The sequence below is a fragment of the Numenius arquata genome, chromosome 9 (assembly GCF_964106895.1).
Source record: "Numenius arquata chromosome 9, bNumArq3.hap1.1, whole genome shotgun sequence".
In the NCBI taxonomy this organism is placed as follows: Eukaryota; Metazoa; Chordata; class Aves; order Charadriiformes; family Scolopacidae; genus Numenius; species Numenius arquata.
The window spans coordinates 23,344,795-23,416,883 of record NC_133584.1 but is presented as its reverse complement, the minus strand read 5'-3'; the positions used below and the strand labels follow the sequence as shown (position 1 = coordinate 23,416,883).

Genomic DNA, 72,089 nt, shown 5'->3' with positions numbered 1-72,089 from the left:
AGTGAAAAACATGGCACACTGGGTAATGGAGGGCACATACTGTGAGACTCCTTAAAAACACACATCCAACTGTTATACAGTCATCAAAAAATAAAATCAGTGGGCTGATGAGCTGATGTGCTACTCTGTGCTCTTGTGACTTCTGAATCATCTCTCACAGGTCTCAGTGAGACACACCAAAACATGCTCGTGTCTGAATCCAAGAAAATCTCTTATCCAGCAGCATATAAGGTTGCATCCCTGAATGAATGTACTACACTGTTAATGAGTTAAAAGCACCTCATGTATTACAATCACTTCTTTTCTAGGTCAATAAAGAGAACTTACAGCATCCCACAATCTACCACAAGCCATACACAGAATATCCATGTTCCAGATATGACCCTGGAACAGCACAGGGCTGCAGCTGGCATGATGGCACAAGTATATGAAAAATCCATGTGGCTGCCTGAAGATGTATACTGAGTTGGCTCAAATTCCTCTGGATACAAGTCAAAATAACAGCTTCCCTAGTGAGGGACAGTCCTAAGAGGCAAGAGTTCAGAAGGCAATAAGCAATAGCATTACACTTCTTCAAAAATCTCTACCCTAAGTTCAATGCTTGGGCGTAAGTATCAGGTCTTTCCCAGGACACAGTTCCAAGAAAAAAATGGGGAATAAAACCTTTACTTAAGAGTCTCATTTCACAATTCCTGTAAATATTTTAAAAGGGCAGCAAACAGTCCCAGGGGACACAAAATACAAACACCTTAAAACATTCCTGTTTGTTAAAATTCATATTTGATGAGTAATACAGCCTCCAGGTTACTATAGCAGCAAGATCCATCACCTAGGTGACCAAGCACTAATATTGTCAACGTTAATCTAGCCACACACACACGCTCACACTGTGCACATGACCAGACTTTCATTTCTTGCAAGATGTTTATCTTCATACCAACAGACGGATAGTAACAGACCATATGGACAGCCTCGGTGAGGAGTGAGCTTTCCCTACAGCGTCAGCCTGCCTCATTAAGGAGGACTCTTTGGGAGGGCATCACCTGTGTAAGAGCTGGGCACCACAGGAATCCAACATGTGCAACCTGATTTACTACCAGAGTAATAAGTAGTAATAGAACTTGCATAAGAAGCTATTAGGAAAAGCTTCTGATGGACAAAGAGGTCACAACGTACTAGAGGGTCTGAAGGATAAACCTCCATAAAACAGCAGGAATCTCTTGGAAAATGCACTGACAAGGTCTTCCCCCAAATAAAGTATTGTTTTTGGGAAGTCAAACTTTCACTAAGCAACACCAAATCCAATAAAATTAATTCCCAAGTAAATACATTATCTATTATATGGGGATGATCTATTCCAAATGAATCTGTGCTTTCTATCTGTTTAAGGTCTTGCAAGCAAGTCTTCACAGCACAACACAGCAGAGCAGCTCGTGAGCTTGCCCTGAACCACCCACTGAGCGACAGAGCAGCAGAGCTGCACCGGGAGAGGTAACTCAGAGACCGCCTGGGTGTCCCCAGACAGCACTGCATACGGTTGAGGACATGCCCTCAGCTACGTGGTTTCCCTCATGCTGTTTAACTCTGAGTATACGAGAAACACTCAGGAGTACAGACGTGTTTGTTTACAGCCAAGCAACATCTCCCTTTGCTTACAAAGAAAGATTAAACCCAAGATTCCTGAAAAATACTGATTTTTTGGTACCATCATTACATAATTGGTAACTTCCATAGTCTAAAGGGATTTTCGTTGGTTGAGTTAAAGGGAATGAAATGGAATTGGTATTTTTTTTTTCCCCCCCTTTTGTTAAAGGCTGCCTTTATGTCCCATAGACAAATTAACTGAGGCAGAAATCTCTTTCTGTCCACTTTAACAAATGGGAATGACTCATTATTTCCCCATTTTGCTTTAAATATACTGTCATCATTGTGGTTTGCTTTGTTCAGCTATTCTCTCATCGTCGTACAGCACCTGCTGTAATGACACAGGAAGTCCTCTGTGGTTCTTTTGCCCTTTCAATACATCTCTCTTATCAACAGAGCGCTCTGACCTTTAAACATCACTTACTTCACTTGCCCAGCAGATACTTGCAACCCTCAAAGACAGTGTTTCTTTGATCACACTTTCCTAGATAGTAGATTACATTTTCTTGACAAAACCAACAGAATGTGCTATACCTTTTCAGGCCTTTACCCTTACTGAAGCACACTTGGATTTTGTCCTGCACTCTAAAGTAGAGTGAGTTGTTACAGCTTCACTGACACTGACAGGTAGGTAGGGAAACCTCTTGAATCAAATTTATTTGTTTGAAACGTAGGTGTTTGCTTCCTTATCTTTTCACCACCTTTCACTGCCTATCGCCCCATGTTCCTATGCCAAGTCAAGACTATGGTGTCTTTTACCTGTTTATCCATGCATAGGTTGAGCAAAGACTATTAGAAGCCAAGCCCTTCACAATTCTGGAGAACAAAAGAATAACTCTGCTCCTGATAAAGCCAGTTTTCTTGTCCATCTCTCTCACTGGCTGACGATGGGGTAAGACCAGCAGAGGAAAACAAGATCAAACTGGTCCTGGATCTGAGAAGATAAAAGACAAAATTCAGAGAGAAAGCCACCTTAGGGAGATGAGAGAAATAAGAAACATGTTTCTACAACAAAGGATATTTTACACTGAGGCTAGACAAGGGCAAAAGATGCTAGGAGAAAACAGGGCCTCTCTGTTTCAGGAAAGACGGCATCTGCTACTGGGCCCCTGAGAGATTCAACCTCAACACAGAGAACACTTGAGCAGTGGAAAACAAAAAATAAGAGCATGAAAATGAATAAATGTTTTATTGTTTGCTGAGAACTGTATACTCTTTGTTGTGAATAAATGCTGCTTGAATTTTGCAAAGCTTTTGTATGTGCTTGCTTCCATCACGAAAAAGACCCTTCACAGGTGAACCACTAACGAGGAACACTCAAGGGCTCCCACCCTGGTGAAAGGAGAGGCTGGAGCTGCCTGAGGGGCTGAGGTTCAGCCCCGGATGTGAGAGCCAACCAACAGCAGCAAAGTCCACATTCTATGAGAGAGAAACCAAAGGACACGCACGCCCGATTTGCTGATATCAGACAGTCAGCACTGTCACTTTGAAATTTTCAGATGAACTAGTCGAGGTGAATGGTATAAATCTATGTAGTTAACTGGCCAAGAAACTCTCAATGTTTTTTTTGCGCGTGAATTATATGAAATAATGTTTTTCTAATTCAAAACCCTAACAGTTCTCTTCAGAGGATTGTACATCCAAGGTCAGCATGTCTTTTTGGACAAGTATGTACCTTTAATGAATAACTGAACTTTAAACAGTGAATTTAATTAAAATGCATCACTTCACTAGAGAAAATATTCAGCACTTGTGACATTACGCAATACTGCACTGAGTGCAAATATACAAGATAAACAAGGAACGTCTGGGGTTTGCATATCACGCTGCATGACTTGACTTCCTATTACTTTCTAACTTTTTCTTTTAAAATACATATTTATATACTTAGAAGAGATAACAGGCTAACTGAACATTTCAAAACTGCCAACAGCTGCTCAGGTAGAAACATTGCCATTATGAGATGGCAACCGTGCTCGGCTCTTCAGAAACAAGACTTCCTTCATTAGGCGTTTGGTTGGTGTTTGCTGCAGGAGCAGTGAAATGCTGAGTGCTTCTAACTCCCTAACCATGAGAAACAAAACAGGTCCTAAAGGCTCTCATCCCATTTTGACTTTCATTTTTGTCACTCTCAAAAACACACTGCAACAACAGGAAAAGCCAGTAAGAATTCATCTGTTGTTTCAAAGTGCAAGAGCAGCTCATGATGGCACCTGAAAGGCCATAGTGTAGAGCTTCATATTTTATATAACGACAAACGAGAAACTTTATTCATGTTTCTTTGTGGGGAAGACTCACACTAGAGAAAACCCAAAAAATAGGATACAAGTGCTTGAACAAAATCATCAGAGGAGACCTACAAAGGAAGGGAGCACAGAACCTTTAGACTACTTTTTTTCCCCTTTTATAATGCATAGAGAACATGAAAGGGTTTTTTCAGTAGTTCTTTCTTATTCTAAAAAGAATTTTTTGCTCCTGATCTCTTTTACATTAAAAATTGAAGACTTGCCTAGAACTGAAGGCTCTGATCAAAGACATGGACAAGTCAGGATCAAGCACATTGGTAAGGACATTTGGTTAGTGCCCATCTTGCAATGTGTTCTCAAGGCTACAGATGGATGCGAACAAAGCTGAGAATTTGAAGACCAAACTAAACCAAATCTAGTTCAGCTGCAACAAATATTTTTAAAAGGGCAAAAAATTAACATTTTTAAATTGCTAATGGCTTAGGTTTAAATAAAAAAAAGCAAAAAGCCCTCCAAAAATTCACAGCTATCCTCGCACAGGGGAAACTTGTCCTTGATACCTGGAGTGAAATTAGTGATAAATAAAACGCCTTTTCATTTCCTTTGACAATAATTTATATTGAAATGTCTGTGACTGGATATTTATTGCAATTTGGTCTGTAGACGGTCTCTCAAGGTGCATCTGGAAGGAGTCCCTCTTAAGGAAAAGGAGTAATCAATTTGTTCACCCAGTCAGAGCTCCCGTGCTATCAGGACTACCACATCTTGAAGCACTTCACCTGCCGTTCTCCCTCCTTTGCCCTTCCCAACATGATATTCTCTTGCACTGCCAAGCCACATTTCCTACCCAGAAGCCTGCTTTTTTCCCCAGGATGTGTGCTAAATTGGACAATGCTTCCATGGATAGGCTTTAAGTTACCTTTTGAGACAGGCTTGAATCCCAAATGAAGGGAATGTCACTTTCTCAGTTGGCTGGTCTCTTTTCTGAATAGAAAAGCAGCAGCAGAGCTGTGGGAGGACTAAAGACTATTATTTCTTCTGCCACCAAAAGAACCAACTTCAACATTTAAGTCTGTTGTGCCTGCAAACATGCCAGATAATTTTCTCCCCTGCATACTTCTTACAGGAGGAGGAAACCTTACTCTCTCTCAGAGTGGTTGATGATGAAACAATCTGCTTAAAAAAAAAAAAACAACTTAAAAAAAAAAACCCCAACCATCTTCTTATTTGTAAAGTGAACACTTTGGTTTTGGAAGTCAGTAAGAGGAAGCAAATGTGGTGCATCTGATAACATTTTGCCATTTTCTTTCTCATGGTGGTACTGAGCTTTCAAAACTGAAAAATGATTATAACACTTTTTCCCTGTTCTGCATGTGTGGCTTTGGTGGATTGCCTACTGCATGTTGAGTTAGGGATGCTGAGCGCCTGCTTGTGTTCTCAAATTCATGTGGCTATGTTGCCCTAGTTAAGATCAAATGATACATTACAACCCGAGTCATCCTCTGCTAGTACCTGCTACATGTTTTCTGGCATCAAGTTTTAGAATCGGAGCTGGTTGGGAATTTTCCATAGGGGAGATATTCTGAAAGAGAATTCTGTTTCTGAGAAAACAGAAATTTTCCATGAGGGGAAAAAGGTTGTTTCTGCCAAAAAAAAATTTAAAAGGTTGGTTTGTAAAAAGGATCGAAACACAATATTTCATTTTGAATGGACTTGGACTAACCGAACTGCGCAATGCTCCAGAGGATCCACATCAATTTTGGGTACTTTCAGATGGAGACAGTCCAGCCAGAGCCCAGCCTCAGACAAAGCGAGGGCTGCGACTACAATTTCACCACCTGCAAGACACAAGCCCAGACACAAGCTTCCCAGTGAGGGAGATTGCCAGTAATTCCCAGATGCCTTCTGAACTAGCATTTCCACCTCCATGTTCTTTCCTCCCTGCTGGAACCACCTCCTCCTCCCCAGCTCCCTTCAGCCGCGAGCCATCCTGCAGGAGAACATCCTCATCTCTCCCATCCCCTTCCTCTCTCGGCTCCCATCCCTGTTCCCTCACGCCTTGTACCACGACTCCCACTCCAGAAGAACGTACCTGCTGGCTGCTGCCACTCAGCAGCTCCACATTGTCTCCTCCTCCCCATCCCACTTCCTTTGCTGGCAGCCTTCACCCCACAGAGGCACATGCTCTGTCCGGCACCAGCGAACTGGGCAATGCACGCACGTAGAGCCACGGTGGCCACCTCCATGCTGCCTCCCGCCTGCAGGCCTGTCACAGGGAACACGAACGGGAGACAGACCCATTGCAAAGCAGATTCCCTCCAGTTCACAGAGCAATAGTTTCTCCTACAGCTGGGAATGCTCCCAAGGCTTAGTTTTCATGCTTTTATTTTGCATTATAAACAAAAAACGCCTCACCTCTTGTACTTGGCTAAAAGGAGGCCCTCCTCTGCCCACTGATCAGGAATGCCTTGAGACCTGGACTGTCCTAGAGGCCAGCTCTAAAGCCCTCCAAGCCACCAGTAACAATCTTTCATGTTTCAGTGGGCTCAAGATCAGGCCACAATATGCAGAGAAACATTAAGGAAGCCAGATCCAAAACCTGAAACTAATGTTACCATGAACAACCAGTATCTGGCCAGGATCTGCTTCTGTGCCCTCCGCTGCTGTGGAGGCAGAAAGGAACCAAAAACTACCCACTTTGGCACAGGAGTTTTCTTTGAGGTGTGGAGAACCTCAGATAAGAACTACCAGTACTTGGTCTAGGCAGAGATACCTTCTCACTTACCTTCTGCCTCCTGAAATAAAATGCCACACTATAAGATAAGGACAATCAAATTAAAACCATCTCCTGGCTGCAACAGGACTTTTGACTCTTGATCTGTGGACTTCTTTTTTTCCCCCCTTCCAAATAACACAAAACCTCCCTGTACAGTAAATGTAAACCTGCAGACCTCTCAGAAGCAGTCCACATATGTCCAGAAGTTCAGCAGCTGCAGGCCGAAGAACCTCACTCCAGCAGATTGCTCCAGACAGCGTTATTTCCAGCAGCCTTAAAAAAGCTCTAAACTGTGCCAGAGGATAAGGCTGGAGAGGTGTGGAAAATTCAGCACAAAAAGCAGTTTCACTCAAGCACCAGCTAACAGCGACACGGGTATCATCACCCAGAGCTCGCCAGGAGAGGCTGCAGGACAGTCCTGAGAACAACCTTCATGTCAGGCCATGAAGCTGTTCTCTGGGCAATGTTTCAAGCTCATCTGTCCCTTTGGTGGACCAATTTAAATGCTGTTTGATTTGCAATTGCCTTTTCTTATCCCAAAAGTGCTAATGAGTAAGACAGACAGCAGTGGAGGGAAACAGGGTCTGGTTGAGGTATTGATGCTGCAGGCAAATTGCAAGGGTCAGTCGGAACCTGGGCACTGGGGGCAGAGATTAGTCCTTAAACCTGTCACTTCTGGTGGCAGCACAGCAAATCAAACTGCTGCAGCAGAAACAGTCTTTTTAGGACTAATGGACGAAGTGAATAGGAAATCTAAGATCCAATCCCCTCTGCTGAGTTCAGAAGATTCAGTGCAGGCTGCTGTCTAGTCGCAGGATGACACAGATACCATTTGACTGTTTGGTTCACCTGTAATAACACCCTGCTAGCTTGCTCGAGATCAGAAGGAAACTGTCCCAGCCACCTACCTACAGCACAGAAGTGACAGGAAAGACTGCACAAGCTCACTCACCGAGAGCCCATCATTGCATTGACACCAGAAACCCAAATATAAGGATTTATACAAATAGGGCAGCATTTTGAAAGCAGAGGTAAAACACAGGCTGCTTTATAAATCAGCGCCAGGTATTTAGTGCCTCACACAGCAGTGTGTGGGTGGCTTCCTAACATTATCTGGTCAGCCAACCCCCACACCAAACCTGTGGCACCTCAACTATCAGTAATGTTCACCCTGGCCAAACTCCGCTAGTGCTGCTCCCCTTCTCCACATCACCATCAAAATTCTCGTGTGCCTGGCACAGTGCTGTGACCCCACGTGTGCTGTACTCAATCTACTCTCGCTTTAGCTATTCGCTACCTTCTAAAGATATACAAATAGTGGCCTGTAGGAAGCCACATGTTGCCTGCAGCAATGATACTGGACAATAAACTCTTTACAACTGGAGGAAAAATGATTAGACATAAATAACTGCACTTCTTACAAGAGATTCAGCAATGACAGAACATTTCCCAAAATATCCAAGAGAACCCCGTGGAAAAAGGACTGAAAAGACAAACAGCAGAAATTGGAAGGGAAGGCCAAGAGTGGAAAGAAATTATTTGCCAAGATGATTGGGATTTTCTAAGTGAGGAATCAAACTTGGCAAGAGAGGGATTAACTAACAGAAAACAGAGCTTTAGAAAATATCCTTCCTGGACTTGGAAGTTCAGAGACAAGGAGGGGGAGCTCCAGAGAGATAAAGATTTACAAACCATCATATCCCTGGACCGGAAACAGTTCAGCTCGTGTGGCTGACTAAACACAGTTATCGGAATCGAAGCTGGGTAACACAAAACTGCTGTTCACACTGCAGTGCCGTGTTACCAGAATGCTGACAGCTTGGCTGCAAAACTGGGTCTTTTCTGACTCTTTGCTTCACCGCCTTATCTTAACTCCAGGTTCTTTTTCCTGGAGGTTTTTATGAAACATGGAAGAAATCTGTGGGACGAGGCACAGCCAGGTCAGCCAGGAGACTGCAGAAAGCTGACTCCACAGCAAGGGGCAGCTGTACCAGCAGCACTGCCAGCTCTCTCCTGTCCAGGAGCTGGCAGCAGAGCCTCCACAGCTGGTGGAAACAAGCTGAAACCACAAGCCACACAGTAATATTTCACCCTGGGTGTCACCTTCCCAGCAGATGTTTTTCAAAACTAGATTGCAGTTTAGCGCTCGTTCTGGAGAGCCATCAGCCAACATAAATATCAAGACAATTATTAACAATTCCTAGGTTTTGTACATCTTTATTAGCACAATAAGAAGGATTTTCTTCTTGGAAGTGGAATGTCTAGAACTGTCAATAACTCACTGTCCCCATGAATTTAACCTACTTCATTTTTTCGCATATGAACGTATAAGGTTCAGAGCACACTACGAACTATAAAACTACCTGTGCATAGCTGTCAGTGTCACCAATTACCAAAAGTGCAATGTGCAGCCAAGGGAAATTTAATTTACACCAGTCAAGGCTAAAAGAAAAAAAAAAAAGCTCACAGAAAGCATTCAGCTAACAGAATTTAACTCACAACCTAATATTCTTTTAAAAGGTTCTGTACAAAAGTTTAGATTACCCTATGGTAGCTTTCAGTTTATTTTTGTATCAAAGATATAAAGGGGAAACACTGTGAGACTGTAAAGTAGCAGTAAGGAGAGAGACGTGCTTTTTCCCTGATATTTTAGTAACTTCCATTTTGTCAGCAGCCCTCTCCCCTCTTCCACCTGCAAGTTTTACCCAAATTGGGTAAAATCCCAGAAGGGAAGACTGGCATTAGAAAATTGAGAGCTAGGCTCCAGCTTCCCAAATAACATCAAGAAGCAAGAATACTCTCAGCCACTGTCCATCGTAGCTCTTCTGCTCTTTGTTCTTTATAAAATATCTGTTTCTTACATTAGATAAACTGAAGCCAAAATTCCAATCCTGTCTGTATAGTGTGTACAATTTTACATATATTGCACCCTGATGGCCTACAACCTATTATGGCAAACCATTTCGTCTTTTAAATTAAGTAACAGATATTGACAAGCTATTCACAACCTCCAATGAACTCATCTTACGCTCACTGTAGGTTTGGGACTGCTCCTCCTACCTTAGCTTTATCTGTGCTTTTTTCATTCCCAGAACATTGCTCTGATATGACTTCCAACTGAGATTCAGCCCTAATGTCTGCGTTTTATAAGAGCCCCTCAAACATTAAGCATGCGCAGTAATGCGAAGTTCAGCCTCAAGGATTTCCCTGCTGTTTTAATACCCTGAGGAAACATTACAAAAATCTTGCCCTACCAATATACTGGGTTTGTTTGTGAGAGTGTTCTCCTACTTCTTCAGGAAACTATATGCTAAGGCAAAAATGTTTTATGCAAAAAATAAGTATGCAAAAATGTAGTATTATTGTAAATCTTTAAATATTGTTTTCTTGTATTTGGATATTAGCTGGCATGGCCCAGCACCCTGTAATTCCAGAGGAAACAAGATGAAGAAATTGAGCTGCTGCGAGCTAAGTTTTACAGCCAGGTGAACCTTTGCACCTTTTAGTCCCTCCAGACTGTATTTCTCAACCTGTCTAGATGCCTAGAAGCCTGCAATACAGTCTGATTTCTCTCAGTGACACATTTCTTTTAATTCCATACAATCTGTAGAGGCTGTTAAAAAGCTGAGGCCTGAGCAACCTAAAAACTTGGTTGCTCACACCTCAGTTGTTTTAACTCTGCAGTACATGTACTGCATGCCTTATTTAAATGCCCCAAATTATAGTTACAAAGGCTTATTTATTAATGTTAGAATATACAGAATTCTTAAACTTGCTGAAACAGCCCTAAAAATCTATACAGATTCTATTCTTGGTTTTTTTTCTCAAATTAAATGCATACCTAATCCTCTCCTGCAGGTCTCTAAATAACACTAAGCAATGTTAAATTCAGTTCAACATCTGTTTTACCAGCAGAACCCCCATTAAGCAACACTCACATTTTTACCACCCCGAGTTTCTTGATGGTAGGACGTGAGGCATTCCCAAAGGCTGCCACAAGAGGAAGAAACAAGAACTGTAAAGGCATCCTCCACAACAGCTCAGTACAAGGCACTTGCTGGGGAAGAAATGGAAAAACACTTAGTGTTGACTTCATTTTAGGAGAGGAGAGCAGACAACTCCAGTCATTATTATTTACCTTAAATAGTCCATACATAGCTGTTCCAATAGATGTAAAAAGTGGCATATGTATTTATCACTTGTTTTTTCCAAACAGATATCCCCAAAACCTGTATCTTTATATTACAGCATATTCTTTATCTTCCTTCCCTCTGTACACACCCTCTCAATCAATCCCTTATTAGGAACACGTATTACTTGTATTAGGAACACATAAGGCAATTTGGGTAGTGTTACCTCCAGATGTGTGATGCTGTCCCTTGGCAGATGTACTCCTGCATACCGCGGTTACGCTCAGCCCCCCCCACAACACAGCTGGAAAACTCTCCTGTGATAGATGCGGAGGAAACCTTTAGCATAAAGGGCCCATTTATGGCAACTGACAGAAACCCAGTTCTTGTCAGGACATTTCTGAGCAAGAAAATAAAATATCCATAGTTTTATTGTATGAGAATCACCAGTATGAGCCCTCTAAAAAAGACCTTGTCTTTATATTTTATTGTGAACTCAACACACAAAAATCTAATTCTCTCTTGGTTGTGTAACTCAGAGTTTTGTGGTGACTTTTTTTTAAATAGAGATGAGTCAGCAGATATCTTTAAGTGGGAAGCAGAACAGGTCTCTTCTCATGAAACAGCCCATTTCCTTCAAAGGATCCAATATACTGAAGTGTCTTTCTATATTTTTTTAATATTTTGACCTGCCTCCAGTCACATGGGATTTAAACTGAATCTACCCAGGTACACTGTTAAATACAGATTACGTACACTGGAAACAACTCTTCAGAAGTTCAGTGTGCTCAGATTAAGCTGAACGTTCATTTAAAGACATAACATGCAAAAGAACAGGGTTATTTTTTCCTCGTTATGATACTAACCATCAATTTGAACTACAATACGCTGAAAAGCTGTAAGAAACAGCACTAAAACCAGCCTTACAATGGCCAAAGCCTTTGGAGAAAGGAACACAGATAAATCATGAGAAATAACCAAAACGATGACAGAAAATAATGGTACCGCACCCAAGGAGATGGCACCAGCTCAAGTGAATGGCCATGTAAGGGAAAGCAATACAGACAGGAAAATTATTCAACAAAGCAGTCAGCAAAGGTCTCAAATAAAGCCAGGGGTTGGGGAGGGGAGGGGAAGGGCAGCAGCAAAAGGAAAACCCACGGAGTTGCCTGCTAGGAATGACTTAGCAAGGCCACAAACAGAAGCAAACTTACGGAAAGCAGCTTTTCTCCATGTCCTGCTCCCATGGGCTCCGAGAGCAACTTTCCCTCCGGTTCCTGGAGATGGCAGCTCAAAAGGCAGGTCCTGATGATCCACTCTGTGGGGAAAACAAATTTTAAGAAGTCAGTGCAACATCTCCTTGCTTTTCCCATGCCTCCTCCCGCCGCGGCCATTTAATCCAAATACCCAGTCAAGTACCTAACTTGACCATTCTTTTACTTAAAACGTGCAATTTGTTTGACTATAAATTACTCCTTCCCCTTGTAACCTGCGATCCTACTGTCAGTGAGGGAGAAAAATACTAACATTTTATATAAAGGCTCAAACAGGTGTAGCCTCTAGCAAGGGCTATAAAAGATCAAATATTTTTGTCTGCAAGGCAAGCATGTTGCTGGCCGGAAACCAGATTTTTCAGCAATTTTGCTAAACAAAACCATCTGAAGAATCTGCATCAAAAGCTCCTGAATGTTTTGTTGGGTTTTCGTTAAATGTAACGCACTTGACATTTGCCACCCTGCATAACTTGGGGTGTTACCTGTGAAAAACAGAGGCAGACACCTTCAAAGGCAAAGAAGCCATGAGGTTTCCTAAGGAAAGAGCTACCAATTGCACACGCTTTCAGCTCCTGAAATTTAAAGGGAATGGAAGGGACAGAAATTATCAAGAATCCACTTCCACTAATCCTAACAGGTCCTGTCTCCAGCCGTGACGCAGGAAACAGCATCTCCTCTCTTTGCCCTTGGTCATGCAAAAAAGGAACAGAATCAGAAAATAATGCTACAAATAGGCAAGAGAGGCTACCAACAATTAATTAAAATTGATTATACCTCTAATAGAGCACTTTGTTTTAATTCTTTAAAAATGTTTTTGCAAGCCAGAGTTTTTCATGATTTAAAATTATTTCACATTTAAAAGGGAGAAAGTTGAACCCCTCTAAAGCAGTAGAGATCAAATACACATCCACAAGAAACCCATCCTTTTCAGTAACACAGTAAAGAACACACGTTTTTCTTCAAAATTTTATTGCAATTTAAATTATGGGGCCAGCCAGATTTTTTGGATAAGAAACGCATTTTCCTCAGGAGAAATGAAATGCTACCACGGAAGTAGAATTACAATTGTATACATCTCTTATTTAAAAAAAAAAAAAAAAAAAAAAAAAAGCTCACATTTAAATAACTTTTAGTAATACCCTTAAGCCTTCAAGCAGATAAGAAACCACTTCCAGAACAATAGATTTTTAATACGAAGAACACGTCAAATGAGCTTTAATTTAAATACAACTTCTTTTCGAAAGCCAACATTCAAATGTTTCCACATATTAAAAAAGTCACCATAGTCATTGTTTCCAAGGCCTAATATATAGTAACCTCTATCCCAGTCCAAATGTTTTCACTTCTTTACATATATAAATCTTTAGCACGTCTACATTTTTCTAAAGAGGAAGCCTTATATGTTATGGTGAGTAACTTGGCGAATAATGTTTTCCTCCACTCAGCTATGATAAACCAAAATATAATAGACTGTTAGTACTGAACTATAATACCACCTCATGGCCACGTCCACCTGCCTGTGAGTGATATTCGGTAAGAGTAAGCTATTTTCTTTCCTGTACGCAAAATGAAACGCTTTGCAAAGGACACGTTAAGAACCTTTAAAAGACCAATTATAATATTAAGAGCAACTTTAAACAACTGAGTGAAAACACCCAATTTTCTGGAGCTATCTGACTTCCCTCGTGAAGGCTTTCAAATCAGCTTAAACACCACTTAGGAGTTTCATTTGCTGATTGCGCAGTATTTTAATTAGGAAGAGGACAGGAAGCAACAAACATTTTCTATAGAATTCTCAATCAGATTCAGCCATGCAGAATTTGAACTTTCAGACTCCAATCCGTTAAGTTTGCTTGGTTGATCTTAGCATTACTATATGATGGATAGATACAATTTTAATAACATCATTTAGCTATACTTAGTAGATTCCTTTTGTATGGTCACAGTAACAAAAACATGGTGCAAAATCAGTTGGGTTTTTTGTTTTTATAAATACTGATAGTTTGCAGCATTAAAGAACAAAATCAACAAAATTAAATCATTTTGTTACCCTAGGACATCTATGAAATTGTTTCTTGAAGTTGGAGGGAATTAAATCATTCACTTTCACAACTACTGTACTGAGTTATTTACTGTAAGAAGGAAATGATGCACTGCAGGCTCTCCAGGAGTAAGAGGAATCGATATTAATTTAGCATGATCTTTGCCATTTGCAGAGCTGGTGAGCACAATGCTAGTTTAATTGAATAAGGCCAATATTATCCAGTAAGAATGTAGTATAATAAAGGGTTCCAGTTCTCTACTTCAGCCTACCCTAATTGATGGCACCCCATTAGATAAGTGAATACAAAGAATTTGCATGGGTTTTTTTTTTCCTTTTAATGCTGCAGTACTTAAGATTGTTAAATCAGCATTTCCATGTGATCTGAAGTATTCCATTACATATGAGCATTCATTTTGCAAAACTCAATATTAGGTAATAGTTACAGACTAATACAATAACATTCCTCTGCTGTACAAATTAAATCATATTTTAAAGAAATGAGCAGCCTAGGAGTTATATACAAAAGAAACCAGCAAGCATTGTTGAAATGAAATGCAAAATGTCACTGCTAGGTCTACTGTCTGAAATACTTTTAAAGTAAAATTAACAAAACCCCTTAGAACATATTTCCAAGTTTACAAGTCAATTCTCAGAAAAATCAAATCATGTCAAAAAAAAAATTCTATAAAGCAGTGAAAGGCATATATACATTTTCCTTATGAACCTTGAGATTTCACTCTTTTAAAAGTTGCTAAGTTTCAATATCAGTTTATTTGCAAGACAACTGTTTATCCCAATAAGCTCACATCTTAGATACATTTCCCCTTTGATTACAAATAAAGCACTGCACTTTTTTTTTTTTAAATCAAGGCATATAATCTTATAGTATGGTGCCAGGTATGCACAGGTCACATTGTGCTCATATCTCAAACAAGGTAAGTGCAAACATACAGATTTATTCAGATTTGCAAGCATGCAACCTGTTACTTAACTACATTAATACCTTCTCTCCTAAACCAGACTAGTATCTATATGTTTGCTTTCACGAACCTAGAATCTTTCTTTTCAGGACTCCTAAAACAAGCAGTGTCTTTGAATTCTGAAATGACACAAATATCAAGAAAGTCCACATTGTGCAAGAAAGCAGCAGCTATGTTTTCAACTTGGACTAAAAAAGAAAAGAGAAAAACAAAAACCGTTCACTGAACAGCAGATTAGCAGTAATGTTCCTCATGAATCGATAAGAGTGCCTGATGCTGAATATCTAACAGCAAATGCTGAATTTGGGTTTAATATTTTAAGGGTTTATTGGAGATTAAGCTTCTTGCTGTGCTGGTCTCTTCAAATCCCTGATCTGTTTAACTAAATAGGTCTTCTCATCATTAAATTGTTCATCCTCGGTCCTGTCATTCTGAAACTTGCTGAGGAACTCAATAAGTTTGGTCTGGTTCTTTAGGAGGATGTCTAATATAGGCTGTGTCTTGTTAGGATTGGCTACAAACACCTGCAAAAAAACAAAAGGCATTTAGAATAATAGTAGGAAACGGAAGGCTAAGTTAAAAAACAAACCTAGCCAACAAGACAGTGGTGACAGTAACTTAAAATGATGTTTTAATTATTCTGTACTCCAGTATCTCTACAGAAAAAATAACAGAATAAATGCAAGTTTTAAAATAAAATCACTCCACTTTTTTTATTAGAATAGAAGCTGAACACCAGTACCAAAGTAAATTCAGTTTGCGGGAGGTGATCAGCCACACCACCTTCTGCCGAAACCTCTGAAGACACCTCATGGGTAAATTCTGCAGCAAATGCATGGTTTCATATTATATACTGCATCAGGTGGGTATCTTAAGGTTCACTGGAAACTTTTACACCTCAAATTATATCTCCAAGCCCTTAGCTATTTGCTTGTCTGCTGCAAAGTCAGAAGGTATCTGTTACAATGTGCAAACTACAATTTAGGCTTTGAAATTTACGTGATGACCTGCTAACCTTCATAGATCATGCAGTATGATGGAAACACTTTTGAACTCCAGGATGCTTCATGATCTCACATGATATCATACATTCCTCCTTATCTTACTGCACTTAATCTTTCTTAATTCTAGAATTTTCTAAGAGAGATTACACTGACAATCATATGAAAGTCCCTAAGTGGTTTCTAAGCGATTTTCAAAAGATACAAAGATAGCTATTTGGAAATACCGATCATAATAAAAGACAAACATTAGCTCTCTATTTAACCACTTAGCAGACATTAAGATAAGCTTCATTTAGGCTCAGTTAATTACTTTACTCAGCCAAACAACTTCTGTGGGGGTTCTTTTGTTGTTTAATTTATTGTGTGTTTTTTTAAACATACCTTAAACACATGAAAGGCCTCAAACTGAATGTTACGACTCTTGTCTCGTAGAAGGTTCATCATTAGTTTGAGATTTTCAGGTTTACTGATGTACTTCGTCATAATTGTGAAGTTGTGTCTGTCCAATAACAATTCACCAAGAAGCTAAAAGTGGAAAACAAGCCCAAATGAAAAAATGACTGATATTAGACATAAGAAACATCTCCTTCAGAAGTGCCTTCAAATACACTGAGTAGAGTAGTTGAAAGACACCGGTCTGTAAATATAGTAACAAAAGAAATTCAGGACATTTGAGTTCTAAGTGCAGGGTCCATTTTCCTCTTATTTCTATGATGTGATTTCTCCTTTTTCTCAATAAGTGACAAAATCATCTTTTCTTCCCCCCCTTGTTATGAACTGGAATTGAAAGAAAAATAATTTTTATTCTTTTTTTCCCCCGTGATTTTGTTTTTTGTCCTCATTTATACAGAAGATATACATCACCAGTAAGAATGTGGTTTTAAAAAACAAAACACACCCAAAAAACAACAACAGCAAAAAAAGAGTTAGAACCTCAAATAAGAAATATTTACGCTTCTTTTGCTACCATCTTTGTCCAGAAAGGAGTAAAAAGATATTCCCCACAAGTACCACCCTTGCTACAAGTTATGTATTACATTTATATTCAAGTAGGTTAGAAATAGTGAACTTAAGACTAGTATTGCTCTAGTCGCACCAAGTGAATCTTTCTTAAATTATTTAAATGTGTCCAGATTTGTTGAAGGAAAAACCTCAACAAGAATAAACATACCTGCATAAAACCATTTCTGCATAGGAAGAGAAATTACTTGGTATGTGCTGGACACTAAATAAAGGAATGACTGGACTAAAGAAAACTAGCTGATCCCAAGAACTAAAACATGAAAAATTAAAATAAACACTGTAGCTACTGAAACCATTTCAACTAAAGTCAACCCACCTTGAAATTGAAGGAATTCTTTAACTTTGCATTTAAGAAGAAAATAAAATTGCCTTACCTTAAGTGACTGTCTCTTTGTCACATAATTTTCCGAATGAAGTAACTTCTCATATTCACTGAAGAACTAAACACAGAATATAGAGAAGGTTAGGACCATTCCAAGTGTCATACGCACTCTTATTCCAAATGTTTACAATAAACTGGAGGAGATGCAAATGCGTAACAAAAAAGTAAACAAAATCTGAAATCTCAGCTGGTTCCTGTAAGTCACTACTGTCTAAACATTGTATCTGCTTTAAAAAAAATTAATTTACTCTTCCAGGAACCTTTAATATTTAGATGGCAACGTGTGTAAACTAGTTATCTCATTATTTCTTGAAGTATAACAGTTCCCAGTACTGAACGCTGTTAATTCATTCCAGGAGTCTCCAGCAGGCGGAGGAGGGCTATCTTGTATTCTTTGGCTGCCATGGGTTAATAGAGACAAAAGAAAAAGACAAGGAAAGGGTTCCCTCTAGTGGAAAAATCAGATGTGGTTTTCACAGAACTAGATTTCTGCCACCTCCTCTTGGTTTTACACCTTTCTGCATTCAACCATAAGGTTTTGATCTTAATTTTACTCCTTGGCAGAAATTACTGTAAGTTCAATTGGTTTAATATTGTATGAAATTTTTCAAAACCAGATCTAAACAAGGAATGAAAATACTGATTTCTTCAAATAAGATACATAGCACTAGAAAATTCTGAATATTAAAACGTATCTGCTCACCCTATCATAATGTTGTTCCAAAAATTCTGCACTTAGCAACTTGTGTCTTGTAAGCAAATCCTGTAAAAGAGCACAAACCCAGTATTTTCACTAAAATATTTCAACAGTACATATATGTTCTCATTTAACAGTCAGTATACATAAGACATCCAAGAGAAAAATTTGCTATTTAATTAAAGGGATTTAGGACATGAATGCATTTATGTGGATATTGGTAAGGATCTTGGCATCACTTAGGAAAGGTCTGCTATGATTGTTATGTTAATTCACATAGGTAAATAGCCTGTGGAATTATCACTGAAGAATGCCATTTATGGATCAAGGCTACACTCCACAGAGAGCTATACACAACCAAGTTAAGACCCACTATTTAATGCTGACCAAATATTTTCTTATAGTCCATAACTGATTGTTTTAGGACAAAAAAAAATTCCCCAGACAAAGCACCAGCATAAAACATACTAAGGTTCATAACGGAATGAAAAGGAGTTTGTTCACTTGAGGAGTTGGAGACACAGATTTAAAAGCCCCTGCCATGGAAGTGCACATATATTCAGCTAACACATAATAGTTTAAATCTTGCTTTCTGGAATAAAAGTTATTGAGAACATAGTACATATATTTAAAGGAATGTCTTGCATTCTGAGAAATAAAGAAAAACAGTCTCCAGCTTATCCATTTGCATCACACCTTTTTTTTTTTCTCTCCTTCTCCCTAGGCTTGTTTTGCCCAAGAACGTAACATACAACATCTGGGTTCACATAGAAGAGAACTACAGAAATAATAATTATTTGCTGTTATGCAAATTACCTTGAATGTGGCAAATGCATCTGAAGCGATGTCAAACGTTGACATTTCCACGTATCTGAAGAAATCATAGAATTGTTCTGACCACAAGATTATTTTAGCAAGTGGTTCATGCCTGATGCATTCTCTAAGCATTATTCCACAATTTAGAGCAATTTCTGGAGATTCGTACCTATTTAAAAAACAAAACCAAAGATTCTTCATAAATACTTTCACAAGTTAGCATTGCAGCACCACACCGCCAATTACAGTTTTCAGTGCTATCAAGTAACCAAAAATTCAGAAGTTAGAGGTACTTATTTCTGCATTAAACTCCACTTCTAAATACTTCTATGAAACATTACTGAAATCATTGCCAGTTAAATGCCAAATTATAGCCAATACAAATGACTTTCATAAACCCAGAAACAAGACTAAATAAAAATATTTTCTTCATCCTCAAAATCAGTTTTCTTTTTTCATATCAGTGGGAATGCAGACATCTGGAAAAGCAGTAAATAATTTCTGTCTTGAAAGTTGTTTCCTTAAACATGACCTCAATTTACATAAAACTATCCATAATATGAGCATGAAGGATTAATAATACTGAACATAAATTCACGTCTTCTCTTTCATCAAACCCTTTTTCAGCATCACTGGCTACTTTACACATCACAGGCTTCAAGCTTGAACTGCTGGCAACAGCGTCCTCTGATTGTAAGGACAATATCAAATGCCTTCTCTGTGCCCGAGTCGTTATTGCCTCTAGCAAAGCATCCACACCTCCTCACAAGAAACCTCTGGAAGACGTCCATCACCAATTCGATGGAAGTGATGAAGCCATTCCTGGTGCCTTCACTTACAAATTGTCCCTACGCTTCCTTGGCAGACTTTCTTGCTCAAATACTACAGGGTTCTCTGAGATGATTTTAGGATATGCCAACAGCAGCTGTCAAAAATCTCACAACAGTGTGTTTAAGACACATTTGATAGAAATACACCTTCGTACTTCTTTCCCAGGCAAGCTAGTTGTAGAACGCCGAAGATGATGGGACTGCCATTCCAAACCAAGAACTCATCTCAGCATGTTGCAATATAAGCTATCCCAGTCCACAGAAAAGTTATGTCGTTGCTCCTACCTGGTTCTAGAGCAGTCAAAGCTTCTTATACACCTTCCTGCCTCCCACCTAAAGAATCTTTTGTCCAATGCCATTGGAAGCTCATTCAAATTCACCAGAATAATTCAGGAGCAAAGTATCATTGTGCATACTAAGCACTAACTATATTGCCATACAAAAACCATTTGCTTACGAATTAATTTTCATGTTAAATCCTGCAGTACTTTCCCATTTAACCTGTCATTGAGATTTGAAATCTACCGAACTTTTTGCAGTTCACCCCACAGATTAAATTTACATAAGTCTGCCTCAGCTGGATACCAGATATAACATTTAAGTCATTAAAGCTAACTAAATGCCCATTTCAAACATCCTCACTTATGAATATGTGTTTCAACAATCCCTGTCAGAATAATGCTCTCTGAAGAGTGACAACACGGACTAAAAATTGGGACAGATGTGTTACAGCCCCCATTCAGTCACACATCAATGAGAGCATGTTGAGAACGTAGTTTCATCTCTCTGCACCTCAAACGCCTCTGCCCTCTTTTGTAAATTATTTTGAAGTACTGAAACAGTATTTTCTTTTGTGTTACAGCACAATTAATAATCCTTTTGTCCCTCTAATATTCAAATATTGATTCCCCCCAAAATCAGGGCTGTAATGCAGGGAAAAAAAAAAACCAACACACAAAAAAGCTCTTCTGGCAGACGAGTGTACATCTTACATTCGTATGAACTGAAGCAAATATTCCATACCGCTTCTGGTGAGAAACCTTTGGAGCCAGCATGAAACTAAAAGATGTAAAACTCCACTTTCTCCCCAGAGAAAGTTTCTTGTACAATCCATTTTCCAGTAGCTTACATAAATGGCCAAGACTAGGTAAATGTAGAGATGTTAAAACAAAATAGCCTAATACGTCATGTATGTGGCAGGTTAGTCAGCATCGCTGATTACTACTATGAACTAGGAGGAGGGAAAAGGAAAAACACAATAAAGCTTCCTGTTAAAACATTAAAATTATACTTGATTATTCCCACATCTCAGTGCTACCAGCATAACACAGGCAAGTATGTCACTGAGAAGCATGGCCTTCTCATACATCCTCTAGCTATCCCAGTTGGTGGAATAAGTACTCATCAACTACAGTAAGCCTACCCAGCAGCTTTAACACAAATTATAAAACTAGTACTTGAAATGGCTGCATTTTTTTTAAATGGTTTATTAGTATTTAATGAACCTTTCTATCTCAAATGAACACATTGGAATTGCAACTTTCAGAACTTTAATTAATGTTATTAGAAAGGTAAGCAATTCTCTTTAACTGGAGAGAGCACATTCTTGGTTTTTTGTTTGTTTTTTTTTTTTAAATCTCATTTTAACATGAAAATGTTAGTAAAACCTTTCTGCTTTCATGTTTGAGATCCACAGCTCTACATATGCAACCACATATTCAGTACGGCATGATTCTCCAACATCCAGCACAATAATACAAGAATAGAGGAAGAGACAGCCATCTGGCATGCACCATATGCCCCAAATCATTCTTTGTTTGGTCAAGTTTGAGTTGGTGCCTTTGTGTCACTACAGGAACATAAAATCACTATGAATAAAAAGTCTAAGAGCAAACTAAGACCAGGAGATAGGACTGAAAAATGGAAATCACAATGGTTAAAGGAAAAAAAACCGAGGCTTTAACTCCTGATGAAGGAGTAAGTTCACAAGGAAATAGTTTAAATAAGATCAAATAGTATTCTGAAAGGAAAATGTCTGCCTTACCCCAGTAATGACATTTTAGGTTACTAACTGTTCTCAATTTTCAGTCATATTTCATGCAAAAGTGTTATTTTTGGTGTTCTATTACTCAAGTTTTCCTTTACTTAGGGGAATTACAGGCCCTAAGACAAAATAAAAGCATACTGCAAAGGAAGAAAGAACACTTCAGAATTCACTGTTTCTCTATGAATTTAAAAAATTCTTACTTCATGTAAAAGCATATTTACACTTCACAGTGTACATACCCTTTTAATAGCATGAACAATATATTCTGTTGAGTGCAGATGTATTCAACTGTGGGAGTTCTTGTACCAATTTGCCTTCTGAGAATGTTGTTGAAAATTTGCGCAACATCTTTTTTGCCCTGTCAAAAACATGAGCAGTTAAACACATAATATTCAAGTCCACTAAGGCAAGTAACAATTAAACGTTATCATCATCTCATGCATTCATACTGTGAGAGTTCTGCAGTGCAGTCAGCCTCTATACTCTAATCTTAAACAGATCAAATATTCTGTTTCTTTATACCCATTTCAAATATGCCAAAGCATTCAAAACATTACATCACTTTGCAGCCAGATCATGAATAATTTACATTAAGAAGTAAAGCCAGCTATGTTTCATTAGATACTTCTATGTAGCATCAATCTGCTGGGCTTGTTTTATACTTCTTTTTGCTAAAAATATACCAGTTTTTAACTCCCCTCTAGCCTAAAAGTGTTTCTTCAATATTCCACTGTCCCCTCCCCAGCCTAGGAACACATAATGCCACCATTAAGAGTGGGCAGAGCATTTCTGATTGCACTGTTAACATCCAACTTAAAACTATAACTTATGGAAGCTAAACAAATAAATAAAAACTTCAAAGAGAAATCATCCACCAAACTAAAATGCAAGTCTCACATTTTTCAACGGACAAAAGAAGTACAAGACGGACCAGGATGCTGGAATTCAGCACAGATTATACATAAGAAAATGCATAAGGATAGCACCAGGCAGTATAAAAGCAGCTGGGAATGTTCTCTTTGTTGAATATATATACATTTCCTATTTATTTCTTCTGTCAGACCATAGCTAAAGATGACAAAATGGTACAGACATCTAACAAAAAGCTGATTATAGATCTAAGCACTTTTCACTGTCATTCACATGCACCATTTAAAACCCAGATTTCTGCAATTAACTTTCTGCTTTGGATTGCCATAAAGACAACTTCAGGACCATGTGTTATCAGATCTAATCCAGAAAAAGCCTAGGAAAACTTATACTAAGCCTAGACTGGCAATTAAAGGCCTGTTAAGCAACTCCACCTCAAGGTTCCCTGAATGTTATACACAAAAACCGTATGTAGATAATGTTTTTTGACAATCTCTAGCTGTAGTATACATGCCCTCAGTAACATCAACAAGATTTTGAGTAAAATGCGAGGCATATTTAAGTAGGAAGAATTTTAAAATAATTTTAAAAACAAAATTATTTCCGTTTTCTAATCAACATCAAGAAGATTGCATAAGAAAAAAAACCCAAATGTTTATAAAAATGTAGGAGGACTGTAGTTTTACAAATGGCATGTTTGTGAATTACCATGGACAGTTTTGTTAGTGCTGTTTTCAGCATATAAGAGTTTGTTTGTAAACGCTTGTTTTCTCAATTACAATTCCATTGAAAGCCAGCCCAAAGCAACACCAGAACTCTTTGTTCTGAAATGAGTAGAGCAGTGTTTCCAGAAATTGCTTTACTCAAACTCCACATAATATAGTCATCAACTCTCATTCAGTAACATTGCCAATTTTGCGCTGGATCTCACAATTTGCTTTGGATTCACCAGCAAGAACAGCATTTCCTTATTATGCACATGATTGAACTGATAGTGGTACACAGTAATACCAAGGCTAGTTATTGTCAGAAGGATGTATTTACTAAGTGATCTCATGGCCTAACAAGGGCAAACAGACACCGAACCCTGTGCCAATAGGCACGACTGCGAGAGGTGAGAGGGAGACTGTACTGGTATTGTCTTCCCAGCAGAAGGATGCAGGCTCCCTTATGCAAAAGGCTTTTTTGTTTTTTGGTGTGGGTTTTTTTTAATTAATTTAAAAAAAACAAGAACAACAAAAAAAAACCCAACACAGTTCCACAAGGGATACCATCTCTCCTACAGACATGCCAGCAAAAATCAACTGAGAGAACTGGTAAGTTTATAAGACCGGCAGGTAGATGGTTGCATTGACTGCTTTACTTGAAAGGAAAGCTTCCAGATAAAGAAAGCTTCCATTTTCAACAGGACTTTACATACAGCAAGGTCTGGACAGTCAGGCAGTTTCTCAATGAAAACATTAAATTTCTTACTTTTCTGGGCTTTTTTTTTAACCATACTATTCACATTCAAGGACATTTGAGACAGTTCAAGAGTCGGAGTGAACAGTCCTATGTATTAATTAGTTGTCTATTCCTGTTCTACAAGGAAACCCTCTTCAGGAATGAGAGTGAAGTTCTTGACAAAAAAAAGATGATGGTTACTTCATCACTGAATGACCTCAAGCTGTGGTGGAGCACCAGAAGGAATAAATGCTATACCTACTCTTCAAGTTTAAGAACCAACAGGAAATCAGGCTCCTATCTCCACAAGTAATGGAGAAATCCTTTCCAATGCAGTAACCCCCAAGCACAGGGACCTGGGATATCAAAGCCAACATCTGATTGACTTTGTAACAGCTGGGAAGCCAGTATAGGTTTGGAGCACAGGTGTGTTGATATCAGTTCTAGGTAACAACAATAGCTGGACAGTCTGCCAGATCCCAACTTTAAAAAGCAGACATAGTCCAGCCTAGAAAGCAGTGTGAATGACTTGGTCTCTCTCAAGGGGGAACCGTCACATCCTCGTGTAACAAAGCAGCAGAAAGTCCACAAGCAGGAAACTATTTGCAATCTTTTCAAGTCCCCTTAGAATAAAATGAATAGTTCTCCTTAATGAGAGCAAGCCTGTACAAATTGTTATCATTCTTCATTACCAGGAGATAATGAAGGCTTCCTTTGCTAATAACCGGACTGAGTAAACACCAAGCTGATAAGAATCTAGAGGTCAGCAGAATCCAGATGACGGTTCATGATTTCCTTTCTTCAGCAATTAAAGGCCATCACATTTCAGCATTCCCTCTCAGCTTTCCCAGGTCTCCTTGCTTATTTAACAACCTGAATGTTTTATGTTTGGTATAAACAGTTGTGTGGGTAGGGAAAAAATACCACTGTATTATAATTAAACACAAATCAGAGGGAGTTCTGGGCGGAGGGGAGAGAAGAAAGAACAGGGAAGAAAGCCATTGTTTTTGGAATGTCATACTACAATAGGACTTTAAACTGTTGTGTTTGCATTGTGAACAACTTGTTTATGAACAATACCATTTTTAAGCAACCTTAAGTGGGATGGTCTTTATGGTCAAGGCTGTGGAGTGAGATACATGGGTTTTGGCTCCTTTCCTAGACAACCACATGCTTCTTGCGGGACCTCAGAAAAAATAGGAAAATCCCACTGTACTGCAACTTCTTATAACTAAATAGGGTGATTTTCCACTATGGTACTGCGAAGCTAAATTATTCGATGTGATGTGGTGACAAGTGCCAGGTGGAGGTTTGTATAGAGATACATTTAAAAACAAGTAAGTGTTGCTATTTTGAAGTTTGTTGTTTTTTTAATAAACAGAAAAAAACATGAGGAAAACATAAAAAAGCTTGCATCACTTGTTTCTAAAGAGAGAGAGAAATACTGGACTGTTATTAAAAATAACAGCTTTACCTTAAAGATATAAAGTTCTTCATAGATATTGCAATAATGCTCTTACTTTTCCAAGTAATTTAATTTAATAAGATGAGAACATAGACACATCTTGTGTATGATATTACTAAGAGATTTACCCTCCTGTGTACACAACAATTAAGAATTATTCCATAATTTCAACAGAAGTGTATCATCAGGATTAGAGGTTTATCTACTTCAATTTTGTGTGGTTTATGTGCCTAAATTCACAGATTTCATATTCTATATTTGCTTAACTTTCCAGGTAGTTTGGAACAATGAGTTCTCTTTCTAATGGTTTTGTTCTAGACAGAAAAAAAAAAAAAGCTGAAAATCAAAAGATGTCTTAACCAATTAAAGTGGCAGGAATTCAGATATGTTTATTTTAACATATGCAATGAAAAGAAGAAATGAATGAAGAAATGTCAAACTTCTTTTCTTACCTCAAAATCAATTAGCTGCAAGTCGGCTACTAGGGTACTAAGAAGACCACTGTTGTACAGCTCTTGAGCAAGCTGTGCCACAGCTTCTGTCTGTGGTTCTTTTTCATTTGTGCCATACAAGATTTCTTTCATGGCAACAAGGTTTTTTGAGACCTCCTCAGTGGCCTAAAGAAAATGGGGAAAAAAATACAGTTAGAGCACAATGTAATTTGTCTTTGTAACTGCACACCCTATTATTCTTAGAATCTGCAAGCTTCCATTAAGGGAAAAAAAAAATAATAATCAGGAAATGACAACCTGTTAAAAAAAACAATAGATAATCTTTCTGCAAGTAGGACTGTTACATGTTACTGAAAAAAAAAAAAAAAAAGAAGGGCAGAGGCAAGACATATGCAATTTATTTGACAAGTTACCAAAAGTAAAAATCTCTTCCTTTTTACTGCCTTTAAACTTCCCATTCAAAAATCCCCTGAAGAACAGTAGTGGGATGAAAAGAACCCAACAAAATTTCCATTCTGTAAAACAGAGGTAAGCAGGATCAGGTTGGAAAACATGACACGGGGGCACATGCCTGTCCTACTGAACTGCAGATGTGCCCCTCCTACAGATTTTGCATTCATCAGATTTCGTCAAGTAATAGGCTCCCATTCCAGGCAGTGGGGATGAAATTTTTGCTCTCCAACTAATAAAACCTCAGAGTACCTCCTGTATTTTTCAGGTTACCTCAATATACAAGAACAAATTGGCAAACAGACCCAGAAAGAGATGCGCTCAAAAGAACACAGCAATACAGGAGACAAAAGTCTAAGATGCTTCCCATTTGAAGTCCATTTTACAGAAGACAGAGAGGTCTGATGTCTCACTTAGGGAAGCCCAATGGGCTGGAGCAGCATTTAAATTTAGCAGTGGAAGCAGAGTTCTCCCATGAGTAAAACTAATAAAGTCAACAAAAACACTTCTGAAGACACACTTCTGAATCATAAAACACAAGTTATCTTGGAGAAAAAAAGAACAACTACTCCTTTCAATATATATGTTTACATAGCTTGGGGGCAAAATGCTGAGAATGATCATCATAAATAGCTGGTTTAATTATATTGTATTAGTTCTTAATGTGCCTAAAAAGTATGAATGGTTCATAAAGTGCACTAACTTTTAGTAATTAGATGAACCTGCCAACAAGGTATGCATACACTTTAATGTAAGGTATTTATGATTGGTAGCACATGGGAAACTAATGAAGAGAAAAAATTATCACTTCTGGATATTTTTTTCTTATAAGGGGTATGTGAAAAGACTTCTCATTTGTGCGTTATATCTAGAGAGGCTTAAGATCAGCGTGACCCATGCACTATTCAAGCCAAAGCCATTCCAGCTTTGCTAGGTATGCAAGTAAGGATTCCATGACCTTTAAGGAGGCTCCATATAATTTTTAGCTCCTCCTCAACTTTCCACTCCCCGCTGCCTCCCTCTTCTTACTAATTGCAGTTCCTAGTCCCAGTTGGCTCCTCCTTAATTGAAATTCCAAAGGATTTTCTGTACACTGTTAGTAAGACAGCAATAAGCAGGTGCTTGGTATGACTGCTTAGATTCATGACAGCTCCTGAAGACGTAAAATGAGAAAGCCAGCTCACCGTATTGTGGTAGTATTACGCCACACGACTGCTCTATTTCTTTAAAATTCAGAAGAAATATCTATTTACTAGGAAAAGAACAGGAACATCTGTCAAATGTGGAGATGTGAAGAGATGCCTCTGATGCACGGCTACCAAGAAAAGAGGAAGCAGCAATAAAAATTCTCTCGCTTTTTGTCCCTGCACACTAATTTAGAAAGCAAGATGAAAGAGGAAGAAAGGCAGAGGCTCAAGGAACTACCTATTTTAAGTAAGATGGTGGCAATATTGAGGGCATGCCTGAAATTAAGAATGCCAGTGGAGAATTTTTCATACCAAACCCCCAGAAAATAGAACAACCCTCCCAAAACTTTAATAATTACGTTTAAAGGTTCTCCCTTACCACCACTCAAAGAAAGATGCTAGTAATGGAAATGCTTCAAACCAAACAGAAAAAAATAGCATTTCCAAACACCAAGTGCAAAAAAAGCCTTCTGGCCTAACATGAACATACAACTCAGTAACTTCAAGAAGAGACACCAGGACTCAGATTTATTTCTTATGCTCTTCTACATCTGTCTCGATCATCTGAATGTGCTTCACTTGAACTTGGAATGACTTAATGGGAAGTAACGGTTAGAGACACAGAAACATAGAACAGCTTAGGTTTGGAGGTACCTCAGGAAGTCATCAGGGTCCAACCACCTGCTCAAGGCAGGGCCAGCCTCAAAGTCCTATCAGACTGATGAGGCTCACGGCCAGCCATGCTCTGCACAGCTCCACGAAGGGACACTCCACAGCCCCTCCAGGCAACCTGTACCCATGTCTGACCACCTTCATCATGGAAAGAGACTTGCTTCTATCACTTCAACTTAGTCCAAACTATCACTTCCAGATACATACTGCAAATATGAGGTTTTCTGAAAGTATTGTATCAATAACCAAGGTCTTTTTATACACTACACTTCCATAAAATATGACATTTCTATATTCTTTCCTCTTCTACTCTAAAACTCAACACCAAAAGGACTAGAAATAAACTTTTACAAACTTGTTCTAGAACCCTACTACTCTCCATGAGTTCCATGAGAGTTTGAGAGTTCCATGAACTCTCAAACATATCCTAAATACATGATGTGCAGAGCTAATTTTGCCATTTCAGATGCAGAATGGAAATTAGACAGCTACACTGAAAAATATAATGCTACAGTAAATATCAATGTTAAGACCTAAGTGAAAAACTAGTAAAAAAATTTGAGAAAGACAAGAGAAGGCCAGCTGGCACTACTTGCAAGATTTCCTAAGATGCTGAGATCTAAACAATTTTAGAGAAAAATTTCTGTGACAAGCGACATTTGAAATTGAGTGGTGTCAGACAATCAATACCATTTGAGGACAAGTCAAACTATAAAAGTTAGATGTAAAGTAAGGAAAACAAAGAAAGTATTTACTTCTCTATTTGTATCAAAGACAGGAAGATATTATTTAAAATATAAACAGACACCATGAAGTCACAGGTGTGATTGTCACACCAGAATCAGCTGCATTTCTTTATAGCAATGAACCATTATGGTTTATTCCAGTCTCTAGGGTATTTCACTGATATTTCCAAAATTTACTATTTCCTTAAATGCTAAGCAAATACTTCCTTTTAGATTTGTACAGCTGGAGCATTTGAGTTTTACAAAGCAATACTTGCCTTTACTTAGAGAAACACTAGAAAAAGATAAGAACACATAGTCAGCCCTGCAGTATTTAAGATGAGCTCAGCTGGCTCCGGGTCTATGGCTAAGTGTTCTATCCACACTGAAAATGCAGTTATATAAATCGCACTGTCAATGAAAACATCTATCAAATAGGTAAACGTGCTATAGTTTTTAGCCTGCCTTGGTGAATACTTTTACTAGTCTAGAGCAGTATCTATCGTAAGTAACACCACCATTTTAATAATTCTATTTAAATTTATTGGATTTCAAAACACCAAAACATACAATTCTGTAAATATACGATTATCTACATCAGTGCCACCAGTTTATTTTAAAGTAAGTCAAGAATTATTACATTATTTTTTAGCAGATATCTAGCATGAAGAAATCATTAAAGAGTTAAGTTCAATTAGAAGAGAAGCGTGTATTCTCACCCATTCCTTACAGAATCAGCCCCATCTTTTTACCCTTTGAGTAATAGCCCCTGCAGTGGGCAAGGCACATCACTTAACTTTTGCCTTCTTTCAACCAAGAATTAATTGTACACACGTAAATAACAAATTTAAAATTTTACTGCTTTGTAAATGACAGCGTTAACTCACTGAATTAAATTTTGACCTATGCCTATGGCAACATGACACAATACTACATTTGGACAGCTGAATCAAAACACCGCATTATCCCATACATACAGTATGATACATACATACATACATACAGATGGAGAGTATACTCCATCATATAGAACCGGTAACTTAAAATACAGACCAACCATGCCTGCAATAGTCAACCCGCAGGGGTTAACAACATGGCTGAAACAATTATCCCAAAACCAAAACCGGACCTGCTACGAGCAGGTTAACCCAAGGTCAGAGGGTAGGGAAGAACAAGTTTATTACATGAGTAAATATTTACCTTCACGACAGTAAATGTGTGCCACAAACCAAATGAACTGGTGGTATAAAAATAAATGTTGATGTCAACCAAAGAGGAGGAAGAGATGTGAATAAAAGACTAACTAATGAGCTAGATCTAGGGTAGATTCCATTTATATGAAAGGAGTTTTCTTTCCCCTTCCTCTTAGCCCCCCCTTTCTGAAAAAAACTAAGTAATGGAAAACTAACAGCATATGTGATGAACACATTTTCAGTTATAAAGCACTTGTTATTTCAAGTTTGCCTTCCAAAATACTAACAGACAGCAAGCTATTGCCTCTATCCCAAGTCCAAGACTGCAGCCACCAAGCACCCGGAGCCGCGGTACACGAGGCAGGCTGTCAGCAGTGAGACACAGCCCAGCTGCTTCAGACCTCTGCTCCCACCATGAAATTAAACAGCATTTCAAAATGACCTGGAGAATTAACTGGTTAATTTTTCTCCAGTATTCACAGAACTTAAAAAAAGGTAGATTAACATGCAACTAGAATTCACTTTTTAATCCATCTGGATTATAAAGAACATACAAGAACACACACTGTCCAAGCTTTAAAAATATTACTTACTTTGCTTTTTCTTCCTCTCACAAAACATTAAAGTCTAAGCACTGAAAAAGACTGAGGTATTCTGTTCAAACACAACTAATCATACTTTTAGTTTCTAGGGAAAATTATTTGTCTAATTTTCTTACAAATCTATATTTCCAAGTGTATTAGGAAACTGTCAAAGAGCATCCTCTACATCGCAAACTAAATACTGTCCTAACAGCACTGCGCTGCATGGTAGGAACTACAGTGAACTACATATTAAAAACACTGCAGTAAAAAAGTCCTAGTTTGTCTTTGGAACCTCAGCCAGCCATAAGGTATAAAACAAAAGGGCACTTACAATTAATTTCATTTTGTGGAAGAAATATTCAAAACTATGATTAAATTTTGAAACATTCAATTCACTTCAACATGTGCTGATATTTTTTTAGTCTAATCTACATACACATTTCAAATTCCATATGTTCAAGAGTAGAGAAAATATGCAACTGCGTGTCCTTAATTTTAAGAAACAGAGTAGTGCAGGAAAAGTAAGTATCCCCTGCACCCAGAAGGTTGCCTTTACCACAAAGGGTAATCAACGCTGAATATGCTGCTTAGCCATGAAAGTTCATTGTTGCTACTTGGCAGGCTACAAAAGCACATCCCTGGATGAAACAGCAACAATGAAGCAGAGAGGAGAGAGAGAATTTTATACAAGTCTAATCACCGATAAAACAGAGTTATAAAAAAAGAAAAACTCTGCCATTCTTCTACCCTTTTCCTAAAGGGCAATGATTTTTGTGCTTTATGTGCAGTGAGTTTTCTATTTTTGTTCCACTACTACCCACAGAACTCACCCTTTCATCAGTACAGAATTCTTCTCCAAAGGAGGCTGGAAAGTTGCATTGCAGAAAGGATCATAATGATAAAAGGGGTAGTGAAAGATAAAAAGATGCCTAAATATTTCGACATGGGCATGCAGAAATTTTTCTTCTGCATTAATAATGGCTACTGCTCAGACCCTTGCTGTCTTTTAACTCCAAAGTTACCCCAAGTCATTTTGATAGACTGGATAGGAAGAGGGCATGAATTCAGGGTGTTTTATCAGACCTGTACCCTCAAAGATGTGATGACTGGCCTGTAGGATATCAAAGAACTCTCTCTCTCAAACCAGCAAACAATCTGAGAATCTGAGAAAAACCACCAGAATCACAGTCACCTTCATGGAAGTCTTGGCTTGCCAGCAAACAACTATTTCCTGAAGAATCTCTGTATGGAGATGTGGCCCTGGATGGTGTGAATGTTCAGATTCACCAACCGGTTTCCTCTGAATAACAAGGATGACAGAGGCCAGCACTACCATACCGAGCTTCTAAACGAGGTCTTTAAAGAAGATGGAGGTATGGGATTAAAGGCCAGCTAGAAGCAAATGGTACATAATAATCTTCAGCTACAGCATCAAGAACACAGGCACGTGATACAGTGCTCAGCTATGCACAATGGAATGAAGCTGGTCTGTTCCCCATTAGAGGTCTAAGCAAAAAGAAAAAGATGACACAAAAGAGCACGGATTTTAAGATCAAGCCACATCTCCAGTTATTAATAATGAGGCTGAGATGAAGGAGGCAGTGCCATGTCTCATCACAGACTCTTCAGAATGCACCTACCCCTCCTCTCCTGACAGATGTCTTTTATTAGAGAAAGAAGAAAAGAAGCAGCAGCAGTGAAAATCCTCCCAGCCTCCACACAGGCCTGCATAACAGGCTATAACATTTTTCTCTCCAGCAAGAGAGAAAAAACATCAGGGTAAAATATTATGGTACGCTGCAAGAGACCTGGAACGTACCACATGCTGGCACTGGGGTAGAAGATGCTGACTCTAAAGAATATCAGGAAAAAGACTGCAATTCAGTTAAGATACAAATTCTCCTGCACTTAAAAGCAGTAGTGCCAAACCTAGGTGAAACTGGATGCAGAGAAGCTGGTCACACTCTGCTTAAAAATACTGGTGAACATGGAAAAGATCCTGACTATCTCCTGCACGTGACTCTGTCAGGATGCCAAGAATGGCACAGAACAGCTAAATAATGCTGGGAGAGGATCCAAGGAGGGTATCATAGCCTGCTTCAAAAGCTCATAGATTGGAGGGGGAGATGTTTTGTTTAGTTGTTTTTTTGATTTAGCTTTGGGGGTTTTTTTTGGAAGTATTGAAATCTATGCCCTTGTGCTGAGTTTATTATGAAAAGCTTCATCTAAAAAGTAAATAACCCTGCAATACAAGTCACTAGATGGGACGCAGCTGCACTCAGGCTGAACTTTTAGTAAAGCCATCAAGACTACCAGTTGAGAAGTAAATGATTGTGGACAGGTACAGACCCTGAAGCAGCAAAGCATCCTATCTAAAGGAAACCGCACCAGCATAGAAACTTTTCACCACATCTTCCTGTGTGCTGAAGAAAAGGCAAGGAAAGGTGAAAGTATATCCTCTGCTGACATCCATGGAGACACAAAGTTCCTCAGATTCAGTAACAGAGACACTCTGCTCTGTGAACATTTGCATGGACAAGCACAGACAGAAACTACTGTACAGCAGTAAAGCCATCACGGTGGACACAAGCACCAGAACACTGCGTGGCTGTGAGCTGCTCATTAAAGAATGCAATGGCCTACAGTTCCAAACCAAATTATTTTAAGTATCATATCATCTGTCAGTGGCATAAAAATGCAAATCCAACCAACATGAAACAAACTTGTTCAAAGGTACATAGTAACTTACCCTTTATCAGAGTATAAAACCCAAAAATCATTCCTAATCGATTCAGTTTCAATAGCTGTAAGTATCTTCTTTGTTTCCCCTTTCAATTACTGTTTAGCAATTGGAAAGTCCCAACCGTACCTTTTCTGCCTTCTTGTCAGAGATGTCTTGCTTTTCTAGAACTGCCATACTTTCCTTCAGGTTCTTCACTATGTCTGCAGGAGACTTGTGGGACTTGCCAAAAGGGAATGGCATGATTGCGAGCCACAAGGTCTTCCTTCTACAGCTCCTGCTTCACCTGGTAAAGGAGGAGAAAAAAAAAGCATGTCAAAAATAGAAACATAAGGTCAGTATAACAACACACATGAAGACAGAGAGAGTAGCAAAGGTATACCTATGTGGAATAACCATCCTTGACAGTTTAACAAGAGCCTGTCATGACCAAGTTAAATGTTTTTGTTTGTAATTCTTTTAAAACACAAGATACAGAATCTAAGAACTCACATTAAGATCGTTATCTTATGCTACAGGAACATACCCTGTATGGGAACATACCCATACAGGAACAAATTAAAGGAATACAACACATATATCCAAAGCCATATACTGCATGAATACCACATATGGTCAAGATTAACAAGGATATGTTATTTCAATTAATGTTGTCAGGCAAAATGCCTTCTTGTATTAGGACTTTTGACACACAAGTCATCATGTCTCAGTCACGGCGCTGCAATGACTACCCAGGTACATGCTTTTACCCGTATTCATTCCATAACAAATGCAAAGCAGACGGCAAAGCCCGCACCTCTGTGGGAGCTGAGCAGGACGCAGACAAGGCTACAGACAGCAGCTTATTTCTGTATCAAAACACCTGGTATGTCCTGGCTTTTTCACATCAGTATTACTCTAATGTCATACTGAAATACAGCCTCACCCCCACTCATTTTATGGGAAACAAAATTTGTCACCAATAACAAACGTGAATAAGGCACTTGAAAAGATTAAAACCAAACACCTGATACATATCTTTTCCAAAAATGTTAACACTTCTCCTGCAGGAGCAATTTTCCTTCCCTAAAAGTTTGTGGCTCTTGAATACAAATACGTTCACTCCTCTGTATATTTACATATATCTGCTTTTACACACAAATACATTCACTTCTGTGTACAAAACAGAAAAGTATTACTAGTATAAATGAGTATACAAAAGCTTTTATTACTAAACACATACACCCCCATTTAAATAATAAAAACTTCTTATAAGTGAATTCCATAAAGCATACTTCTAGAACTCTAATCTAGACAGAAAAGAACAGGAAATCCTGCATTAAAAATGCTGACAGTGCTACTTCTGCTAGACACAAAAGACAGCCGAAGCTGACAGAGCAGAGATTACACTGGCATTACAAAGAAGGGATACTACCCTGAAAGTCAGTAATTTCTATCTCCATACAATGTCCATGAAGTTAGTAACCAGTCAACTATAACCAGCATGTTATAGTTTCTAATCTAATAGCATGCACTTTGATCCTTGATTAAAATACCAGCTCATTCACCATGAACTCCAAAATGTTAATCCTGATCTTATTCAATCATCTTTTGATCAAAGATTAAAACTACCAATTTGAGGCTATTTTTGAGTTATTTTCATTTTAACACCAAGTTGGGCTGTCCCAAGGGCAACAATTTAACGGTGAAGAACAGAGGCACTCAGATCTTTAGCCAAGAAAATTTCCATAAATAGGTATTTCAAGTAACCAGCTACAGGGATCACGCCTTCACTGTTCCATGCCTACAACCAACAAAAAGTGTAAGGTAGAGAGTTTTTAATCGGATTACTTTCAGGTAAAAGTACTGGCATGAAGGTTCAAACAAGACCTAACAGCAGCCCTTTCCACTCTTTAACAGATCACTTTCTGTTGTTCCTGTCTTTAACAAGGACTTTCTGTTATTTTCTAGTATAATAATTATCTCATTATAGTAATCTCCTGTTCTTAATCTGCACAAAGAAAGGGTCTGTAACACTGAAATTGCAAACACAAGACTTATACCCTAAGAGATAAAAACGTACCCACAGGTCATTCCTTAGATAAGAGAATTTTATGCCTCAACTTTGTCATATGTAGTGGAACAGAAACCTACCTTTAAGAAAAACATGTCTACTCGTTATTTAATGAAAATGTGATGGCATTTATAACAACATTTAATGAAAATTACAGTATTTTCACCCAGGATTTTTTTTCTAGAAAGAGACAGGTGTGAAAATAAGTACAATTTCCTGACAACATAGATGACATACCTTGAGCATCACAGCAGTATTTGAAATGTTCCCTTTGTTTCTCCCTTTGATTACTACTCCTGCCAAATTAAAATGAGCCCTGAAAACAAAGCTGGATTCTTTCATGCTTGCATATCATCACTGATAATAACAGTATTTAAGAACCACGCAGCTTATTCATTCTGGAAGATGGCTATGTCCATGTAACAAAGCAGGGTTGGCTCCAAAAATTGCTAGTCTTAATTCCTTGGATTATGTGTTAAAACAGAGTAAAATTCAGTAGGAATCAAAAGATTTCTTTGAGAGAATAAAAATATTATATGGTATCACAAAATTTGGTATTACAGTGATATACAAAGAAAAGAAATCAAAACCAAGAGGATGTCTCATTTTCTGAACCACAACTATGTTACTTCTAAACTAGAAGACTATATGGATAACACATATAACCAAGAAATATAGACTAATGACAAACTGTCCTCATGCTGTGCCCAATGTCTAGGCTTGCAAAACTTGATTTCCCTCCAGATAGTGCTCAATTTCTTCTTTAAATTAAAAATAGTCTACCACTTCGACATACTCATAAAACCTTCCAGGTTCTACCTAAATCAGATATACCTACATGCATACGAAGTCACACACAAGTTTTATTGTATGTACTAGCATATCTAATAGAAAATAATAAATTAGTAACAGTTCACTAGCATATATTTATACTAAACATTTTTTCCCAATTCAGGTAAGTTCCTGTATTAATTTCTCATAAGCAATTTAGAAAAATCAGGAAAGACTGCCAGCACCAACAAGAAGGAAATCCACATCCTTGATTACTGAAGGTGACATTTTGCTTCAAGGTATTTCATTTATTATATAAAATGGAATAAAGGCATTGTTTCTGCTATTTCAATTTTACTACTGGAAGGAATGCAGTGGCACTGCCAGGAACATCATCTGGACCCTCAAGACTGAAGACCCCACCAACCCTGAAGCAAAACTAATACTGAGTAACCTGTGCCACATCCTGTCAAAAAAAAAAAAAAAAAAAAAAAAACCAAACAAACCAAAAACCAAAAAACACAGGAACATTCTTTTGTCTCTCCGCGCTGTACTTTGTGCAGCGAGGAGAACACAGGCAGGCTGTTCCCTTCTCAGCCCAGCAAAACTACCCCAAGCAGCGCTCTCTGCACAATAGACAATGACAACATCTGTGTGAGATCGGAAAGAACTGCAACCACCCACATCTGCAACCCGAGAAAAAAAGGAAACAACATCAAATGACATTCTCTGTAAATAAGAACGGACTTTACATCACGTCAAATGATAACTGTTTCACATTACTAGCACCAGGCTGCCTTGCAAGTTCACGATAAGGTTTTGATTGTGGTTTAAGGAAGGGATCACAGGACTCTTTTCAAGAGTTAAACTGCAACAAGTACACGGACAGCTCTGTGCTCTGCTTTGCTTTATCTTACTGTCCCAGAAACCTCACTGCTTTTATCCATTTGTTAAAAGAGACCCTGAATGTTATTACACAGAACTCGGGCTTTCTTAGGCATGCATTTTCTTTCACCGATATTTAAGCATGCCAAACCTACCAAAATTTAAGGTCCTCAAAGTACTGGTGTCACGGCTACTTTTAGAAATCTTAAAAGACATTATAAATCCAAATGGACCATCAAACAACAATATGGCACATGGCCAAATACCCAGAGATTTAAGCACAACTGACATAGGGCAACTGACACACACTCAGGCACACTGGGACATTTGGGCTTTTGTGATAACAACAGATAGTAGTCCCACTGTTTCAGATAGTATATAATTTCCAGCTCTGCCAATGCAGCATGCATCCATGCACAGTGTACTTTATGTATAAGGCTTTATATTTTTCATTCACTGCATTGACCACACAATCAGTTAATGTCCAATTTAAAATTAATGCATTCCATATGCAAGATTGTTTTTTTAACTAAGCAGACAGCACTTAAAAGCATTTCTCTGTGAGCAAAAAAATGCTACAAGAACAAATACGAAAGTATGACAAACAGCTCCCTCTGTTTTAATAAATTTTAATTCTCTAAAGAATAGATTCACTAGCCTGGAGTACGCTCTCTCTTTTAATGGTTAACTTTTTCTTATTTGAAGGGTAAGAAAATGCACTATCTATATAATAGAAACGTGTGCTACAGTTTAAAACCTGATTACTTAACAACAGAAGGGGTTTCTTTTTTGTTGTAGGCAGTGTGTTTTGTTTTGATTTTTAAATAAAGCACATTATAAGATGCCTTTGTGACTATTTTCAAGAAAAATACTGGTACAAGAAATGGCACAATAACACTCATGACTGCAGTGACATGGGTAAAGAGTTACTCCACAGACAAATGAATTCCCGGCACTGAAGTCTCAGCAATGCAGGCTTTCAAAGCTGTAAAGGTTGTAAAGAATTACTAGCTGTACAAGCAAAGACAGAAAAGCAAACTCAGCCTTTCTGCTTATGACATACCATGAACTACCACGACATAAAGAAGTTGTAAGGTTTTTTTCTCTGCAAAGAAGTATAATCCATAAATAAAGCATCAAATGAATTAAAGTATTCACGCTATTCCAGCTCAGGAGAGCAGAAGTCTGCCTTTCCTCCATGCAAAATACTACTTAAATAATGTACAAAACCCCCTAAGTTCCCAATTTTGTAAAATAACCAGGTACAATAAACTCAATTTCTTATTCTATTGTAGGTCTCACAGTTTAATTGCACTATATTAAGTCTTCAGCTAGATCCTGTTCCTAGTTTTACACACCAAGAGTTTAAGGTAACTGCTTTTAGTAAGCTCCTAAAAGAGGAGAAAAAAAAAAAAAAGTAGTGTAGTCAGCCACTTCCTGACTACAGTCGTTAAAAAAATCCAAGCCTAGCCACATGTAACATCCAGTTAATGTGCACGTAAGAAGAAAAGTGCTGAAAATCAAACAAAATCAACATAATTTTAACAAGGCCAAATAATTAACGGTAAGGTTCCCCAAGAGCCAACAGCTGTCGGCTGCTGACGAGGAGGTCCCATTCTGCTCCCAGCACTGCAATCCTTCCTGTGCTTCTATGCCAGGGCCAGCTGACCCCTCCATGTGCTGATTCAAGTCCCTAAGCTATCAGAAAACTAACACATGCTAGGAAAGTAAGCAAAAAAGTAGTGTAGAAAATGTAGAAAAAAGATCCCTTTGACCAGGAAGTAGTTGTGAATCAGTTTCCTCATCTCGTCATCTCACCATAGGGGTAGTTCACGGTAAGGCTGGAGCTGAATCAACGGCAGGACTGAAGGGGGAAGGTCACACACCATCAGTTATTTTGAGTGGTCTGATATTGGTCTGAATGCCCAGCATGCTGAGCTCACCAAAAGGGCAGAAGACAAACCCAATAAAAGTGGGGGGGGGGGAGGAAATAATATATTTTTGAAAGGTTCTAAAGACAAAGCAGTACCAGGCAGTCTCGGCCCAAGAGAGGAAGGAGAAGCGGAGGCGGCTGGGGCAGGAGGAGGGAAGGACACCGCACCGCCTCTGCCAGGCAGAGGGAGGCTGCCAGCCCCTGTCCCGAAACCCTTACCATGTGTCAATTACATTCAACAGTGTTAATTAACACATGGGAGACTGACTTAAGCAAATACAATTAAATAAGTTAATGAGACTACAAAATCTACCTAGATTCGCAACAAACAGTTGGGTCTGCTCTGTATACGGATTTTTAATTGACAATATTATCAGTCTATTACTGAAAAAAACATGCTGCATGTTGCTAGAGAGGCATGATTGTATTAAAAATATAACGCAGTGAGCGTGTGTTTGTCCTGATAGAACTGATTTCCCCTCAGAACCTGCTCTTTGCCTCTTGGATTAACAAGGATCATTAAGCCAATATTGAAGACAGTAATGTAAATCAGTTTTCATCAGGCCTTATTGTTACAAGCGGCTGTTAGTTCAGCCAGAATTCACCGCTGCGAAGGGAGGCTGGAGTGATAAAACCCGAAATAGATCAAGGAATTATGCATTTTTAAAAGCACTGCCTTACTCTCTAACACGCCCAGCATCCGGAAGGAAGACTGACAGCCAGGCCTTTGATCCAAGAACCATTTTTTATGCAAGCTACCATGCTCCTTGGGAAAAGAATATTCAAGTACTTCAAAGACAAAAGTAGACATCGTATTAGCTATTCAGCCCTCTTGTACAAGATTATAGAATTTTGCTGGTTATCCCGAGTATTTAGCCGTACTTGAGTTTCTGAGTATACTTTCTGTGAGTGCCATGAGGGAGAAGAGCAGCCAGTGCCCTGCGCAGCAGGGGAGCACGTGTGGCAGCTGGCACGGCAGGACAGGTGGCCAGGGGCCACCCTGAAGCATCCGAAATACCACTGCCAGCTCGTCACTGCAAATTGCAGGCTACAGCATGTCTTCCTCAAAGGCCTCACCACTCCTAATTGCAAAAGTATAGTTGACCAAAGGCAGCATCCATCATTTCCTTCTGTGTATTATTTGAGTACTCACATTCATCATTGAAATATTCTTCCACATTTTTCAAGTGCTGTTGTCTACTACTTCGTTCAATATACTGGTTCTGGATATGTGGTTTCCCACTAGATTAAACAATTTTCTAGAGCCTCATCACTGTACGAAAATAATTTTTCCATTTTCTTTTTGATATGCTAAACAAATTGAAGCATGGCAGTCTCTCATCCAAAATACATGTCTAAATAGCATAGCTTATTAATACAACCTCACGTGCAAAACCTTCCTATCAAGGAGAAAATGAGGCTGATAAAGAGCAGAAGCCACACCTCAATCTGTTTCAGGGCTCCAGTATGAACTATTTAATATAACCATGGATTTACCCACATATGCATGCCATTAGCAGAACAGCTATGGTTGTAAATGGTAATTACTGGCACTACCAGCTAGCAAAATATAAAAGTATACTCCAGCTCTAAGGCATTTTTGCTATCCTCTCAATACTTCTGCACATCTTTTCAGCATCTCTTTCCAGATAACTTTAAAATGTGGATAGAGGGACTGCATCAACTGTGTTATATGTAAGAAGTAAAACTTTTGACATACTAAACGGCTAAAGCAATCAATGATCTGTTTGGATCTGCTGCGATACTTTGTGAGGAACATAACTTATACATGTAAGTCTCCTTGCAAGACTGGCATGTCCACCTCATACCTGGCATGTCCCACCCACCACTGACCACTCGCATCTTCCTTAAAATTCACTATTAGCTTACTCTGTCAAGTCTGCAGCACACAAAAGCTTTAATCTGATTCAAAAGGAGTTTCACAACTCTGCATCACAGAATTATTTGTGGTGTGACCCACATCAAGATTAAAATGGAAAAAAAAAATCCCCTAAGAATGGTAACTTAATTCAGAGAAAAATCAAAATCATGAAGAAAATTCTCTGCTGTAACACAGATGAGCAAGTGAACAAAAAAAAAAATCAATTCAATGGATTCAGAAAAAAGAGAAAATTGGAAAATAAATTCCTATGTGAAAATGAAATACACAATATGAGATAGCTTCTCGCTTTCTGAAAATTTCAAAGCAATCAAGTCCCCAGCAGTTTACAGCCCTGCTTATTCCTTTAGTACCAAATGCCAGCTGATTCCTTTCATTAAGTGGGCTTCTGTCTTGCCATTTAATTACTTGACTGAGCCTTCTGCCTCTTCAAGAGCCTCCTTCTCCAGCAGACACCTGCACCAGGCTGGGGGAAGAGAAGGGCAGCTACTGCCATTAGGCTTGACTAGCTCACTGCAGCCTCCTAACACTACGTTATATTTTGTGACTTGTACATTATTATATTCATCACAGTTTAACACACAGCTACAGAGCTTTTGCAGAACTTAAGCAGAAACTCATTTTAAACAAGGCTGCTGCTTTTAAGGGGCTTCAGAAATCCAGCATAAGCACAAAAGCTTGTTAACACTAATGCTTAGTATCTGAAATCCAACCTCCTCCTCCATATTCAAGGAAATCTTATGACTCAGCTCCTTTCCCTGGTGTACTGTTCAGAGTTACCCCACCCGGTCATTTCCCCACAAACCTTACTGCTATATTGCAATATGGTATACAGAAAAGCATGTAAATGCCTCACCCATTCCTTGGTAGATGTATATTTTTGAAAAACAATAACCACAAGTTTCACCACAAAAAGTAAATACTATCTCTAACACACTGCGCACGAAAAATAACTTGCTTCAAGAAAAGTTGTCTGACAATATGCCCACTTCTGGCCAGGTTGAAGCTCAAATAATTTTCTCATAACCTGGCATTACAGTCAATTCCCTCTTGGCTCAGATGCCTTTACCGCATCATCACAAAACCCAGAATATTTGTTACATGACAAAAAACATTGCAATTACGTACCTGCCATTCTACCCACCCTTGGAAGCAAATATGCAAAGCAAAAGAGTCCCCTTTGTAACTATTTCTATTCCTTGTTATATATTATACCCATTCCTTTCCACAGGTTTTCTCTTTGCATTAGATTTCTGATACACGACTAAGGGTTAATTTTGAGAGTGAAGAAGTGGCAAAAGGGGAGGCAGAAAGTACACTGCAGTTTAATCTCTGACTTCATTTCGCATAGTGTAATATGGTCTACAGTTAACATGTCCCAATAACTAAACACAGCCGTATGAATATCAGAAACCGCACAGACAAAAGACAGGAAACCTCATTAGCACCACAACATCAGCATTTAGTTTTAACCAGAAAGCCAATGTAATGGACAGAGGAAAAATAGATTATCTAAAACATGAATTAGTTATGTAACGAAGGAGGATGAGAGCCATAATTACTAGCACAAGATAGGAAGGGAAATGCATGTGCGCTTTTTGGGCGTTTGTTTTGAAGCAAAGTTGAGAACAATTAAACTGCGAGAATGGTCCTGGGATTGCTCCAGGTGCAATCCTCCAAGGTACAATTTTCTTTACAGAGTATTCTCTCAAGAAACAAAAAAAACTACACTCACTAAAGCTATTCTCTGGAAGCACAAGTAACAAAGCTCGGAAAAAAAATAAAAATGGACATTTACCCAAATGTAGTTTCAGTAAGAACCATGTCATAGTATTACTTTTCACTGAATTTCACTGAATTTTTTTTTTTTAGAGTTGGAAGGGACCATATAGATCATCTAGTCCAACTCCCCTGCTGAAGCATTAATTATTATTAAATAATGTTTAAGAAAACCAGCAGTTTTCCCATGGTTCCTTTTCTTTCTTTGGAGTCTAAACTCTGTGGCCTGGTAGAAACTTCTAATGTTCAACCTAAGTTTATCGAAGTTCAACACATCATAGCTCTTCATCTAATTTATCCAAAGAACAGCTGATCTTTAATAAACATAACATACAAAAGAACAAGATCATTTAAGAAATGACAACATTAAAGCATGAAGCTAATGGGCTGTTAAACAATGATCCTGACGTAGCTCAGGAACACCCTAAAAACAGTGACTTACGAACCGAAAGATGTATCAAGGAGTATCCATCCTCCCTAACTGATTACTAGTGGCCCTGCCATAGACAGAATATAATAAACTACATCAGTCTCTGCTTTGACACATTACATCTGTCAAGACTTCCCTTCGAAAATAATCAATTTGGGACTTCACAATTAAAGACTATTTATGTTAGACTACCGTCCAATTCACCTCAGTCTCAACAGCCCTTTGGAAACTAGCTGAGATGACACGCATTCAAGCACAGCTTAGCGTCTCTGGGTTTACTTTTGTGCATTAGTTTGACATAACTAGGGCAGAAACCCAAAAACAACTGGCACAGCAAGCTGTGCTGCAAAAAGATGTCGAGTCAATTGGTCAAAGTCCCGAGAGGTGACTCTGAGACCATGCATGACGCTTCAGTTCTGCCATTTTTACCTCTATTGAGAGATCTCATTGGCGTGACACAAAGATTAAAATGTAGATTACTCTGAGATCAATTCTCATGAATCCAAGCTGATTCTTGCTACATGAAACCGAGAGAACTTGGCACGTTATTCAATGATTACATATCTCCTCTGCAAAAGGGAGTTCCTGACAAATAACCTATGGGAGTTATGGACTGAGTCACAGAGAAATCAGGAGAGGGCAATCAATAAACGACTCAGAATCATGACCCTAACATTACTGTGAACCCTTCCTTCTAGCTCATTACGTCCTCATTCAGTAAAGGGAAAACATTGTTCAGTTGCTAGTTTTTTTTTTTTTTTTCTTAAATTATCTCTTTCCTGGTACCAGGAGCTGATGTACGGGCAATATCTGAGCAGATCCATAAGGTCATTATCCATTTGACGAATTTGCTTTCTGTAGAACTATTTTTTCTGCCATGGTCCCTAGCACTTAAAACACAGTTTGGATGACAATACAAAGGGTTTACTGACACAGCTCTGTTGGTAAATCCTACCAGTGCAGATATAGCTTAGATTAGTAAAAACCACAATCCCTGACCACGGTAACTGCAACTGTGCTAGGGCTTTCCTGGTTAGGTACCTTTATGAACAGTGTTCTTTCCTTCATACTGCTAATCAGCATCGGTACCACCATAAATCACGTGGCTGATTTTCCCAAGCCAGCTGTGTGGAGGTATCTTTCAGTATGGAACTTTCACCCAGCTTTATCCTCAGATGAAAATCCCTGCTTCCTCTTGGGCACGCTGTACCAAGGACAATGTGGCAGATGGGAAAACAGCATCAAGATCGGCAAAATCAGAGGGTAGCCAAGAGGAACTGCTCTTTTTCCCTAAATACTCAGGATCAAGCATTAGGTTCATGGGCATCACTTGAAACAGCAGAATAATCAAGACACATTATAGGCTAGAACACATCTGTGATAATCAGGTGTACATTTCATTACTACCAAGATGTCAGTGTGTTTGTAAGAAATGAACTTTACGAGAAGCAGTTGGCTGAAGTTTAGCCTGAACAGAACAGCCATGGGTTCAGGGAAGAGAAAATATATTGATAATATTATCTCTGTTTTCAACTAAATCTAGAATTCATTGATGATCAAATTGATGATCAAACTGTGTGCCATGACAATAAAAAACAAACAAGCAAACAAAACCAAACCTTAAAGGATAATTCGCTCCGTTCTCCCAAGAAAAGAACCAGCCACTGTGATAGAAAATTCCGCATAAATAATTTCAAGATCACAATATACCTAAAGCGGCTATAAAGACAGTTTACACAGTTCCCTCAAACCAGCTCTGTTTCTCCTGCCAATTCACGTGTTTGGTCTAAATCTTCAAAGTCCCTAATGGATTCGATTTCTGATACATAAACCACATCGCATCTCAACTGCCAAGACAGGTGTGTTCCTTTGGGGCAAGGCAGATCACAGAACACAGAAAGATGTATTTAAAGGCAGAGATGATGCATACCAGGGTTAGGAGAACTATCCATGGCACAAACCTTCAAGAGAGATGAGGTGAGAGCCAGAACTTTTAACACCATGCCATTGTATTTTCTTTTGAGGCAGCAGGAAAGAAGTTCCAACCCAACCCTGAGCTCCACTTCACACTATGAAATGCTCTGCAGCATAGGAATCAAAAAGGGGGAATGATGTAGGTTGCTCCCCAAAATGTGTCCAACGTCTTGCTATGCCAACCTAACTAAGAGTCATTCTGATGACTCACAAGACATCAGTCCAAAGATCTAAGATACAGCAGGATGTGTCAGCATACACACTCTGAAAAGCCAGATATTCCTGAAAAACCCACGTGAAAGTTCTTTTCCCTCCTGGCAAGAGCTGAGAGTTCCAGTTACTGACAGTTACTTGTACATTAAACAGAAATAGAGTATAAACAATGTGCCAGATGCCCACGGTGACCCATCAGATGGACATACACGCTACATTTCACCTGGCTTTCCCTTTTTGGGACACTTGAGCTATCTTTCCAGGTAGACCACACCATGGCAAGTGAACTTCTCTGCTTCAATCAGAATAACAAATACAAGAAAATAACCTTGGGGCAGACAGGTAGAAGGTCCTCATAAAAAGTTTAACATTTAAATTTATTCCAGCCAAAACTCAGAGCAAAATACCTTACATTTCCTGCTTGCTAGAACTAAGACAAGTTGCCCTGAAGTTTCAAAAAGCATTTTTGCATTTAAAAAAAAAGGGGAGGGGGGGGGACATAGGGGGTGGGAGGGGGAATACCACAGCAGAAGGTACCTTTCCAAAAGGAAGACCTTCCAACTGATTTTACTTCAAAGCAGCTAGCAATAGCTGCTGTAGATGTGATTCTCCACGGCAGAACAGTCCAGAGGGTTCACAAAACGTAACTAAAACCAGCATTGTTGATACTGTCTATATAGGAGTCAGCATCTCTCCTGCAACACATCTAAAGGTCTACAAACCCAAAATGTTTCAGAGCTACCTGTCTAGAGACAGCAAGTAAAAAACAAAGCTTGGAACAAGAAGTGGATAATATTAGGCCAACTAACAGTGGAAGAACTGAAGCATCTCTGAGAGACAAGAGTTCCCTTATCTGATCTGCTAAGAAGAGTTGGACTGGAAAAAGGAACTATCAAATTGTTTTGTAATACTAAAATAAGAGCTCCCAACTTTCCTCTAATGCAATTACTGTCTAAGACTACCAAAAGAAACTTGAACACTACCAGAAGTTATCACCTCTACAAGATCACACACCATCTCTGTAACTACTGAAAAAAACAATTTTGAAGGACAGCAGATCTTCCAAAAGGGCGACACCAAGCTAAGGCGGAAATGCTTGCATTATAGCCAGTACTTACACTCCTACATTGTGTAATATTTCATCTACGTCAGTATCCTGTCAACCCCTTCTCTTCTTTAGGGCTATGTGGAAAAAAAATAATCCACCAAACCCAACCTTTAAAACTATTATTGATGCACCAATTTAACACTAATTTTATTTAAATAAGGGATTATAAAAATTACTTTGATAGGAGTTTACAACAGTATAATGTCATTGCTTTCTACATCACCAAGAGGCTTCAATCAAACAAGAGCCCTTAAATCAAACAATCAAATACTCTAGAAATAAAAATTTGCAACTATCAAAATTCACAGCCTTGGTAAACTCTGAAGTTATTTGAAAGCTTTAATTATTTCAAAAGAAAATCTCTTCTCTGCTAAAAGGCTTGCTCCAATTACGAAGGCAAGCCAAAAGAAATCATAATTTTCAAAACCATTTTCTATACTGTTATTCCATTTTCAACAACAAAAGTAATCAACATACTAAGAAAATACTAAATTTAACAAGAAGCAGGTAAGGTTATGCTTTCAAGAACCTGGTTTAAAACTTTAACCTAAAGTTTGACTGCAGCTGAGATGTACTACTGGTCATAAATTCCGTAAGATAATCTGTAACGGTATCTTTAAAATTTCTGAAAATATGAAAAATAAATTGCATGCAGTCACAATTTTTCAATCTGACCAACCATCCGTTAGATACAGAAGTAAATCAGAGGACTTCACAGAATTCAGATATCTGTTAATTTTTTTTTTCCACTACTAAGTCAAACAAGACTTAAATAAACAATGTGAAAGACACTATACTTCATTGCTTTCCAAACTATCCAGATTTCCCTTTTAGCTCCTAAAATATAGAGTTTAATTTTCCCATTCAACATAATTTTAAAATTAGTTTAGCTTGGTTACCTAATTTAGGGACTTGATGAAAGGCCAGATTTTCTCAGTTTTGTTATAAATCTCAGAGGTATGAATCCTCACCACTGAAAGTTAAAGTACCACAATAAGCAGAAGTGACAAGATGTAGAAACTTGTGCTGTACTTACCAAGACTTTTCAATGCTTGTAAGTAATTCTGAAAGTTTAAAATAACCCATTTAGAGAGGAAAGATTCTGTATTTCTGGCCAACAATCCTTCTCCTTGTTCGCTAAGGAGCTCAAGAACAGCTAATTCTGAAACACAGATTTAACATTTCTTCCTAGATTTGATACTGTTAAGTCCTCAAGCTGTGTAAATACATGAGGGTGACTGCCAATGCCAGAGGGAGAGCAGAACTACTCTTCAGACTCCACTCCAGCAATGCTGAGACCTTATTCAGTGCAACTCCTAAGGGAAGTTCAAAAAGCCTTGCATGGTCAGTCTCAAAGGAAAAAATGTAATCCATCTTGTGTTGGATGTACACTGCAAATCCATGCTTATATGGCTGCTAACAATTTTTATTTATACGTATGCATACGCCCATATATATGTGTAAGTTCCCAAATAAGAATGAAAGCTCACTAAACAGAGATCATTTCTCTTTAAGACAGATAAACTTGTATATATACAGTTAGGAAGGAATAACCACAATGTGGGTTTTTTCTCAAGTTAAAGTAATGAAGAGAACTGACATGCAATTCTTCCACAGAATTTAAAACTTCAATACATTCCTAAGTTTGTGAGCACGCAAAACACCCTGAAGTTTTTGCGACTTCATTTTGGAAAATATTCCATAACCCTGAAATAAAGAATCTCTTTTGGATCTAAGGCTGTTAATCCCCTCACCACAACACACAGGTTAAGAGTAACACCAGTCAGACTGTACAGCTATGCCAGGACTGCCCAAATTCTCGGTGAATGGATGCAGTTCCTCACAGAAAAACTGTTTACTCCAGCTCCACCCTATTACAGAGTTTAAATATTGCTCAATGTCAATTATAGATGTAAAACGGAACTGTTAGTCAATACTGCTGAGTCAATATACTGCATTTCTTAGAGATTAAAAATCTAAATAATAACATCCAGAATGCTTCCTGCATTGTTGATCATTATCCATGAATTCCATCGAAAAAGACTATTTCACCTGGTCGCTGGAGCTTGTGTTTGCTTTCAGACCATATTTTAAGACAAGCTGAATTTCTCATGTTAAAGTTGCAAGGCCCTCAAGTCCAACATCCAACACTTCGAGATTTACAGTTTTCTAATTATCTTGATTATTTTAGTTTTCCTCAATTATACTCTTTTTAAGAGAAGCCTTCATTCATTCCACTGACAAACTATACCAGACTCGAAAAAGATTAATTTTCCATAAGAACCTTTCCTTACTTGATTTTGAAGTTGAAAAGCATGCAACAAGGCTGAGGATGCAAAATCAGGTCCCTCAGTCAAGACTCTCAAGTACTGCCCCAGACAGCAGAATTCTACCCCGAATCTTTCTTTCTCATTAGGCAACACATAACCCAAGTGCCTACCAAGTGGTTACTATTAAGTATCTTTTCCCTTCTGGGAGCCCAAAATGAGATTCTGAGGCTAACAACTAATACCATGGCAGCAATTCAGGTGCCTAAATGACAAATGCAACTGCAAATGCACTAGAACAGCACAGCTGGTCTCCAGCTGCCCCTTCAGAAAATCACAAACCTCCTACCTGGCTTGGGCAGATGCCTTGGAGCATGTAAAATTAATACTAGATACCTATGTTTAGGCAACTGAATCTCATATCACAAATGGAAGCGACTGCAAGAAAAGCTTTGCAAGTGTAAGCTCTCAAGTGCTCCACCAGACAACACATACAACATCACGCACTCAAACACAGGAGTGTTTCTCTATGCTTAAGTATTGTTACTTGAAAAAAAGCGGGGAGAACCATCATGCTGCTGAAGAACACTGTGAAATGCTACGTTCATCAGTATCTGTAAACCAATGAAAAACCCACAATGACCTGAATCCTCCTGTCTTCAGGAAACTGAGTTCTATGCAATAAAGCAGGAGACCAAATGCTACATTGTGACTAAAGAAGAAAATGCAAAGGATGCCCCTTCACTGAGCCTTCTTTTGTGCACCGACTGAACAAAAGGTCCTGTTGAAAAAAAAACTGAAAACAATCACGTAATCCAACTTTTTGTACAAAAACAGTATAAGCAAAGTGAGGTTTTGAATATTTGTGAACTTTTGAGATATTAACTTGGCTTTCTCAACATTTTTCTAATATAGTACCGAGCATATACAAAGCCTTTATCAAGAACTGTGAATTAACTCTTTCCGCTACACAGTATCTCTTTAAATTTCCCCATAAAGTTTCTCCATCACTACCAACCTCCAGTCAGAAGAAACTTAGGACTTGAATAGCAGGTGTAACAGGTTAGAAGAACCATGCCTTCATAAGCTGTGTGGGAGAGACCTCTCAGTCCTCACCTGCACTACACTTCTGCATGTCTGTATCACTGAGGTCTCATTTAGATAGAATAAAATCCCTTACATTTTCTTTTCTAAAATATTACTTCTATGTGAACAAACTTTTCTTTTGCTTTGTCCAGGCACAATGTTCAATAAAGTCAAAATGTTATATGCTGGTTAATTTTATGAACCGCTACAATACATTAGGCAAAAATACCTTTTGACATATATTAAAAGGAGTATGATCTGCCAAAGCAGTGAAGTGCATACTTTACATGTAACAGTCAAAGTAAAATATAATGACACAAGTATATTTCGCCTCATATCTCCAACTGTAGCAAAAACTCTTGAAACTGCCAGAGGAAGTTCCTTATCCAGAGGAAGAGATCAGAGACTCCATTGCAGCAGGATGCTCTGAACATGTGCTATCAGCACACACATCTACCACACCATATGAGATGTTACTGATAATTCAGTGTCTACAGATATTTTTTAAAGCAACTTCCTCAGCAGATGAGCTGGCATGGCTCTGAATGAACACTTGCGGGGGGGGCGGGGGGAAACAAAAACAAAAAAAACCCCAAAGATATCCATCCATGGATCCATGGTGAGCCTTCCCAGGTGAGCTCCTGGCCAGGGGAGTAAAGAGAAAAGCATCAGCGGCACAGATGGTCCCGCCTGGCAAAACCCAAAGCGGCACCAGACACGAGAGCTGTCCGGAGAGATCAAGGGGCCCTCCAAAACTGCCTCTTCAAAAGGCTTTCTTCATATCTCTATGCACTAGCATGTTTTACTTAAAAGTCAGTAAATAAAATAAAAACTTTTCAGAAAGGTATTTCTTCAGATGTTGGCGGTCTGCCTGGGCACCTCTGGCAGCCAGAAGAAGATTACACCTTCCACATTTCTGGGAACACTTCTCAATTTTTTTCATTATCTGTTTTAGCATAGATAACTTCAAAGAAGACAAGGCATTTTGCACACACGAATGACTGAACGTAAGAACTTCTCTCACAACCATGCATATTCAACTCCCTGAAATGCTGACATATTAATTCAATTTAATTTATAGCCAAGTTCTATCTTGGCTATTTTTAAGCGTCACATTTCAAATCTTGCAGCGTTTCCAGCTAAACTTTCAGTTACATTCTTTTAGTGAGAAAAATGAATTTGTTATTGATAACAAATAGATTTTTTTAAAAAACACACAAGAGGGTAAGGATCAAAAGCAGCACACACCAATTATCACTGATGCAGCCATTTGACTGTGAGGCACTTGAAGTTCTTGAAAATATTCAGGTATACTGTCAAGTAGTAGCTCCTAAATAACTTCATCCAAAGATGTTTCTGAACTTAGAAAAAACACCTTGCGCTAATAAGACAGTTCTACACTAATTATAACTTCTCAATTTTTGAACTGTCTTGCTATTTTTAACCTTTTAGTGATATCTGAGTGTTTGAAGGAGAGGTAAGAATTAGAGAGCAAACGGATCTTTAGAATGGAACTAGGTATTTTTATTGGAAGCAGCAGATTTCCAATACACAGAAAGGGTGGTGAGACACTGGAACAGGTTGCCCAGGGAAGTTGTTGATGCCCCATCCCTGAAAGTGTTCAAGACCAGGCTGGATGGGGCTTTGAGCACCCTGGTCTAGTGGGAGGTGTCCCTGCCCATGGCAGGGCAGTTGGAACTAGATCTTTAAGGTCCCTTCCAACCCAAACCATACCATGACTCTATGATTAGCTACAATATTCAGCAGTTTTGCCCATAATTTTATGCTCTTGTGGAGAGGCTTAAAATTTGCTTCCTTTTAGCATATTTGAAGTCCCACAGTCAGAAACTTCTTATCCTGTCTTTTGACTACATGAAGTATTAGCTAGAATACTCAAAACAAGGGAGTTAGAAAGCAAGTTGCAATTGTTTAAATAAACCTAAGCAATTCATTTTCTAAATTAATGTTCTCTGAAAAAAGCCAGGCCGTGAAGGCTGCTGAGGAATGACCACAGTTATTACTGTAAACACACAGCATTTTGGCTGCTTCCAGTTTGGATCAGTCCTGAATTCAATCCTTTATAAAGAGTATTTAAATAGGGGCAAATGAACATGTTGTTTTATCATCAGGTGGAATAACAAAAGCGTATAAATCTGCTCAGGCTAAAGAAAGACTAAACTCACATGACACCACTTTAAGCCTTAGGTACTCCTGAAGCATGCATTTAAAAGCCTAGCTCAAGTCCGTTAAAATAATTCAAGACAGCATCATCTTCTAATTTAGCCTTTGTGTTTGCACTTGGCGGGGTGGGGGGGTGGGGAGGTGGATCTCAGCATAAAGTTTCACCTTCTAACTGAAGACATTCTGTTTCCTTCTGGCTCACACCTCTACATCTTGAGGTGCAAGTAGCACAATATTGAGAGAAAACATGGGGAAAGAGAGAGCCCAGACAGAAGCCGAACTGCCAAACAATTCAGACTAACAAACATCCTAAATTAGACAATAAATTGGGGAAGTAACATTTTAAAAGTTCTCCTCCTGGTAGAACAGTGCAGTCTTGAGCACTAATAGCAAAAGGAATTTTTCATATTGCTTGAGGTGTATCTACAGCTACAAAAGCACAGAGTTACAGTGAACACCATGACTTAAGATCACTGAACAACTTAAAAGGTTTTTGTCCAATGGGATTAATATTTGGCTTCAACTTGCAGCTAAGAAGTGGTAGAAATGCACAGGGCCCACTATCTCCTTACCAGAAATTGCTACATTTACAAGATTTCAACTGCACAATGTAGCAAATACAATATTCTAACTTCAACTCGTATTTTTGCTTTGCATATTATTCACATGAAATAGCTGCAGGCTGTTGTGGTACTAGTAAGGAGCAGATGAGTCAAATCTTATTTTTGATAAGAAGCTGCAAGATTCCTCCAATTAGGCAAAAGTAATCATACTTTAATAGCCGCTCTTACAATTAAAGCATATTATAAAGTGTCAGAAGTACAGAAAAGCAGGGCCAGAAGGGAATTCAAAAGGTCATCTAAGCTTCTTCCTGCCCCCTGCTTCAAACCGGCTCCAACTATTAGCGTGCCATTCCAAAACTCTACATTCAGTACAAAGAAAGACATAATTTTAGCAAGACTCTAATTTTAGCAAGACTTAGAGTCTTTAGACTCTAAGTGCATTGCAGAGTTTATCAAAGCTTTCAGAAAGGTTTTACACAAAAATTAAGGCTGCAAACATCTCATTAAAAACGTCTGCAAAAACTCCACAGAGAACTGATTCAGCAGTGACACTGGTCAGGAATTCTAGCATTCACAAAACCACCATAAAAACCTAGAAAGAGCAGCATGTACAGCGCAACAGGAAGGTCTCATCCGACTACCATCCATTAATTAATAAGAGACTAATGCCCTGGCTTTCACGATAGCATGCGAAAGAGATACCATTCCCTCCTGAATAAAAGTTTCATAAAAGCAATCAAGGAATTCCAAGAGGTGGAGTTTTCTTAATATTATCACACCCCACTGGGAATACACATTTGTCTGCACTTGATAATACCCAAAGAGCATAATTATCTCTCAAAGACATATTGTCACAAAGTATTACTTAACCAGCGCTTTTATTTAGTCTCCTTTATTTGTATAAATACATATATCTTAAAAAAAAAAAATGTTTTATAGCTCTCCATCTACAGTCATGCACTAAGTGCCTACAAAATGCATCAAAGTTTCAGAACTCCACGTCAACATGACTGAGACCGCACTTAACTCGAAAAAAATCAATGCTATCAACATTTAGAAATATTCAGCAGCCTGTTGGTCCCGACATACAAACTCACATGACAAGACCTTTATTCTGCTCACTCCCAACACCACAAGACAAAACCTCCTCCAGTTTTGTCCTCCTCCAACAGTAGTAAACTGTTTTTTCTGTCTGACCGAGGAAAGTCCCCAACGACACGTATATCACACTACCATCGAGATTACAGTTTAAATACGAGTAAGCCAAGCGTATACTAGCTGGCTGACTCAATAGTTTCTCACGTCACCAGACAACCACGAAGCTAGTTGTAAAATACAATATTCTTAACAACAGCTAGTCAATGACAGACAAAATCCTACCAAGACACAGTGTTATGGGGCATCATGCCACTCTTACAGATCAGGTAAGCTGCCAATTCATACAGGACAACTGAAAGAAAAAAATCAAGTTATTTCTGACCCCCGAAACAGGTACCATGCTTACTCCAATTCACAATATTTCTTGGTCGTTTTTTTTTAAAGGTATGTGCCACATCGACAGGTATTAGCTAATAGGTATTAACCAAAGGTACACAGTGTTTTAAATAGTAAAAATCTATTATTTAAAAGCCTAGATGCCAAGGCACAAGTTCGGAATGCTAAATTTCCTCTGACAGTATATAGTTTCATGAGCTCTTTGCATTAAAAAGGAAGACACGTTTCCTGATGACGAACTATGCTACTGAAAGAAAACACAGGGCCTTGAATCAGAGTTTCTGACAGGTAAGCTTAAAAAGCCACACACACACAAAACTTTACAATATTTTGATGCTAACCAAATTTCATTTCTGATCTACTTTTAAGCTGTTCTTCCAAGCTTTACTACTTCCCTCCCTGAAACTAAAGAACCTAGGTCATGTAATTTAATCTTTGACTCATCATGCAAATTAAATCACACCATTCTCATAAGGGAGCATATAGGTTTTAAATAAATCCTATGCACCTACACGATCACCTACCAACAATTAAATTTTCCTTAAGAAGAAAATTATGAAAAAAAAAAATGCAAAATACTTAATACATCCCAGTTTCAATACTTGTGGTATTTCACAGAATTGTAGGAAAAAGCAACGAAAAAAACTTTTGTCTTTTATGGAACACTGAGCTGTGCTAGCTTTCCGTGGGGCAGTTCACAAAAAAAAAAAAAAAAAAAAGAAAGAAAAAAGAAAAAAAAAAAAAGCGCTCTTAAGAGCCCCCACATGCGGTTAATCCCGCACAGAGGCCTGTTAGGATTAAGAACACGAATGATAACAATTGTATGAAGAGGCCTTAGACCTGGGCACCGAGAGGACTGCGTAAGGTAGTGCCTGCTCCGCACCTCCGGCCGACCCACACATGAAGGACACAACAAAGAAGAGGTTTTACGGCAGAAGGCGAGGGCTTCTCCCACCTCCACCTCCCCTTCCCCCGGGACACCCTGCTCCCCTGCCGCCCGCCCCGGGGCTGCCGTGCAGCCGCGGCCCCTCCCGCCCCGGCCCCGGCCCCGGCCCCGCTCCGGCAGGCTGAAGTGAACCCCGCGCAGTTTTGCGCGTTAGTTCGTTACCCGGGTACGGCAATCTGAGGAACTTTGGGATAAAAGGCGCTGCCGCACCAGCGGAGCACCGCTCCGCGCCCTTCCCTGCCGGGCTGCCGACGGCTTTTACACACAGACCCCGGGGAAGCCGGCTCCGTCCGGGAGCTGCCCCCCTCCCCAGGCCGCCAGAGAGGCAGCGCCACCCCGGCGGCCCATCTGGCCGGGCCTCCCAGCGCCGCCGAGACGGGGCCGGAACGCGGCGGGCACCGGCCGGGGCCCAGCGGCCTCCACGGCCCGGCCCTGCCCCGAGCGGCCGCGGCGGCGCCGCCTCCCGGCCCCGCGCCGGGGGCAGCGGCGGACAATGCGCGTCGAGCCCGGCGGCCTTCGGCCCCCCCTCTCACCTCACCTCAGTCCGACCCGCCGCCGGCCTCCCCCTTTCCCCTTCCCCCGCCACAGTACCTCGGTACGGACCGCGGCCTGGCGCCTCCTCGGCGGCGTGTCCCGGCGGGCGGCCCAACCGCCCCGGCTCCGGCGGCTGCAGGCAGAGGCTGCGGCGCTGCCCCGGCTGGCCCGGCCCCCTCCCCCCCCCCGCCCCGCGCTCGGCGGCGGCGCAGCGGCCCTTCCCTCAGCCCGGCGGCGGCGGAGGAGCGCGGCGGCGGTAGCGGGCGGCGGAGCGCGGAAACGCTTCCGCCCGCCGCCGCACGACAGCGCCCCCTGCCGGCGCGGAGGACCCAGGGCTGCGCCCAGGCGTGACCCGGGCGGGGCGGGGCGGGGGGGGAAGCTGTCAGTGCTGCTGATATTTAACACTCTTTATTATTCCTTTTATTATTATTTAATTTACATCACTTATTAGTCTTTTGTTCGTTATTTTTATTCTTTATCATTTATCATTAATTCATTTTTATTCCGTTTTCTTTATTATTCAACTTTTATTATTGATTATTTGTATTTATTATTTTATACTTATATATTTTTTTCGTATTATTATCCCCCCCTCCTTTTCCCTGACCTCCTGCAAACCCTTTGCACCCTCCACACTGTCAGAAAAGCCCCTTCTCCCCCGCGGTGACGCCACCGAGGGCTCGGCTGTGGGGTTGTGATGCAGCCTCCTGCCTTGGACTCGGACTTCAGCCATCCCCACGCGTTGGGTTGCGGGTGAATTGCAGTCCAAAGGTTTTCTGCTAGTTCCCATCCTGGCATGGAAGGGCGTCGGGCTGTTTCTGTGTCCCTGGCAGGTCGTATTTATATATTATTCTCGCCATGGCAAATGCAGAGTAGCCTGAATCGCAAAAAAAACCCCACACCTCTCTCTCCCAGCACAGATCAAGCTGATATTGTCCATCCGTGCAGTATAATGCGCAGTGTGATTTTAAAGAGGAAAAACAAATATTTTTATGGAACAAGTCGGGAATTTCTTACAAGCCACGAGGTGAAAGCTTGCCCCTGCGCGTCTGACGTGCCACTGCCATGCAGCAGCGTGGGACTTGCTGGCCTGGTTTCCCAAAACGTGTTCAAGCTCCTCATGCTCTGCTGCACTGTATGGCTCCAGCCAATGGCTCCTGTCTTCAGCTCCCTAAAGATGTGTCCCGATGTCCCTTTCCTGCCCTTCCCCATCACGTCGCTGGGCAGGGTTTGGGTCAGGCTTCTCCACATCGTTGTTTTTCCCCACAGCAGCTGCATGTGGCTGGTCTGGACTCCACGTCCAGGCGCAGTCACCTTCTCTGCCCTACAGAAAGCCAGCCCCAGAAAGCCATGGGGACGGCACCTCTTAGCGTGGGGAGCTGAGCGGGCATGGATGGGCTGAAGCTCCTCTCACCTCCTAGGCTGTGCTCACAGCGAAGCGAGCTCCTGTGATAGGGAGAATTTACTCTAGCCCCATTGAGGCGACTGGCCGGGTGGAAAACAAAAGCAATTTCTGTAGCGACGCCTGAGTTGGTGCAGAGGGGTTTGTGCAGGGAGCTGGACCTACGCACCCCCCTGGGGACTGCAGGGTCCCCCCTCTTCCCCCAAGCCTGGCAGGCGTTCCCTTCTCCCGAGCTGGAAAGTCACCAGATTAAAAATAAAAACCAAACAAACTCAAAGATAAGCAAAAATAGCCTCATATACAGACAATAAATGCCATCTCCAGCCACCCCAGAAAACACAGGGGCTGGTGTGCCCAAGCAGTGTGCTGGGCCATCACACTGCCCCGTGCATTGCATTTTTAATGTATATCCCCCATACTCCATGCTAGCTGTGCCTTTTAGCAGCCTGACAGCAACCTCCAGTATTTCACAGTCCATCTTCTCACCCTCCTGAGAAGGATTTTCATTCCTGGACCCTTTGCCCCTCATGGCCCGCAACACCCCGTTGGCTTCCCTGCTCAATGTCCCCTTGTTCTCCTCCAGTTTCCACCCTGGGATCTCCCGTGGGCCCTGGGTCCAGCCCGGCAGCGTGTGGGTGCCACTGGAGGCTACCCCAGCCAGCCCTGCTGCGCTCAGCACCTCACCGGACAGAACGTGAGGGGTATAAGCAAATATAAATATATATATATACACACACACACTCTTCCTCTTATATCTTTATCTAGAGAGAGCAGGGATATAAGCAGAAAGTTATATATATTTATTTATATACATATACACTCTTCCTCTTATATCTTTACACAGAGACGGCATAGATATAAGTGTTTTATATATATATATTTACATATCCTTGCTTATATCCCCCAAATATATACTTGCTCTTATATCAAGATATAGGAGACGAAGCAGCTCCGGACCCAGAGCACGCAGGGGGACATGCTGCCTGTGCAAGGTGACACAGGGGAATGGCTTGCCAAGCTTGCCTGGGCCCGTGGCATGCGGTCAGTGAAACCTTGGCAGTTCGTATATCTCACTTGTCAGCTGAGAATAATTGTTTCCAAAGCCAACATGGAAAGGGTGTGTATGTCTGAGTTCAAATTGTTAACTGGTAATTATGCTAAAAACATTCAAGTTTAAACAGATAATATTCAGGGTACCGACTAGAGAGAAGAAAGAATTAAAGGCAAGCACTGGTATACAGGGATTCAACACCAGCTCCTGGAAAATAGACACTACTGCTTCACAAATGACCATTGGGAAAAAAAAGTCATGCAAGTTCAGTGCAGATCCCATCCCTGTGTAGTATACTGCAGGGAAATCCATGAGCAGAGAGAGCATGATTTTTCTAAGCTCTTAGAAGCAAGAATTAAATTCAACATGTGAGAGAGCTCTTAGTACACTAGCAATTCACTAATTCGCAGCCATGACTGAGACACCCATTGTGAATTAATTAATTCTTGCAAATTAGGAAGTGAATAAAAATGATTAAAAAACCCAAGTTACTTCACCGGAAAAAAATAAGGTTGTTAGGAAGACAAGTCCTTGGGTGCTTTGCTCAGAAGGTACAGCCAACTGAATGGGATCCTAGGGCTTTTTGCTGCTGGTTTGAGCTCCCTGTGAGCTCCGCAACTTGGGTTCAGCTCCTCTAACCACCATCCTGCACCAACAAATGGTGGGGAAAAATAATATGCCATCCTGAGAAATTAATCCTCCTTCGAGCAGCCCTTTTTTGTCCACCCTTTTCTTCCTTTGCCCATTCCCCACGCAGAATCCCTGTGCCCCGTGCAGGATGCCAGCTGCTGCACGGCAGCGGCTGTCTTTCCCAGGCCAGCCTCCCTCAGCAGTCCTCGAGGCCAAGAGCTGATGGAGGCTGCCGAGAGCACCACAGGCTCCTGTGGTTCAGCCAAAATCCAGGCTGGGCCAATACGTCCCTGTAACAGCATCACACCTGCAGGATGTCATTCACACCGGTCTGGTTTCCTTCAGAGCTTGGCAATACAACTGCCTCTCAAATACGATTTCAAAGTAGATCCCCAACAACCCTGGGGGCCTCTGTCCCACCCCATCCCCAGGGATCGAGGCTGATTTCTTAAATCCCTCTGCTGCACCCTCCTCTTCCTCAGTACTTCACGTAGGGGAAGTAACTCATCACCTGGCTTTATCTTTTCTCTTTTTCCAGAGCTGCAATGCAGCAGGATACACCTGCCCTTTCCCTTTGGAGGATATCTCCTCCTCTCTCCCACTACCTTACTGTGGGGGCAGGTCCTGGTACCCTTGTCATGTCCCACACACATTCCCCCCAGGTTCTGCAGCCTGACACGTGTTTGGAAGTCGCAGCTCATACAGGCACAATCCCATGCAAGGCAAATGTCCCTCCTACAAAAAGCCCCACGCTGTGTTTTCCTGGCAGTGATGCACGTGAAACCTCCCCAGCACAACCCCAATTTTCACAGAAAGCCTGAACCATCATAGGAAAGTGTGAAGGGAGCTGAGAGGCAGAAATAACTGCCCAGACCTTGGGCATGTCACCACCTGGCCATGCAATGGGATGGAGGTGTTCCTGCCAACTGCATGGCCAGCTCAATCGGCATGACACAGACCGTCTGAAAAAATAATCTGGGTCTTCTTGTCAGTGGCCTTTACAAATACGCAAAGAGGAAAGAACATAATCAACATCCAGCTTATGTTTAAATTGGGCATGGGCAGTGCATTGGTGTGATTCAGAGCCCAGAGCCCGGGTTCCTGGTCCCTGAGAAAGTGTTGCAGGGAAAAAGCTTTGGGGAGGAATTATTAGGACTAGTAACTACTAAGTTAAGCCAAATATCTTCTGCTTAAAGTTTGCAAGAACCAGAATCCTGAGTCTTTCCACGGACTTTGGACCAAGCTGAAGTGGCTGAATTTAATCACCCGGGTTTTGCAAGTGCCTGTGACTACTCCTGACACTGTATTTCAGCCGTTACTAGCTGGGGGTGTGCATTGCAGGCTTTGGAAGCTTTCCTCAAAGAAACTTCTCCCTGTGAGCATTTTTTTGTCTTTCAGTTCATTCAGTTAATATGTAATGAACAGACTCAGAGTCCCAGCCCCCAAATCCTATCTACAGTAGAAAGCACAAGTAAATGCAGTCGTCATTCGTATCAGTTCTGGTTTGCTGGTTGTTTTTTTTCCTCACAGGGATGCTATGATTTACCCTCAATTCAAGGAGCCATTTCAGAATTGAAACACATTTAAAAAATACTATTGCAAATCAGAAGAAGTAAGGGTAGCATGCAAAGATTGTCAAAAAAGAAAAACAATTGCCAGAAGAATCATAGGAAAAAAAATCTGTTGCAAATTCCTTTCCTGGACAGCAAGAAGAGCAGTGTGTCATTCTGCAGAACCATGTCCTTTTAATAAGCTTTTTATTAGCATGGAACAATTGAAAGTTATCTATAAAGTGCAGCAACCATTCCAGCCAGTATCTACTACTAAAGCCAAAACTAGATTTCCATCAGAATGGCAAACATCAAAGGAAATAACAGAAGTCACCCTCAAAAACAGCGCTGTAAAAGAATGTATTTCCTGAGTTAAAAAAAAAAGGCTGTTAAATACATCCATTAATTCAATAAAACTGGCAGTGAATACATCTACAAATCCTAAATCGTGCAGGAAAGACACAAGGCTGTGAATACTGGCACAAGGATTAAAAAAGATATTCCATTTATTGGCAGGAGCCGTTAGTTTTCACCCTTTTACCACGTGTGCTGCAAGCAATGGCAGAAGACAGCCAAGCTCCAGGAACCTGTGCATGTGCTCCTCAGGTGGGCAGCCCGCATGGGTGAAGGTTTGCTGCACTGGTCACCCAACACGTCCGACTGGCCAATGATGACCATGCCAGCCAGCCTCGCTCCACATGTCCACACAAGAGCTAGCTGCCACAAAAAAAAAAATTCCTGAGGCTTTGGGAGAAGAGAGGCTGAAGAAGAGCTTTCTCTACCACCCTGAATTTACCCACCAATCTTTCAGAAAGGACTGCTTTTCTACTATGGTTTCTCAGCACTTTTATTCCCCTGCTTTTACTGAATCAATTCTAAAATAGAAAATTGTTGAGGGAGAAAGGTGCTTCCTGATTATGCTGGTAGGTTAAGGTTGAAAGCCCGGGAAGGGGAACTGGAAGCCAATTGCTCATCATCTGGGGACCTGGATTCCTTCAGTGACTCTTCCTCAGCTGCAGCATTACCAAAACAACTGGTGAAGGGTTTTTTTCAGATGCTTTCCCTGTTCTTTTATGTTTTAAAGAAATTATGAACCAAGTTTACTAACTCAGTTCATATGTAAGTAGCACCTGTTGAGCTTTGAAGTCCGGACCCTCTGGATAACACTGCTATGCAATTATTCAGCACATTACCCTTTCAAAGGACTTGCAAAATCTAAAATATTAGCTCCTACAGCAAGAAAACTGCTGCAGTGGATGGCACAGACTTGGTGCTGCTCTTCAGCTGGATGCCGTCCCAGCTGCTGCAGGGCTGCATTAACACAGGAGCCATCCCAATGTCACTTGACACTTGAATCTATGTTGAGCAACTCCAGCAAATACCTTCCCTGAGACTTTCCAAAGGTTTTCTGTGCCTCTCCTTCTCTTCCTCCTCCTCCCAATGGGAATCCTGGCTCCCGAGGAGGGGAGCACTCCAGAGCTCTGCCTGTCCCCACCTTCAAAGTCAGGTGCTGGTTTGGGGAAGAGCTGAGCCCCTTTCCCCCAGATCAGTGGGATTCACCTGGGCACCTTCTAAAGTGATGTCATCTACTCAGTTCTACAGTGAAATTTCTATCTTCTGAAAATCTTATGTATGCAGGTGTACAAGTGAGTCGCTGTCTGCACGTGTGTGTATGTACTCACCAGGAACGGGGAGACAGGAGGAAACATCACCTTTAAAACACACCAAAACACCCAGCTGACCGCAAGTATCCATCTGGAAAACTCCTTGGAGAGCTCATGTGTGTCGTGGCCTCTTTTGCTTTTCAAAAGAGCAAACCCAGGGCACAATTCCTAATGTTAAAAATAGACAAGAAAGAAAAAGAGGGTTGTGACAGCAGGGGTTTGTTATTATTTTTAAATGCTTCGTTATGGAGAACCTGAAACAAGTGCAAGCTCCGCTTTTCCCCATCCCAGACTGGCTTGTGGATCATCACCCACCTCCTGGTTGCTCCTCACCCCGCAGGGGCTGTGGGCATCCCTCCACTCAGCGACTGTGACCCGAGAGCAAACAGGACTTCCTACACCCTCCAAAGGAATAAGAAATCCTCATCCCTGTAGAAAGGACAGTCTCCTGGATATATTTGGCAAGGAAAAAAATGAATAAATTAAAGAGGGGAGAGACACGGTTAAAACCAGGCAGTATTTATAAAACAAAAAGCAGTATAAAACTTTTTGCTTTAATTGTTAAAGAATTTTGATATAACAATACGGATACAAAAAAAAAAAAAATATTAGCTTGGAGACCATGACGTGACTTTATGTACAATCCAGGCTGGACTTGGCTCACAAGGACCAGAGACCCTGCAGCTCACGCCCTCCCATCCTAAACCCTCATGTTCTCCGCTGTCCCGGCAGCAGCCTGGCTGCACCGAGACCCAACCAGCAAGTGCAAAAAAACACCCAAGCGAGTGTTTCCCCACTTCCTCGGGTGCTGCAATCCCAGCCCTGCAGCACCAGAAACCAGCAGCACGGAGGAAACGCTGCTGACAAGCCCGGTGCCCTCACAGCCATCCTGCTGTCCCCAACGGTAGCCAATGTGCCCACAGCCTAGGCCAAGGTGCTGGCAGGGGGGCTGCCTGTCGCTCTCCCTGCACAGCGTTAGCAACGATCAGCCGCCTTCGTGCTGACACGGTATTTTGTGTCAGGGGGTCAGGATGTGGTGGCAGCACACGTATGCACACGTACTATAAAAAGAAAGCTGCTCCTGGCATGTGGCCAAGCCGTGACGAAAGCTGCATTTGCTCACAGTCACAGAAGAGATATTTGTCTCACAAAGGTGAAACTTAACCCGGATCTTTCTGTGGCTTCAGGAACCGAGAAGCTAAAAAGAAACAGGCTGTGTGGGATGTGCAAGGGCTGGGACACAGGATGGGCAGGGGATGGGATATGGGATGTGCAGAGGATGAGACACGGGGTGCCGAGCCCTGGGTTCCGATGTCTGGGGGAGCCAGGCACTCACGCTACTCTGAAAGTAAAGCTTATTGACTAAACCAAGCACTTATAGAACCATAGAATGGTTTGGATTGGAAGGGACCTTAAAGATCATCTAGTTCCCACCCCCTGCCATGGGCAGGGACACCTCCCACTAGACCAGGTTTCTCAAAGCCCCATCCAGCCTGGTCTTGAATGTCTCCAGGAATGGGGAATTCACAGCTTCTCTGGGCAACCTGTTCCAGTGCCTCAGCTTCCTCACAGTAAAGAATTTCTTCCCGATATCTAATCTAAATTTCCCCTCTTTCAGTTTAAAACCATTACCCCTCGTCCTATCGCTACACTCCCTCATAAAGAGTCCCTCTCCACTTTTCCTGTAGGCCCCCCTTTAGGTACTGAAAGGCCACTATAAGGTCTCCCCGGAGCCTTCTCTTCTCCAGACTGAACAATCCCAACTCTCTCAGCCTGTCAACTCGCTGCATTATAAATGAGGCTTGTTATCAGGGAACAACTGGTAACATTACACACACAAGTGTGAGAAAGCCAGAGCTGTCCTCCTGAATGAAACAGCTCCTGGGGTGCCCCATGAGGAAAGTTCAAGAACCCCCTTGAACACTCTCTCAAAGCCCCCTACACCCTCTCCACCAAGCCTGGACCTTTCCACCCCCTCATACCACCACTTCGGCCCAGGCAAGGGGCTAACCCTTATCAGCCTGTCACCACCCACATGGCTTATCAGATTTTCTTCTTCCTATAGGGCACTCTTGGCCTAGGAGCTGTGTTGCAAGCAGCAGCATTCTGGCTGTGAGACAGCAGATAAGACTTCCTCCCAGGGCCAGGAGCACTGCTAACCAGCCAGACAGGAGACGTCTTGAGCAATGGCAGGAGCATCAGCTGATTCTTAACAGGAAGGCTGGATGGGGGTGTGCAAAAGAAAAGCCGAGAATTACTCAGCTGGTACCAGCCTTGTAATTATTGCCCATCCTAGGAGTCCACTCCCTAAGATGGTAGAGCCAGCTGGTACCGAGGAAGTTAAGCTGGGGCTAGTGAGGTTTGGTGCACTCAATAAAGGAGCTTCCAGATGTCCAATGCTATTTCTGGAGCTGGACTAACCCTATGATGAAAATACTGCATGTAGCACTGTCCAGTGCCATATATGTCCTCTCTCTCTCCACCTCTGTTTGGAGCAGGTGAACCTCAAGCTGTGCTCCTAACCCCATCTACACCATGGTGAATTCCATAGGATATCACCTTGACAGGCCACCACTTGACCATATACATCAAGACTCATCTCCCAGATCTCCTCTGCCTCTTCCCCGCTTGCCACACAACTCTCACCCAGCCACAAGCCCCATCACCTCCCAACGCTCTGCCAAGAACCGTTTCCTGGTAGATACAGTGTTGTCCCAGCCCCCAGGATTCAACTGATACGGCCTTGCAACACAAAGGGTGTCTGGAGCAGCCTTCCCAGCACAGCCGCATCTCCCCTCGCTGCAAGCTCTGATGGTGCCTTCAATCCCATGTCCCACCATGGATGGCATCTGCTGCATCGGGGCTGTGCTCTCAACCGACTCTCCTTATAATAGCACATGACTGCAGACACTCTTCTCCACGCCCCATGCACAGATAAAACATCCTTTGCTTCTCTGCCCCAGCTTATCTCCAGTGTTCTCCAGTCCTGGCTGGGCTGTGGGACACGTGGTCCCCCTGTGGCCCTTGCTGCACCAGCCTGAGATGGGACATGGCTGGTACAACATCCCAAACTGAGGCCAGTCTGGAGGCGTAGACCTGGTCCCCCCCAGGGCAATCCAACCGTGAGTAATCTCCGAGCGGCTGCGGTTTATGTGCCTGCGTGCCGGGAGCCAGCCTGCCTGCCCAGGCACCGCCTGCACCCTCCGGACCCAGAACATCCAGTCACTGCGCTGGCACGTCCTGCTGCTCCTCACATTCCTCTCTTGCTGTAACATTTTGGGAGAAAACCACCCCTGGGTGACACGGGGCTTCGGGACGGGCTGCTTGGGATTTACAGCTATTGAGAACCCTCCAGTTTTAAACCTTCTAAATGAGAGCTTTACCCCTCATTTTTAAACCTCAACCTTGAACCAGACCGACCTTCTGAAAAACCCAGACAAACCCCTCTTTATTCATAATGACTAAAGCCCCTGTAAAAACAGCCTCTCCTTGGTGAGTGTTTGCTTATGGCAAGGCGGGTCTGGAGCCCATCCCCGATGGAGGGAGGGTGCGCTGAGGTTGCACATTGGGTCTGACCCGCTCCCCGTGCCCATGCTTCCACTTTACCCTGCCCTCTCCTGCGGCTCCCCAGCCCGCACTTTGCTCCTGGCCACAAAAACCCCACGTTACTGCATGTGCTGAAAGCGAAGCTGCTATAATAAAAGCAGACCCAGCAAACCCACACATGGCTTGGGACTGCTGGATGGGGCAGGACACCTCAAGCACTTCTGCCCACCAGCACCTCCTGCTGGCCGGGGACCCACATTCCCATGCCCAGCCAGCAGACACGCCTCAGAAGAGGGGCAAGCGGTCACTTAACTGGGGACAATCCAGTCCAGTTGCATCCTCAGCCTGGAAAGGAGGCGGGATGGAGTGGTCCTGCTGTGAATTGCCTGTGCAGGAGAGTGGGCAGCACCTCTCCTCCCCGTCTCCCATGGCAAATCCATCCCTGCAAAAGGCTAGGCCAAGTTAACAAGGCTGTTTCATTAACCAGCCAGGGACCTGAGTTGGACTTAGAGGCCACCTCAGCGCTGCACAGCCCTCCTGGTGAGTCCTGCCAGGTTGTGAGCTGGTGTTCACAGCATCACTCTGAGTTGCAGGAGGCAGGAGGGACTAGCCTGGGCAGGGTCACGGGTCTCTGGTGACACACAGCATCCTTCCTGCAGCGTGGGGCTCCTCAGCCTGGCCAAGATGGCTCCTGCTTCCCAGCCAGCATCCAAGGAGTGCTCTGCTGATAGGATAAACACGGGGGACACCCACAGCTGCTCGCCCCGGCCCTTGACCTCCAAAGAGGCAACACAGCTCCACCTCATTGGGCTGTCCCCTCCAGTACAACGCTGGCCTCGCTGGCAGGAGCAGCTCTGCCCTGCCCACAGCCCAGACAAAATGGACTGTGACGGAGATAAGGCAGAACAAAGCTTAGAAGAATTAGAGGAATAATCACAGAGCTCCTCAGCTTTAACGACTAACCAGAATTAGTCATTTTCTTATGGGAATTTTCTTAGCTCTGCTCCCTTTTTTCTAAGCTTCTCACTTTTTTCCTATGAAGTGCCTAAGCAGAAATATTACCAGCTTTCATGGCAAAAACTTATTTTGAATCATTTTATTTTACCAGCCAGAGAAAAGGGCAAAGCATGAATGAAAGGTTCGCAGAAAATACTTTTTTCTCTCATTATTTTCGCTCTCCATTAAAAATGTCTCCTTTCCTCAATATCAGTTTAACAAGGATCTTTCAACTGATCCTAATCGGTAGGGTTGGTGGGGGGTTTTATCATTATCTTGGCAGAACCTCTTATTTAAAGGCTTAATTAAAGACATCCCTGCCAAGCCGTAGCTGCTCCTCTCCCACTGCCTTGGCTGGCAGGGGGCTCACTGGTGCCTTGACCGGTGGGTGTGGGACAGCCCAGCCTGGCCAGTACCTGCCCTCCATCTCCTCTCCTGCCGCCATGGGGCAGCCACCTCCCAGGCAGCTGGTGCTGCAGGCCAGCTGAGACCTTTTAGGACCTCCAGAAGGACAGTCCTTGGCCAAAGCCCCGTGTTGGATGCCTCAGAGGAAGCAGGTGGAGGGCAAGGAGGGGACACCCCTGCTCACAGCCCTGGGGACACAGCAAAGTTCCCTGGTCCCGTGGCCCCCGGCTGCCCCTAACCCCTCCCTGGCGGGGCTGGGGGCCGCTGACCATTTCTCTGCTGGTTATTAGATTGTTCACGGCTCTCAGGTTTGTTTGAATAAGCCCTTTTGTTCGCCGGCGCTTTCCCACGTCCCTTCGTTTGCTAGGCAGTCGCGTGTCCCAAGTCAAAGAGGAGCCCTGGCCGCCAACCCCCAAAGAAAGTTTTCTTCGGAGCAAGACATCTGCGTCAGAGGGAACCTGCCAACATCTGCCACACTTTCCTCCTTTTCAAGAGCCTTTCTTTCCCTCTTAAAAAGTGCAGGAACAGATGTTAAAAGTTGTTTTCTTTCTCCGGGGTGTGAAATGTAGACAAATAGCAAAAAAGAAAACTCCAAGCAGCGCTGACCCCTTTCTCTTTCCATTTTTTTTTTTTTGAAAGCCCAGGAAAAAAGGGAGGCTTTGTTTATGAATGAGAATCCCCTTTTCAGTGAAACCTGGCAGTGGGCGATGCAAAAGGAAAGCGGGAATTTGCAGAAAGCTCCCTTTAATGCTCATTTGCATTGGCCTGTTGGGTCCTTACAATCCCCGGCACAGATGTCAGCCTTCCCCCAAAGCCCAGGCAGCTCTCCCGCCAACAACCCCCCCCGCCTCCAAAATAAAGGCCTTTGCCCTGACTGAGAAGTGTAAAATAACTGTTTACAGCAAAAGCTGCTCTTCTTTTTCACGGCGGTGCTGTCTTACAAATGAACCTTGAAATGAGCTCACCCAGAGCAGACGCCAGCCAAGGGTCTCGCCCCCCCGAGGCTGGGGGCTCAGCTGCCCTGCATGGACTGGGCATGGGCCCTGGCTGGGAACCGGGGGCCACCGCACTGTTCTTGGTCCCCCATCACACCTGGCTGTCCTCGGAACCCACCGCCTCCCCACCAGCACCTCCCTGCCTGCTTGCCCCATGGAAGCCACTTTGCTGGGAAAGCCTGTGTGTGACCCTCTTGCAAGAGCATCCCCCTGTCCCCAGAGCTCAGCAGCATCTCGCAGGGCAAGGAAAGCAGGAGGGAGGGTACAGCAGGAGCAGCAAGTCCAGGCCAAGGAGAGAAGGGAAGGCGAGGGAGGAGGTGCCACCACTACAGAGGCCAGAGAGACCTTTCCTGGTGGGGCTGGGGCTGGGCAGCCCCTGGGCCACTAACATGGGGGGCACACACAGCACCCTGCAGCCGTGCCCGGCCAGGGAGGGATGCCAACAGGCACAGGAGGTGTTTTTCAGAGCTTTTAGGCAATTCTGCATTTTCTGACACCTCTGCCGTGCTCCGTTGGACCGGGAGCCAAGGTGGTCTCAGGCTTCCCCCTGATGCCCTGCCTGCCTTGGGAAGGTGCCTCTTCCTGCACAAGGTGCTGGTGGAGGGGTGTTTGGGGGGCATGACAGTGGACTTCTCCTCTTCCACAGCCACTAGAAGCCGTGTGCCCAGGTGATGGGCAGGCACTTCCAGCCTCCAGCACCAGCAAACTGCCCAGAGCCAGGGGTGCGCCCACTCCATGCCCCCCTACCCCTGACCCAGCACACCCACTGCCTCCTCCATGCCGAGCTGTTGGAGTTGTGCAGTGATATGGATGCCTCAGCTATGCCTTCTATAAATACTGGCAACGCTCCTCTTCCCCGGGTGGGCTGGAAAAAGCTTGAAAAACCAAAGGAGCCTTCACTTGTGCGCAGCAAGGGCTGGCTGATGTGAGGAGCTCCTGCATGGAGTGGTGGGACCTCCTTTTGCTGCCTGGGCAGGGGACGCACCTGAGATGAGGAGCCCATCCCTGCTCCTTTTTCCTGGCACAAAGATCAAGTTGTTAACCTTCCCCTCCCAAACCCTCCTTTCCCAGAGCAAGAACCACACCAGCCCATCTTGGGCCCGTGCCAAGTAGGGCGCTTATAAAACTGGGTAACTGCACCCCAGCTCTGCATTTGAGTGACAAAACCACCTCCGCCTGCAAGATACCATGTCTGGGGACACCATTTCATGGTGAGCCCAGGCAGCAGGGCGTAGAGACATGCTGCAAGTATGTTTGCATTTACACACAGGCAAACACCCACCCACGCGGCGTTTAAGCAAGGGACGTAATGTCCTGGCTTTTATCTCTGGGGTACATCCCCACCCACGGCTGGAGGGGGGGAGAGAGGGCTCTGCGGCTGCGGTGCTGGGAAATCCCACCGGCAGATCGGGACGGCTCGCGGTGCTTCTGAACCGCCGCGGCCCCTTCCTCTCCATTTCAATAAGGTGACACATTCGACACCAGCCCAAAGGGCTTCACCTGGGGGACTCAACAGGACACTGCCAAATCCTGCTCATTAGCAAAGCGACCGTCAGAAAGCAAAAGCACGGTCATGAAAAACGCCTTCATACTCCCCCCAAGACCAGGCAGAAGTGAGGAAGCATAAAAGTGCATTCTCATCCTGTGCCAAGTCTCCTCCAAAGGCCCGGCTGCTCCTGCACTAGCATTTCAGAGGAGCCCACAGAAAAACACCCTTCCCCCCAAAGCCACCCAACCCTCCTCGCAGCACGGGGAAAAAAAAAAATCAAAGTAGTAAAAATCCCACAGAACTAACTCACCTCTAGGTTCGTTTACATCTGCAATGGCCTGTAAGTTTAATATTAAATTCTACATATCAGCCAAAAAACTAGAAGAGTTGCATATTTCCTATATCCATTTGTGTACAACAGAGAATTTGGGTTCCCAGGAGGTAAATAAAGTTCCCATGTTTTCCCTAGAGGATTTCTGCGATGGAAACAATGTTCCTACAGGCGTCTGCTGTCAACAGTTTTTAATCAATCATTATCACCTTGTAATAATAATTCCTTGGAGCAGGAACTCCTAGCGCAAGTACGCTATTATTAAATGAAGGGGCTGCTCCAAAGATGTAAAATGGCTGGGGCTTGGGTTAGCAGAGGAGATAGAGGGGAAAAAAAGATGGGCAGAAGGCATTTTCCAGGTGTAACTCAAGCACTTCCCGGCTATTGTTTCCCTCCCTGGGAATCTGTGCAAATTGAGCGAGGAGCCGTGCAAGCTGCTCAGAGCGCGCCCATTTTCCTTCCCTTCTTCCCTAACAAAAGATCCCTCCAAAGCCCGGCGTCGGAGGCTGGACATCTGTCGCCGTTTGGGGGGGCCGGCGTGGTCATTGAAAAGAAGCAGTGACCTGTCAGCTTTGATTGATGGCCACAAACCTCCGGGCTCGACCCCTCGTGTGGGAAAAGAAGTCCCGCCAAGGCAAGTCCCCTTTCACATGCTAATTCAGGGTTATAAATACAGCAGAGGAGCAGAGGAGCAGCAAAGAGCCCGTGGGGAACGGGAGCGACCCACTGCCCGAGTGCATCCTTCCCATCCCATCCTCCCGGTGCCCGGGGCGGGCAGCCTGGATTACAATGACCGCCGCAGCCACCCACAAGCTCACCAGCACCAAGGAGGAGAGGAAGGTAGGTCCCCTCCGTGTTGCTGCACCCACACGTGCCCGACGGCAGCCCCACGCGTGGCACGTGAACCGTGAGTGCTGGGGCTACGGGCACTGCTGCGAGGATAGAGAAAGGGCACAATTACTTTTTTGCTCTTATTATAAAGATGCTTTCTTCGAATTTTAGCCAGGTGGGTGTTTTTTCTGCTTCCTTTCTCTGCCTTAGAAAGGCTTCTCTCTGTTTCGTTTGGGTAAGCTCTGCTTGAAATGAGTGGAAGTGAGAGAACTGGGAGCTGATACCATCTAAGGGACAGGCCGTGACCAGAGCTGGAGACAGCGCACTCTCCATCCGAATCTTGTCCCTGCTGAGCATCCCGTCACCCGGCGCTAGCTTCACACAGGGGATGGGGCTCTCTGCCCTCGCTGAATTGCAGCAGGGAGAGGAAGAAAAAATATCAACGGCAATTTTTCCTCCTCTTTTTCTTTTCTCTGCCAGTTAAGGAAACCCCTCATTGAGCGGAAGCGAAGGGAAAGGATTAATAACTGCTTGGACCAGCTGAAGGAGACTGTTGTGGGTGCATTTCATCTGGATGTAAGTGCTAATTTTTATGCTGCTTTCTGTCCTTTTGCTAGTGGGGCACTGGTTTTTTGCAGATGTGTGTCTCTGTTGAGAAACAGGGTACAAACCCATTGCCTCTAACCTCTGCACTCTCTCCTTATCAGCAGTCTAAACTGGAAAAAGCAGATATCCTCGAAATGACGGTGAAGCACCTCCAGAACATCCAGAGCAGCAAGCTCATGGGTGAGTGCCTGGTCGGGGCAGGAGGGTGCCAGCATGTTTAATCCGCTGGCAGCTTGGCAAAGGTATCTTTCAAACCTGTGGAGGCCCGGGTTGCTGCTCGGGTCTGGCTTTCTCCACTAGATGGGGAGATGGAGCTGGGCACTGCTGAACCCGCGGAAGATTGTTTTTTTTTTTCCTTCCAGAGCCGCTTTCTGCTTTTCAGTCTAGTTTTGCCCTTGGCAGTGGGCAGCAGGAGGCAGGGGCTGCCTGCCTGGGTGGCTCATGCCTTCCCCCTGTGCCCTGCAGGAGATTCATAGAATCATAGAATTGTCTAGGTTGGAAAAGACCTTTAAGATCATCGAGTCCAACCGTTAACCTAACACTGCCAAAACCACCACTAAACCAAGTCCCTCAGCACTACATCTACCTGTCTTTTAAATACCTCCAGGGATGGTGATTCAACCACTTCCCTGGTTGGACTCATGGTATAGTAAACCCCAGTCAGCCCACAATCAACGAGCCCCCCGGGAGCCCACGCACAGGGGAGTCTGGTGAATGTGAAAAGCAGGAACACGCCCGGCAGCTTTTACCCGCTCACCAACACCCCTTGTCTCCTCTCCAACGCAGCTGACTCCAAAGTGGG

At 41.8% G+C, this 72,089-nt stretch overlaps 2 protein-coding genes across 2 annotated transcripts in view; one reads left to right on the top strand and one right to left on the bottom strand.

Annotated features, from left to right (window-relative positions):
- Window positions 1-13,030: 13,030 nt before the first annotated feature.
- Window positions 13,031-55,961, bottom strand: CAB39 (calcium binding protein 39). Its single transcript, XM_074153206.1, has 9 exons — window positions 55,849-55,961; window positions 33,804-33,960; window positions 26,124-26,288; window positions 22,133-22,251; window positions 19,017-19,185; window positions 18,207-18,266; window positions 17,496-17,561; window positions 16,480-16,623; window positions 13,031-15,618 (listed from the first exon to the last, which is right to left on the bottom strand). The coding sequence occupies exons 2-9, from the start codon at window positions 33,915-33,917 to the stop codon at window positions 15,430-15,432; spliced, it is 1,026 nt and encodes a 341-aa protein (XP_074009307.1). The 5' UTR covers window positions 33,918-33,960; window positions 55,849-55,961; the 3' UTR covers window positions 13,031-15,429.
- A 14,678-nt stretch (window positions 55,962-70,639) lies between these two features.
- The window catches only part of LOC141468721 (transcription cofactor HES-6-like), a 1,880-nt gene continuing 430 nt past the window's right edge, over window positions 70,640-72,089 (top strand). Inside the window, exons 1-4 of the mRNA XM_074153884.1 lie at window positions 70,640-70,690; window positions 71,162-71,257; window positions 71,389-71,467; window positions 72,074-72,089. The exon at window positions 72,074-72,089 is cut by the window's right edge and continues 430 nt beyond it. Of these exons, the coding sequence (XP_074009985.1) occupies window positions 70,640-70,690; window positions 71,162-71,257; window positions 71,389-71,467; window positions 72,074-72,089 (242 nt within the window). The remainder of the gene's footprint in view (window positions 70,691-71,161; window positions 71,258-71,388; window positions 71,468-72,073) is intronic.

Coding starts and splice junctions, on each gene's coding strand:
- CAB39 (XM_074153206.1), bottom strand. CDS start 33,917: ATGCCATTCCCTTTTGGCAAGTCCCACAAGTCTCCTGCAGACATAGTG. Junction 19,186..22,132: donor TTGTTCATGCTATTAAAAGG/GTATGTACACTG, acceptor TTTTTTAAATAG/GTACGAATCTCCAGAAATTG. Junction 17,562..18,206: donor TGGAACAACATTATGATAGG/GTGAGCAGATAC, acceptor TTCTGTGTTTAG/TTCTTCAGTGAATATGAGAA.